The 72,089-nt window shown below is 42.4% G+C and overlaps 1 pseudogene; it reads right to left on the reverse strand.

Annotated features, from left to right (window-relative positions):
* Positions 1-36,376: 36,376 nt before the first annotated feature.
* On the reverse strand, positions 36,377-36,938 carry LOC142428673 (ADP-ribosylation factor-like protein 1 pseudogene; annotated as a pseudogene).
* Between the last annotated feature and the right edge of the window lie 35,151 nt (positions 36,939-72,089).

Consider the following 72,089-nt stretch of genomic DNA (forward strand, 5'->3'; position numbering starts at 1 on the left):
GGGACAAGAGGGAAGTAAAAGGAAATAGAGGAAAGCACGAGGATGCAAACAGCATTTATAGAGGTCCAAGTGCAGGCATGTACATATGTAAATATATTTATATATAACGAGAGAGAAATGGATCTATATATATATATTTATATGTTAAATATCAAGGAAGCAAATGGACATTGGCTCGGTACTCAAGTACCCCCTCAACTGAAGAACACTTTGTTCTACCTGACATTCTGTGATATTCACATTCCTGACACGATTGCTGAAAACAAAATGGGTGCATAGCAATTATGGTGAAGGAAGCTTATGGTGCCCGGCCATCAAAAGATCCAACATGTAGGGTCTTATAGGCTTAAAGGCAAACAAGTGACCATCTAGCTGAGAAGCAACAAAGCCCACATGGAAAAAGCACACCACCCTGTCTGGGACCAAGTATCAGACATCAAAGACCCAGAATAAAAAATCATATCAAATTAAACTAGGGGAATGTAGAATGAAGACCCAAAGCTCATGTGTAGACAATGGACATCCCCTTACAGAAGGGTCACAAGGAAGAGATGCCCATTAGGGTGCAGTATAGCACCCATGAAACATACAACTTTCCTCTAGTTCTTTAATGCCTCTCCCCCTGCATCATGACCCCAATTTGACCTTACAAATTTGGCTAGACCAGAGGATGTACACAGTTACAGATAAGAGCTCTAAACACAGGGAATCCAGGACAGATAAAGCCCTCAGGACAAATAATGAGAATAGTGTTAGTAGGAGGGTACGTATAAGGTGGGGGAAGAAAGAGGGAACTGATCACAACGATCTATATATAGCCCCTCTGTGAGGGACAGACAACAGAAAAGTGGGTGAAGGGAGACATCAGGCAGTGTAAGACATGAAAAAAAGTTTGTTTTTGTTTTTTTTATAAATTATCAAGGGTTCATAAGTGGGGGAGGGGGAGGGAGGGCAAAAAGAAGGAGCTGATACCAAGGGCTCAAGTAGAAAGAAAATGTTTTGAAAATGATGATGGCAACAAATGTACAAAAGTGTTTGACACAATGTATGGATGGATGGATTGTGATAAGAGCTGTACGAGCCCCCAATACAATGATTTTTTTAAAAAGAACCCTTCCTGAATAGCTGGCAGTGCCTTCTTGGTTCTGATCGCCCACTGTTCCTCCTGTGCCCACTGGGCACCCAGGTCCTCTTCAGGAAGGAGAGAAGGCAACAGGAGTCATGAACTTAGCGTCAGCTCCTGACCCATGCTTTTAAGGACGCCTTCGTGAGATGACTCCCAAGGTCATTCTCTCTTCTACGCTCTTCTACTGAGTTCCCAACCTCTATAACTCATTGTCTAATAATCTCGATGTCCCACCAGAATTTTGAATACGGCCTGTCTAACATTTGACCAGGATTTTCCAGAAGAGTTGTTCCCCCTGCTCTAAATCTTTCTCAGTCTAAACTGCCTCCCACGATATATTCACACACGTCCCAACCATACTTTAGTCTCCACTCTCCTATCTCCAATTATGACGCATCCTGATGAATCATATTTGCTCATCCGCTTACTGCAGGGCTCCAGAATCCTTCTACTTACTCTTGGGGAGACCAGATATGCACGTGTGAAAAATCGAAAACATGGTTCCTGTACCTTCAGTTCCTGCATACTGGTGAAGTAAGTTGTATTCCATCGTAGATGTTGCCAGAATGTACAGCCAGAATGCTCCGCAGGGGCGAGGCTGGCAAGAGAATTCACCGCACATGCTTTGGACAGGTGGTCAGCAGAGAGCATCCCTGGAAAGGGTGCCATCCTTGCTAAAATGGAGGCAGCAAAGGAGAGGAAGGCCCTCAGTGCGATGGAGCGACAGAGTGGCTGCAGCAATGGACAATTGTCAGGACCGGCAGTGCTTCTTTCTGTAGTGCTTAGGGTCGCTCTGTGTCCAAATCGACTCGATGGCTCCTAACAGCAGCAGACATTGCCCTAGGAGACAGGCCAGAGAAGCAAGAAATTAAAAATCAGAGACTCTTCCCTTTAGAAACCCTTCAGTCAAAATAAGAGGCGAAGAAAATGCCCTGGTGCCAACGACTGAAATTCAAAGCAGACTTTGATAACTATAATACAGAATATTACTTTGTAAAATAAAGTCTCTTTCCCTTGGGAATTTGGAAAATGCCTCATGAGAAGTTGGAACCGGAGTAGCAAATATTAAACACACACACACACACACACACACACACACACACACACACGAACAAACTATTATCATCACTAAAACCATTTCTGTCCAGCATTATTAAATATTTTGCTATATGAGCAGTGTGATAAACATGACATATATGAGCTCATTCAATCTTTCTGAAAGTGCTATCTGATGGAGGCTCCAGTGAAATTATATCCAATTTGCTTACAAACAATGAAGCTGAGGAGGGCTGGATGTTGCCGGTAGTCACTCAACTGGAAAATAGCCAGGAATCGGACTCGGCTCCCTTCTTTTAGCTACTGTGGCACATTGAGAATGGTGGGCCTAGCAGACTATAGAGTAAATGCCACATGAGTGCTCACAGGGAAAGGCTGCAGCTACCATTTCAGTATGGTCATAAGTGTCTCTAGGCACATGTGGCCCTGGACATTTTTTGGCTAGTTCAAATTGAGATACACAGGGTAGACCTAAAACACACGCAGGATTTTGAAGACTTTTTTTTAGAAAAATAAAATCTCAAATATAATCCTATAGTGGATTATATCTTGAAATTATATATTTATTTTGGATATATGTGTCTATGTAAAAATATTCAGACATTAAAAAGAATGTTATCAGTTAATTAAAACTTTTTAATGAAGCTACTAGAAATTTTCAATTAGTTTCTTTGCTCACATTTGTGGTCTGCATTGACTACAGTGGACAATGCCGAGCAAGAGGCAGAGCCGATCATACTAAAATGACCATGCACTAACCTGTTTGAGAAGGTATTACTAAAGTATTAAGACATGAGCTGAGGGCTCTGAAAGATGGCGTCAACGCTGAACAGGCAGAAAGAGGACAATCTTTTAAATGAAAAGATCAAACAAAAAGGGAAAATATCATATGGTATTTGAAAATAGAGTAAAAGTCAACCAAAGAGTAAAAGAGTAGCCTTGAGATGAATTAAAATCCTCATTCAGATTGAGGTCTTCAAAAAAAGAATCGCTTAGATCAAAATTTTCCTTACAAGCTATTGTAATTCTATTGCAAAGGGAAGTAATCTGTCAGTTTAAATTTATCAATAACATTTGGAGAACTACTATACTGTGAAAATATTAGATAAGGCAGGTCTTTGGAAAGTCTAGATTGTAATTTGGACTTCCTTGATATTTTCAAGCACATTACTTTTAACCAAAAGGCTGCTGTTGTTAGATGTTAGGGATTCAGTTCCAATTCCTACTGACCTGCTGTACACACAGTGGCCCTACGGAAACACTCACTGCCTGGGCCTGCACCTCACAATTGTTGCTCTTTGAGTCCATGGTAACAGCTAGTGTCAATCCATCTCAATTAGGCTCTTCCTTCCTCCTTTTTAATGACTCTCAACTTGACTCAGCACGATGTCCCTCTCCTGGAGTCCTAATGGTAGTGTGGTGTTTACACACTGGACTGCTAATTGCGAGGTCAGCAGTTCAAAACCCCAAACAGCTCCATGGGAGAACGATGGGGCTTTCTAGTCCCATAAAGAGTTCTATTCTCAAAAATTTACATGTGCAGTTCTACCCTGTCCTACAGGGTTGCTATTAGTCAACACTGACTCAATGGCATTGAATTTGTTTTTACAAAACATCCTTCCTACTCAATGCAAGAACACTTTGTTTTATTAAATTGGCATTCAATGATGCACATCTTCCCAACAGGATCACTGAAGACAAAATGAGTGCATAAGCAAATGTGGTGAAGAAAGCTGATGGTGCCCGACTATCAAAAGATATAGCATCTGGGGTCTTAAAGGCTCGAAGATATACAAGCGACCATCTAGCTCAGAAGCAACAAAGCCCACATGGAAGAAGCACACCAGCCTGTGTGACCACGAGGTGTCGAAGGGATCAGCTATCAAGCATCAAAGAACAAAAAATCATATCATTGTATATGAGGGGGAGTTCAGAGTGGAGATCCAAAGCCCATCTGTAGGCAACTGGACACCCCTTTATGGAAGGGTCGTGGGGAGGAGACAAGCTAGTCAGGATGCCGAGAATCAATGATGAAACATACAACTTTCCTCTAATTCTTAAATGCTTCCTCCCCCCCCCCCACACACACACACACTATCATGATTCCCATTCTACTTCACAAATCTGGCTAGACCAGAGGATGTACACTGGAACAGATAGGAACTGGAAGCACAGGGAATCCAGGGCAGATGATCCCTTCAGAACTAGTAGTGAGAGTGGCGATACCTGGAGGGTGGAGGGAAGGTGGGATAGAAAGGGGGAACAAATTACAAGGATCTACATATAACCTCCTCCCTGATGGAGAGACAAAAGAAAAGTGGGTGAAGGGAGACATCGGACTGTGTAAGATATAACAAAAATAATAATTTATAAGCTATCAAGAGTTCATGAGGGAGGGGGGATCGGGGAGAGAGGGGAAAAATAGGAGCTGATACGAAGGGCTCAAGTAGAAAGACAATATTTTGAGAATGATGATGGCAGCGAATGTACAAATGTGCTTGACACAATGGATGGATGGGTGGATGGGTGGATGGATTGATGGATGGTGATGAGTTGTAAGAGCCCCCAATAAAATGAGTTTAAAAACCCACCAACCTAAATAGACAAGTCTTCAGAACCAAATAAAACTTTAAAACAAAACAAAGCAACATCCTTCACCAGGGATTTGTCCCTCCTGATCATATGCCCAAAATGAGATCAAGTCTTGTCATCCTTATTTCTAAGGAGCATTCCGGCTGTATTTATTCCAAGACAGATTTGGTCGGTCTTCTGACAGTCCATGGTATATTTAATATTCTGCTATTCGATAACTTAAAGGCATTGGTTCTTATCCAGTCTTGCTTATTCATTTCCCAGTTTTTGCCTATACACGAGGCAATTGAAAATATCATGCTGTGGATTAGGCACACCTTAGTTCTCAAGTTCCTTGGTTTGTAACACTTTAAAGAGGTCTGTGCAGAAAATCTGCCCACTATAAAACACTGTTTGATTTCTTCCTGGGTGCTAACTGTGAGGCCAAGTAAAACAAAATCCTTGATAAATTTAATCCTTTCTCTTTATCAGGATCTGTATTGCTTCAATTGTAAAGATAGTTATTTTCTTTACATTGAGGTAATCTGTACTGTAGGCTATAGGCTTTAGTCTTCAACAGTAAGTACTTCAACTCTTCTTTGTTATTAGTAGTGAGGTTAGTCATCTGTGTATTACTTACTTACCCCCTGCCATCTAGTCACGTCCAACTCACATCTACCATGGAAGACGGGGTAGAACTGCCCCTGTGAGTTTCTGAAGCTGTAATGTTGTATGGAAGTTGGAAACCCCATCTTTCTCTCCATCTGCATATTGCAGGTTGTTAATTAACCTTCCTCAAATTCTGATACCACTTTCTTCATATAATGCAATTTCTTGGATAATTTGCTCGGAACACAAATTGAATAACATCGTGAAAGGATACAACTCTGACACACATCTTTCCTGAGTTAAAGCAGGCATGATCCCCTCATTTTGTTGAATCTTCTGCCTTTTGGCCTACATAGAAGTTTCCCATGAACACATTTCTGTGTCTGGAATGTTCAATCTTCATAAATCTGCACATAATCTTTTCTGATCCACACAGTTGAATGTGCACAATCAATAAGACAAAGGTAAACATCGTCTAGTACTCTGTGTTTTCAGCCAAGATGCATCTGACACCAGGGAAACCCTCATTTTATATCCTCTTCTGAATTCAGTTTGAATTTCTTGCCATTACCGATTGATAGACTGCTGCAACTAATTTGAAAACATAGCCCTCTCTAATAAATTACAGGTGCTTTAATTTAGATGAAAGCTTGTACTTCTGGATGTCAGTTATGATCCTTAATGTTGGATTTGTGCTCCGCTTTCCCTGTTAATAAACACCCATCTAAATTTGTTCCCAGAAGAGACATCATATTTGTGTCTAACGAGGCAGCTGAGGTATCCGCCACATGGAACGTTCTTGGGGTCTGGAAGCAAACATACCTGAGTTGCCATTCTGGTTCTGACACGTGCCAGCCATGTGACATTGGGATGGTTAGTTAACCCCTCTGAGCCTAAATAGCCGTATCTGTAAAGTGGGGTCAATACAACCTTCCTCACAAAGTGGTAACAAATAGGTGGGGCATTTAGCACTGTGCCTAGCAGTAGTTAGAAGCTCAGAGAAGGGCAGGCACATCTGCTAACGCCCATGTACGGATGCATATACCGAGTGTAAAACTGAAAACTTGGTTTTTAATACCTTGAACGGGTAAAGGAAAAAGCACACGCCTGTGTGAGTGGCTACCTATCATATCAGGGCATTGCCTAAACCAGCTGCTGCAGGCTGCACTAAGCACTCTCTCGAGAGCATCCTTGTAGGAGCCCTGGTGGAGGAGTGGTTAAGAGTTGGGTGGCTAACTGCCAGGCCAGCAGTTTGAAACCACCAGCTGCTCCTCAAGAGAAAGATGGCACTTTCTACTCCCATAAGGATGAGGAGCTGCGACCAAGGGCCAAGTAAAAAGAGAATGTCTAGAGAAGTACGATGGCAACAAATGTGCTTGGCATAATGGGTGCATGGATTATTAAAAGAGATGTAAGAGCCCCCAATAAAAGGATTTTAAAAATAATTATAAAATTTAAAAAAATTTAAAGAATTATAATTTTGGAAACTCCCTGGCAGTGAGTTTGGGGTTTTGTGTTTTGTGTTTTGTTTTGTTTGTGGTGCGGGAGGAAGCCTCAGTGACCTCAAGTGAACTGAAAATGTAACAAACGTCATTTGTATAATAAGCAGCAATTGCTTTTCTTACTTCCCTGTTTTAGCATACCTCAAGAGACTGGCCAATATGTTGATTTGATCCCAAGGCTAAAGCTTCAGAGCACTTCAACGGGATTGAAAAAAGAATATAGTTAATCTATCCATCATCATAACTAATCACTTTCGGCTCTTCACACAAATAGAGTTGCATTCTCTTTTAACCAAGCTGATTCTAAATTAATAATATAGCCATCTCAGGAATAGGCTAAATAATCCTTTTCTCTTTTAATATTTATCCTTAGAACACACAACGGGATTTTGAACTCTGTGGGGGTGAGGATTATCTTACCTGAATTCCCTACAATGATAAGTTCTAGTGGCAGCCAAACAGTACAATAAATGAATGTGCCAATGAATGAGTGATTAGTGAGAAAATTAACACAGCTTTCATAAGGACTGAATCCACTGTAGAATATTTTTTAAAGTGTCTTGAGTATCCAAGAATCCTGGGGGGTATGATCCTCAAAAGTCAGTTTATAATTGAAAACTCATAGAAAGCATCTTAAAATTATAGATACCCCTGACCGGTGATTCTACCTTTGAAATTTTAAGCTGGAAAGCAAAAAAAACCAACAAGTTTCCCTCAGAAAATTCAGATAAGCAAAATGACTTGGAACTCATAGTTTTGGGAAGACAGAAACAACGTTGAGGAATACAGACCTGAAGGCCAGGGGAAATTCACTGAAACCCCATTCAGAACCCTAAAACTCGTCCATCCTGGGAGTAGTGCAATTAAACAGCCACCTCAACAGTGAAAGCTATATATATATCCAATATTTAGGAACGCTGAGAAATAACTAGTCCCATTCCCAAGAGCAAAGGGTAAAGCTCAGTCTGTTCATTTGGTCTCATAAGCTTATCGGCTGGATGAGTTCAAAATTAATGGGGCAAAGATGAATGACGTCAGTTGGGTCATTAGCCGGGTAGGTTTTTCTCTGGTGGTTTCTGTAGCCATGTTAACAGATGGAAAGAGAGTCCTTGAAGTAATTAGAAGTCAGAACCAGCAACTAGATGCTTCTTTCCCAAGTTGATGTCCTCAGTTAAAACCAAAAAGGAAAGAGAGTTACCGTCAGGGAGCATCATGGAAGTCGGGGATTCCAGCTATCATGTCCCTCCTACGTGGCAGGCTGAGAGCATGGAGGGCTGAGTGAACCTGTGTGCATATCTAATTTCATATATAGAGGCAAGTGGGAAGTGAGATTTCTCATGAACATGTTAACCTTGGGGGCTAGTATGGAGGTTGGCCTGTGGTTAAAACCCATGTGGATTCCAGCAGCCCTCTCCTCCCCCAGGATGCCAGTGTTGTTGACACGTTATCAGAAAGCAGCTCAGCCAACATGAAGGAATCCAACTCTCAGAGGAGATCATTCAACATTCATCAGACAAGTGGCTGCTCCATTCATGAATCTCAGCTCAGAAGTACAGGCGAATTAGGAAGTTGCACTCATTTTCCTTTCTAAATACCCGTGGGGGAAATGACACCTCAGAAACATAGTCAGGGTTCTTCCTAATTGCAGATGGTTAACAATGATGCCTGCAAGGTCCCTCGTCCAAACAGAAGAAGATGGCACACAACGCAGGAAGGGAAGCAGGAGTACCGGGCAGGGGTCAGCCGATGTGCACTCTTGTGGGACTGGGTCATGGATGGAGTTGTGTCTCCCCCAAATAGCTGACCTTGATTCTCAGTGGTTTGGCAGTGATCCCATGATATAAGTTGCCACTTAGTTAATGATGTAATCCTCCCAACAATGCAAGGGAATCAGTTGTATGGGAATGAAAGTGGGCTGCAAAACCCTGACTGACATATGGGGATTTCCTCTAGGGCTAAGATCGCTTCACTTTTCATTCTACTAGAGAAAAAAGGAGAGTAGTGAACAAAAGGGTCCTTATTACTGTCAAGAAGGAAGAGCTGTGAGCAGAGACCATTGTTATATATATATATATATATATATATATATATATATATATATATATATATATATATCCATATCACCTGAATCATTGACTTGTACATATTAAATTTTTAAGTCACTGGACACTATTAATAATGCGGGGAGGAGGTTGGTGATAGGGCAAAGCTTTCAATCATACTCATGCACAACTGCAGAACCATGCCTACCAGATTGATACATGTCATAAGAAAGCAAGGAGGGCATTAAAATAGTAAGTATATGGTCGTCCTCAGTCCCCACTCCTTCAGAATCCTTAAAGCAAGAGATAACCAAACTCCACCCTTGGACTAGCCAGCATCTGCTTCTTTTCACATCAGGGACTTTCAGTCTTAAGCGCAACAGCTACAGGTGAGTTTGAGGTAAAGCCCAGTTCACTTAGGAGGGTTTCCTCATCGAGTTCTTGATATGTGTGGCCTATGAAGGATGTTGTGCCCCTTGAAAGAACAGTCTAAAGTCCAAGTAGTCTGGAGCACATGACCTAGGCATCCTTTGGACCCAGGCCACTGTGCAGATAACCTCCTAACGTAGGAGAAAATCAAGACACCTGAGAATCTCCAAGGAAGTCTAGACCCACAATGTTTAATAAAGACAAGATTTTCCCCCAGAGCTAACAGAGAGAGGAAGCTGGGACTCTGGTGTTGGACTTGAGCTTCTTAGCAATGAGGGAATGAATTCCTGTTTGTTATACCACAGCAGTTCTCAACCTGTGGGTCGTGACCCCCATGGGGGTCAAACGACCCTTGCACAGGAGGCGCCCGATTCGTAACAGTAGCAAAATTATAGTAATTAAGTAGCAACAAAACTCATTTTATGGTTGGGGGTGGGGGTCACCACAACAGGAGGAACTGTATGAAAGAGTCATGGCATGAGGAAGGTTGAGAGTTTTATAGTAGTACTAGATAACTCAGAGAGCATTTCTTTTGAATCCCTGCTCAATGGAAAGTTAGATAATTTTTTAACCTAGTCCACATCTGAGTTAAAAAAGGAATAAATGAGTATTAAATTTACAAAGTTATTGTGAAAGTCAAATGCAGAAATAATTTTAAAGCCCCAAGCAGTCCAGTGCCTCTGATATCTTAGTTCAAATACATAACCATAGCCATGTTTAGCATCTGTTGGAAGAACACCTAAACTGTAGGGTCTATTTCTTGGGTAAATAAACCATGCATCTAAAGACTGAGTTAACATTTAAGTCAGGATAACTAAGATTAGAATTCTGTTCTCCTTCATTGATTTATTTTTTAATGGCTGAAATGAAGGGGAAACCTGAAGAAACATGCTTCACTGAAATTAGCTGATTGCCTTTTGGGCCATGAATTTGGGCACGCATTCTCCAGAGTACGTGCTGCCTAGCTTGGAGAAGTCAGTCATCTGTAGCCCATAAATCGATATCTAATTTATGTCAGATATGTCAACAAGTTAACAAAAAGATAGGTAGGCTGGTACTTTGGGCACTCATAGTCTCTCTGGCAGCTAATTTAAAAGCCAAATTGAATCATCAGCACCCAATTAAATTCCTCCTGCATCATGGCACAAAATGCTCATTTTTTTTATCCTTGACAAAGGCGGGGAGGCAGGGGGGGAAGGAGAAAAGCCATCACATCCTCACCCATGTATTTCCTTGAATTAGAATATGTTTCACTCCGGAATTCATCTAGCTTCCCAAGTCTAGTGAAGTAAGGAATGTTATAATTATATTTCCTGGTCGCCTACATATTTATCTCCTTTGCTATAATCTCTGTTACTCATTAAACGCCCACTGACTTTATCAAGGTTAAAAAATGTATCTACAGGGATACCAGTAGCTCTGCATTCCCAAGCACCCATGAGCTCGCTGCGTTTGGGCAAAGTCTCATTCAGAGAGGGGGGTTTAGCATTTCTGGGTGGGAACTGCCAATGAAATATTAAAGGCTCTGCAGTCTTCACAACCACTACCCCAAATCAGCTGCTCTGCTTAGCTGGGACAACAGGGGTAGCCTCTCCCTTTGGAAGGGAAGTTGCCAAGTTCCCAGCTGCAACTTCCAAAGTCCGTCTGCTAAGGCTGCTGATTGGCTTGCCACAAATCTGCGTATCCCTATCATCAGCTCGGTAGCAAAGACAAGTTGAGAATACCCCAACCAGTACCAGATACAACCTCATTTCTATTTGTTTTCTGATTCTTGGCCACATCTCCCGTTTACACCCCCTACTTTGCCCTAGACTTGATGCTCATTTAAGTGTTCCAGATGGCTCTTCCTTCCCAGCTTTACCATGTCGGTCTGACTCCGGAGCTGTTATATGTTGAAATCCCTCCAACCAGGCCCTGAGAAGAGGGTCTGCATGCACAATAATGTCGGAGAGGACACCCCACAAGGCAAGTGTATTCATGTTGTAAGCTCTATTCCATTAGGCATATTCCAAGAGGTGATATGGATATCATCTTAACCTTGCCCCTTGCCTGGTAAGGAAGCTGGAAAATTTATACACAGATGTTCACCCCTCCCCACTGGTTGAGAACTTCTACTTCATGACCGCGTTGAGTTACTCAGCTTGCACTGAAGGCAGAATATACTCCATACCCAGAGAAGGCTTTCAGGCAGAAAAACACAGGAGGCAAGAGGACTTCTCAATCATTTGAGGGATACAGTCAAGTCCAACAGCATATGCAATAGACTTCTCCCAGCTCAAAGTTAGCACAATCACAATAGCAACCTCCTAGAAGGGGTCGGCACACAATCAGTGACATTGTCTGGGTTTTCATCTCCTTCAAAGGGAAACCGTTCACACAATAATAAACCAGATAAAATAATCCACCAATTAAATGGCGCCACAACATTTATCTACTGTTGGTAAAGCAATGAACTAGCCAGGGTAACTCCTGCTAAACATTGAGCAGTGCAAAGAACTTTCCATAAGGTATTTTTCACAGTGATATTTTCAAGTAAAGATGTGTATGATCGTTTTGCAGGTGAGAACAATGACATTTGGAGAAGCTTAATAATGCGTTAGAGGTTGCATTATAAGTCAGTAAACTGGGCTCCAATCCCCCGAAGCCCTCTTCTCACTGGGCCGCATGTTTCTGACTCTCTAAGGTAGAACTGACATGCTGAGGAGGTGGAGCTAATGTACGTCTCTAGGAGGTAGGGGAAGAACACATTTCCTTGCCATTCTTGCTAAGTATGTCTATTTCTGGATTAGAGTTGATATTTAAGATTCCACCACTCTCAATTCATTCCTTTGTGCTAGATCACATAATTGAGAAGCATAGCAAAAAAAAACACCATTAACCCTTAAGCTAAATCAACTTACAAAGTATATGTGCCCAGACACAAACATATGCTGCATTCTCTAAGTACCTATGAGCTTTTGCATAGATTATATGGTAACTATGCAAGGACCTTATGAATCATCGCTTTATCTACAATACCTAGCAGAAAGTGTGATGCGTTAGAAGGTGCATAATTCTTATCTATTAAATTAATGAATAAACCTCAGTATGAAGAGAGCGGCTAAATATAAAAACTGAACTGAGTAAATACTGCAGAAAATAAAATTGTAGAATTTTCTATCTTTCCCATTAATATTTTACCCCAGAAATCTATACACAAACTTTTCACATTTGTTTCCTTGATCCATTTAGCTAATAGAGACCTACTACTACTTTTTTTCAAAATCTCCCTGCTTATATTTACCTTTTAATATCAGAATAGTGTCCTGAATTCCTCTATGGACAGGTAACTCAGAGGCAATAAACCGGACCTGCTACTGTATACATATTGTCCACCTAGCATTGAACCAAACAGGATGAGATACGATGCATAGCTGGGATCTTCACAAGTGGACTGCTGACTGGCACTCTAGAAAGGGTTTGAGATGACCAGACAATGTTCCAAGATCCTGTTCTTTACAGAGTCCATAAAGCCAATGTGGCACCTAAGAAAGATGGACACAAGGTCCTGCCCTAAAAAGCGTAGACACATCTACAGGAAAGGATTTATGTGGCTTCTTGAATTCTAAGACAAAATGTTCTCATTCAAGAAATACCATATGACCCAGCAGCCCCCCTGCTATGTATATCCTAGAGAAATAAGACCCGGGACAAGAACAGATATGGGCACATTCATGTTCCTTGCAGCAGGGGATGAAAGGGTAAAGTGGGGAATGTACACGGAAAAGGAGATCATGCACCGTTAAGAGTAAAGACAACTCTGCAGAACACATCACAGCATGGATGCACGTAGAGGACATTATGCTGACTGAAATCAGTCCGCCCCAAAGGACAAAGAGTGTATGAGACCACTAGTATAAACATTTTTTAAGGTTTCATACAGAAAGAATTATTCTTTGAAGTTTACCATGGCCGGGGGAGAAAGAGTAAATCGTTACTAGAGAAGACATTTGAACCACCAAACTTTCAGCTAGCAATGAACACTGAAGCCACTCTGCCATCACACGGCACAAAGCCCCATAACATCAGATATCCGTGGAGGGATCCTCTGGGCAGCACCTTTGGCTGTTGGCTGTTCGGTGCCACCCGGTGTTTTCTGCCTGTCCCTGCACCATCCGCAAAGCATTGCTATACCTGCACCCATGGTGACAGTCACTGTGTCATTCTCTCCCATTGAGGGTCCTCCTCTTTTTCACTGAACCTCTACAGACAGTGGCTGAGGTCCATGGAAAGGACAACCAGTCATCTTTTTCCCATTTCAAAGTCTTTCACAGTTTTCCCTGGTAGTCGCATTAACAAGACAAGAAGCCTTTTAGTACTCCAGTAGAAGGACATCTAGAAGCTCTTCTGGATTCTTCTAGATTCACCCCATGGCATTTCACATACTATATTAAGTGAGAATCCGGGTCTGATTAAGAAGGGACTGATTTAGGAGAGAAGAGATGCCGTGGAGACATGCAGACATTCCAGGAACTTCAAGCTGCAGCAATTTTAACAGAACAAAATCGCATTGCTCAATTTCCACCCCCTTCTCCCAAACAGCTATTGCCAAAGGCTAATCACTCAGCCAGAAAGGAAATAAACAGCCTCACCAGGCAGCCTAGCTTGCTGGTGACCCTCTTACAGAAGCGATACGCCCAGAATGAAAATGAACTTAGAACAACTTTGAATATGAGTCAAGAATTCTGTACTTTTCCCTGTGCCATGTGCGTTTGCGTATCAGAAGCAAATGTTCATAAAGCACCAGAGATATTCTTCTGGGGAATAAGCATGGGGGAAGCTACAGAAGGAGGAAAGGGCCATTTGAGGTTAGGCAACATGAGGAAGGGCTTCATGGAAAATAATGGAAGTAAAAGAAAATGGAAATTTTCGGTGACCTTTTTGAGCCTCCTTGTGCATGATGGCCCAGAATATAAAACAGTGTGTTGTTCACCTCAATATAAGGTTGGCAGGGGCACCTTTGAGGGGGGCATTTGGAGGCGTGCAAGAAACAGGAAACCTAAGATAGCATCGGGGTCTAAAGAATTGAAGGGCAAGTGAGACTTACCCAGGTCAAGAAGATAGAGGAAACAGCACTCCCCACCAAAAGGCAGACAATCACTAGTGCAAATGAAGTTCAAGCACAGCAGTTCAGTTAATCTCTGAGGGCCCTGATGCTCTATCTTAGCAAGGCACTCTGATCCGCCCCTCTTCCCAGTTCTCCCTATAGACAATCACTGCATCTTGCCTTCGGCAGAGGCTGCAGAATGAAATGTGGCCAATGTGTTAGTGGGAAGACGTTTGCCACCAACACGGAGACATTTGGCTGGTGGGCACAAGAGGAACCTAGGAAGAGCTTACCCTTCATCAGGGCAGCTCAAAGACCTGTCTGCGTCCTGGAGCAGAGTCAGAAACGGAGGCTTTCGTGAATAGTTGTTGTTGCTTCTCTTTCCCATCAAGTCAGCTCCGACTCAGGAGGCCCTTAGGTAAAACAGAAGAAAATGTTGCTGGTCCCATGCCATCTTCACCTCCACGGGTCGTTTTGAATCCAGTATTGAGGGTGCTATGTCAATCCATCTCACTAAAGGTTTTTCTTTGTTTTTTTTCTTCTCTTTTCAATCATTTTATTGGGAGCTCATGTACACATTGTAACAATTCATACTTCAGTTACATCAAGCATAATTGTACAATTGCTGCTACTATCGTTTCAAAACTTTTTCTTTTCTCTTGAACTCATTCTTCCCCCCTAGGAACCCTTGTTAATCTAGTATATAATCATCAGTATTATTATTACTATGATTTTCAATATCTTACATCATCCAATGTATCTGTTCACCGGCAATTCTATTGTTCAATCCCTTCGAGTGGGGTTATACAGTCATCATTGTTATCAGTTCCCCCATCCCCCCTCTCTTCTTGTACCCTCAGAGAATCATTACTCCCATGACTATTTCTGAATGGTTACCTATCTTGATTTTCATGCATTGGATGATCTTAATTATACATAGGTCTAACGCAATTAATGTAATGTAAGGTAAGGGAATATTAATGAAGTAGAGGATAATTATGTATTTCATCAGAGCTACACCAAACCCTAGATATATCATGTCTTCGATGTGGCTCTTCTGTGAGGGACTACTCATTTATCTTACAGGTGGGTTTTGGGTCTCCCCTTTGTCCATCTCCTTCACGTCAATTTTATCATCTGTTTTTGAACTACTGATACCTACTCCTGTTAACACCTCATGATCACATAGGCTGGTGTGCTTCTTCCATGTGAGGTTTGGTGCTTCCCTAATAGATATTCGGTTGTTTAATTTAAAGCCTTTAAGACCCCAGGTTCTATATCTTTTAATAGCCAGACACCATCAGCTTTCTTCACCACATTTGCTTATGCACCCATTTTGTCTTCTGTGATCTTCTCAGGAAGGTGAGTATCATACAGTGTATCATTATTATAACAAACCATTCATGTGATGAGGCAAGCTTTGAGTAGAGACCCAAAGTCTATCTGCATTCTTGTTGTGTGTGTGTGTGTGTGTGTATTGTACGTATGTATGTATTTACCTACAAGGAATACCCCAAAAATGCAATTTTTTTCAAAGCTATATATTTAATTTTTTAAAACAAAACAATCTTATCACCTTCAAAATCTCTCCATTACACTTAACACACTCTCCAATACACTTAATACTTAATACATTATACTTAATTTTATTTTGTAAAATCTGTGATTCTATTCTTGGAAATATTTTTCAAACTCATCTGTTTGGATGGCTGACAGCACCTCCCTCATTTTTTTTCTTCACCTCTTCTACATCGTCAAATCACTGTCCTTTCATATCCCTCTGCGAGGGACAGAAGTCACACAGAGTGATATCAGGTGATTAAGAAATGTGGGGCAAGAGAGCATGCTGTTTTCATCCCCAAAACTGAGATGGCTGTGTGAGCCGGTGCACTGTTGTGGTGGCAAAACCATCCCCCATCTGCCACCAATCAGACCTTTCTTTGTCACACACTATTATGCTATCTTTTCAGAACCTCTAAATAGAAAGCTTGATTAAGCGTCTGAGCTGATGAAACAAACTCCAAATGCACTCCAAGTTGACTTTCATCTGTTTGGGAAGTAGAGGGATGTCCAGAATGAGGGTTGTCACCACTCGCCATTTCACCTTTTTTGAAATGAGAAAACCACTCGTATCCTTGAGTTTCCCCATAGTGCTGTCCTTATAAGCCATGTACACCATCACAACTCTTTCTGCATCATTTTTCCCAAGCAGGAAATAAAATTTAATAGCCACATGCTGCTCTTTTAAATCAGCCATCACACACACATGCACACAACACACGAGGTTCATGTGAACCTGCTTTTATGAAAAAATTCACTGAGACCAGCGAGAACCTTCCCAGGCAATGCACTAACTCAGAACAAGTTACTGGATGTTCACCTAGCAGGAAAAAATGCGTACTATGAAAGCTCTACCCAGTGGAGCTTTTCCCGTTTTTGTTTTGTTTTTGATAACCCCTTGTAAGCATCATTGGTTTTGGTCTGGCTCAAGAGAGAGTAATCTGGTCCTTGGCCTATGAGTTTTTCCCTCTGCCCATTCTGCTGTTTGAACTTACCTTGGTGGACTCGTGTTGTACTTGTCCTTTTGTGCTTGGCTAACTTCACTCAGCATAATATCCTTCAACTCTTGGTGCTTCGTCTTTTCATTACTATGTTTTAAGGATGTGTAGGACTCCACTGTGTGTATATACCAGAAGATTTTTAACCCAGTCAACTATTGATAGAAATGTAGGCTGTTCCCAATTCTTTGAAATTGTGAACTGTGCAGCGATGGACATTGCAGCGCCAATGTCTGGTTGTGGTCTATTTCTTATTTCTTCTGGGTATATGCCCAGTAGTGGGATTGCTGGGTCATAAGGCAACTTGATGCCATCTGTTCTACGTATCTGCAAATCACTATCCACAGTGGCGGTATGTATCTACCAGACCAGCAGCAGTGCATGAGAGTTCTTATCTCACTACACCCCTCCAACATTTATTGCTTTCTGATTTTTGAATTGGGCTATGTTTGAGAGTGGTAGGTGGTGTCTTAAAATTTTGTTTAATTTGTGTTTCGCAGATGGCTAATGATCAGGAACATTTTCTCATATGTTTATTGGCCATTCGGGCTTCCCTCCTTGTGAATCTTCTGTTCAAGTCTTTTGCCCACCTCCGCAGTGGGCAGATCATTTTTTTTCTCATTGTAAGCTTACAGAATTCTATAGATTTTAGTAGTAAGCCCTTTAATTGATATGTCATTGCTAAATATCTTTTCCCAGTCTGTGGGCTCTCTTATTACTCTCTTGATGAAGTCTTTCAATGTACTCAAGTGTGTTATCTATCGTATGTCCCACTCATCTATTTTAACCTCCTCTGAGGGTGTCCCCTTCCTTCCTTCTGAGAGTCCGTGCATTCCTTGTGCTGAGCTCCTTAGCTTTGTCCCATTTCTCTCATTGATAATCCTGATAGTTTGGGATTTTTCCTCGAGGCCTGTGATCCGCCTTGAATTTGTTCTCATGTATGGAGTGAGCTAGGGGTCTTGCTTCATTTTTCTGCAGGCAGCTATCCAGTTTTCCCAGCACCATTTGTTAAAGAGGGGATCCACTTTTGATTTTATATTTTGGGGGCCCTTAATGAAGATCCATTGTCTGCATGCTGCCGCTTTTTATTTCTGGGTTTTATGTTCTGATCTATTGATCTATATATCTATCATCATATCAGTACCATACTGCTTTGACAACTGTGGCTGTAGAATAAGTTTTAAAGTCAGGCAATGCAAGCCCTCTCACTTTATTCTTCTTCTTAAGAAGTCCTTTGCCAGTTCTGGGCTTCTTCCCTTTCCATGTGAAGTTGGTGGTCAGTTTTTCCATTTCTTTGAAAAAGATGCGATTATTTGTATCTGGATTACATTGAACTGATACAGTGCCTTGGGTGGGAGTGACATTTTTACAATATTGGGTCTTCTGATCCATGAGCGTGGGATATTCTTCCCATTGGTAAAGGTCCCTTTAGGTTTCTTGTAAAATGTGCTATAGCATTCCTTGTACAGATCTTTTGATATTTTCTTTGGGTATATCCCTAGATATCTCACTTTAGCCTTAGCTATTATAAAGGATATTACCTTCTTGATCTGCTTTTCTATGATCCCATCAGTTGTGACTTCTGCTTATTGTTCTTGTCATCAAAGATTTGCTTAATGTTGCTAACTCTAGACTCTACCAATGAGCTCTGGTGACACAGAGTCTGTAGGTCAAAACCACCAGCCAGTCCAAGATAGAAAGACAGGGCTTTCTACTCTGGGAAAGAGGTATAGTCTCAGAAGCCAACAGAGGCCATTCTACCCTGCCCTATAAGGTCACTATGAGTTGGCATCAACTCGATGGCGGTGTGGTTGTTTTTTTGTTTTAATGGACTCTACAAATCAGGGCATCTGTTGCTAATAATTAATCTTTCCTGATGACGTACACAAAGTTAAAACAATCTCACCATTCTGACTTCAAAGGAGCAGTCTAGTTCCTTTCTCCCTAAAACTGATATTAGGGAATCTTGTTATTTTGAAGTATCCAGTGATTTCTAGTTATGAGACATTCTCCCCTTCCTCTCTGAGGATCTCTAGCAGCACAGAGAGAATCCCAGGTTACTCAGTATCTCTTGCAGTAGTCACGGCATCAGATATAGTTTCCTTCATAGACCTTATCAGACAGCATGGTATGAAAAGAACACATCTTATTAATAACAATGCTTTGTAGGGATTTCATTTGAAACATTATTTTCATGCCGAAGGTCTGCCCATTAATAGTGTTCATTCCCGTGTGTGCCCTCACTGAAGGTGCCTCCACTAATGAGAAGCTTTAAAACAGAGCAGCCTGTGAGCCTCCAGGTGCCACATAAAGGACGTCATGAGGCTATTGGCTTTCTGTAAATAATCGCTTTTATGATGCATTCCTGCATGTAATTGTAAGCATTCATCGTGGTCATTTAACCTGAATGACAGAAACAGCAGAAGTCCTAGCACTGGGAAAACCATGACAATAGCAAAGGGATTAGCTGCTAATTAAACAGGATGCATGGAGGCAGAGGACCCCTGGGGTTGGAAACCCAAGCTTTGGCTTGATGAATACCCACTAGTCCCTTGGCCTTAAACTTTAGAACTTAACCACTGCTAGGCCATTTCCTCTTTCTGGGAAATGAGGATCATTTTAAACACCTCTCAGGATTACTGTGAATTAAACAAGGGCAGAAGCACAGAGTGCTCGCTATGTAAGTGCTCAATAAATTGTACTCCTTTTCACCACGGTCATCCCAGCATTTACACAGCATGTTCCCTAGGAGGCAGCGAGACTCGCCCGGCTGCAAGAAGCAGTGTAGACAGAGATGTCTTGGTGAAAACAGCGACCTCTTACAGAAAAGGGGGCCTCAAAGGAGAAACTAAGCCGATGGTTCTCTGAGATTCCATGGAGTTATTTTGCTTTGGGTCTGATCACATGATGGTTTTGCAAACAAGTTCCATTGACTCGAGGGCTCTGGCATGGCCCCTGAGTGTGTCCCCCACGTATTCCTCAGCACTCTAGCTGCAGTGTTTGGAAATTTCCATGATGCCACCTGCAATCTATTTTGCCAGCACAGAAAAAGAAAAGCATCGCTCATTTCAGATGATGTGTACCATCTACTTGATGTTTAATCAGCTAGGCCCCAGAGATGAGCATGACAACAAAAAATACACTCTCTGCAAAAGCCAAGTTCAAGCACCCCTTACAGGAAATGTAGCAATCTCTCCAGATGCAACACCCCCCCCACCTACACCTGCAGGAATACACCACCAATGTGTGGCATTACACCGGGCAATGAGAATTTTGAACTCTGCCTGTGTTTCTCTTGCTTTTTAAAATGATGATTCAGACGAGCTAGTGACAGGGTGTTTGCATAAAGAAAAAAATATATATACATATGAGATGGGATGATTCTCTCCTCATTCATGTTTCAAAGAAGATCCCCAGGCAAAATAAATCAACTCTTCAAAAATGTTTTCCATCAAAGGGCATTCTGAGATTCCATGGTAGATTTTGCTGTGGAATCCCAAATAGCTAAATTAACTACCTTACTAGAAATTTGTAGGCAACTCTCCTCCAATAACTCAGGACTTAGGTGCTACTAATAAACTTTGAAAATCAGTTTTAGAAACTCAGCCACCCTCAAGCTGTCAATGTCTTTAGACGTCACCTGCTCGATCCTCTGATTTTACAGAGGGGCCAAACTCCATTAATCAAGAGTAAATTCAGACTGGCTGAACACACACAAGGAACTTGTACTTAGATGCTTTAAAAATCCATGTGTCATGCAAACTTCCAACACAACTAGAGGAAAGTGCTGTGTTGTTGTTGGGTGCCAACCAGTTGGCTGTGACTCATAGCAACCTTAGACACACACAGCAAAACACTGGCCAGTCTGGTGCCCTCCCATCATTGTTCTTATGCTGGATCCCATTGTGGCAGTTACTGGGTCAATCGTCTTGTCGTCTTGTCGTCTTGTCGAAAGCCTTCCTCTGTCAACTTCCACGGGCATATACAGCCATTGAAAATCCCATGGTCTGGGTCAGGTGCACCTTAGTCCTCAATGTAACACCCTTGCTATTCAACACTTTAAAGAAGTCTTGTACAGCAGAATTATCCAATGCACTGTTATTGATCTCTTCGCTGCTGCTTCCATGAGCATGGACTGTGGATCCAAGCAGGATGAAATCCTGGACAAGGTCAATATTTTCTCCATTTATCATGATGTCACCTACTGGTCCAGTCGCAGGAATGTTGGTCTTCTGGACATTGACTTGTAATCGAGGCTCTGATCCTTGATCTTCTGCAGCAAGTACTTGAAGTCCTCCACATGTTCCACATGCAAGGCTGTGTCATCTGCATCGGAGGTTGTTGATAAACCTTCCTCCAACCCTAATGCCAAAATCTTCTTCATACCGTCCAGTGCCTCTGACTATTTGCTCAGTATACAAATTAAATAAATATCGTGAGAGAATATAACCCTGTTGTACATTTTCCTTGATTTTAAACTTGTTCTTTTCTCATAGCTGCCTCTTGACCGATATACAGGTTCCTCATGAGCACAAAGAAGTTTCCTGGAATTCTCATTTTCTCAAGGTTATCCATAGTTTGTTATCCACACAGCTGAAGACCTTGGCACAGTCAATGAGACATAAGTAGACATCATTCTGGTGTTCTCTGCTTTCAGCCAAGATCCAGCTGACATCAGCAATGGTCCCCCTTGTTCCACATCCTCTTCTGAATCCACTCTGAGTTTCTGCCAACGCCCTCTGCATGTACTGCTGCGCACGTGGTTGAATAATCATCAGGAAAATTTTACTTGCATATGATATAAATGATATTTTCTATAATTTGAGTAGTCTGTGGGGTCACCTTTCTTTGGAATGGGTACAAATATGGACCTCTTCCAGTCAGTTGACCAGGCAACAGTCTTCCAAATTTCATGGCATAGATGAGCGAGTACTTCCGGGGCTTCATGAGCTTGTTGAACTATTTCAATTCCATCAATTCCAATAGCTGTGTTTTTGGCTAATACTTTCAGTGCAGCTTGAATTTCTTCCTTCAGCACTATTGGTTCTGGCTTGTATGCTGCCACCTGAAATGGAAGACTGTTGATTCATTCTTTTTGGTATAGTGACTCTGTGCATTCTTTCCATCTTCTGTTGATGTTTCCTCTATCCGTCAATATTTTGCCTGTAGAATCCTTCAATATTGCAATTCAAGGCTTGAGATTTTGTGTGTGTTCTTTCACTTTCGAATATGCTGGCTGTGTTCTTCCAGTGTAGTTTCCTAACTCCTGATGAAAGTGCTTGCACAGTAGAATTTGGCCTACATTTTTTTCTCAATCCAATCTATTTTTTCCTGTGTTTCCTTAGTTTAGTTATATTCTTATTTGAGGATATAAAGGTGGCTAGCAGCAACTCTAGCTCACTGGAGTCAGCCCAGAATGCCAACAACAAAAGAATCTACTTCCCAGAATTCTAGCAGAGACTATAGGACTCACACTCATTAGCCAAAATAAAGCATAGTCTCATGTATTCATATATACGGAGTGGATAGAACATGCTGGTGGCGTGGCCTGGACCATATGGCCAACCCCAAACCATAAGCCAGAAGGATAGAGGAAATACTCAAGGGAAAATAAGTTACTCTTATTCTAGAAGTAGGGGGTGGGGGGAGTAGAAAATAGAATGGAAAAATCAACAAATGTTGATTTCAGGCATTGAGAAGGGCTGTGGATTACCCCAAATCCCACAGCTAATGAAACCCAGATCTCTTCCACTGGTCAAAATTGACCTTTGACTGACTATTAGTTAGTAGTGCCAAGTATGGCTTGGATTTTGTTCAGCAAATCCATATCACATTATGCAAGCATTGTGCATGTATACATTTTCAATGGAGAAATGCATAGTAATAAAATCTACTGTTAATGCAGCAATAACTTAAAATAATCATGAATCCCAGAGGTATCTATAGAAATTTGAAAAATAGCCTGTAGAATCCAGGACAGATGACTCCTCCAGGACCAGTGTTGAGAGTGGCGATGCCTGGAGGGTGGAGAGAATGTGGGGTAGAAAGGGGGAATTGATTACAAGAATCTACATATAGTCTTCTCCCTGGGGAAGGGACAGCAGAGAAGAAGGCTGGGGGAGACATCGGACAGTGTAATATATGACAAAATAATAATAATTTATGAATGATGAAGGGTTCATGAGGTAGGGGGGAGTGGGGAGAGAGGGGGGAAATGAGCAGCAGATATTAAGGGCTCATGTAGAAGGCAAATGTTTTGAGAATGATGGCAAAAATGTACATATGTGCTTGACCCAATGGATGGATGTAGGGATTGTGATAAGAATTGTACGAGCCCCCAATAAAATGATTTTTTAAAATAGCCTGTAGATGTATGTGCCAGATGTCCACTTATTCCATGAACAGAAACAAGTCTAGGACAGCATGGTCTTACAAACCCTCATAGTAACTGTTTGGTACCTTGAAGGGCTTCCTCCGAGAACCATCATCAACTAGGACTACAATCTCACTCCCCAGACTTGTCAGAGACCAGAGAGCTGTCTTGGGAATGCCCAAGCAGCAACCACCCTCGAGACCACCCTGTAAAACTTGAGACGAGTGCTATGAGGTGATGATTCCAATGTTCGGAAAAGGGATGGCCACCTTCCATTGGGTGGAGATACAAGGAGCCAAGAAACACAGAAGGCCAAGCAGAGTGGAAAAGAAATGGGATGGGGTCAGGGATGGCCAGGTTTTGAAGAGTCTGGAAACCAGCTTCTTGCTCCTGAAGCCACATATTCATTGAATGTATGTCATATTTAGTGTGGGGAAGCTGTTAGAAGTTTTGACCAGAAAGATAATAGGATAAACAGAGTGACAAGCTATAAAAAAAGAAAGAAAGATTTCTTTGGCTCTGTTAGGAAGCCAGATCTGCACCTGTGTCTCTGCGTATCTGCTTTGCAATGGAATCATCTCTTTCAGGATCCACTGAATCATCTTCGGCGAATTGCACAGAACCAAACTTCTTATTACTATTTTACATTTTAAAAAGGAAATGGAGGCTCAGAGTGGAAACTGGTGTTCAGAACAGATGCTCAAAGTCCTCATTTTCAACTGAAGCGACCAGCCTGGTTTTGTGTCAACAAATGTTGGTTATTTGAGAAGGCCCTCAATAATAATACACATTTTCTGACCTCTAGGGGCCCACAAGATGGTATTGTGACTCTTAAGATGCCAGATGATCGACATCAGCTCTGTACTTTTTTATCTTGGCTATTGAGTGATCCAAGATTTTGACTCTAGGGATGGAAAAGTCTACATTCTTTATCGAGAGGAAGAGAAGTGGATAGAAAGTGAAGAAGACCTGGCCCTGACGACAACAGAGAAATGCTGGGACCATTTCCACTCATTTTCTCCTGTAGCACCCCCGCCCCCACCCCCTCAAAAGACACGGCATACTTGGCAATATTGCCCTCATCTGAACAGAGCTAGACTCACATTTCTTAAGGACCAATTTCTTTCAGTGGTCAAGTTGAGAATCAAACCAAGATCTAGCTGAGGACAAAGTTCACGTGCTTTCCAAATACATTATACAACTCTGGTTGATCAGGCCGGGGCTTGCAGAAGAAGCAAAAACGGTTTTATCTGTTGTCAATTCATGGGTATTAAAATGAAAAATATCTGGAATCTTGGAATAGAGAATCTTACTTTGTCCCACCTCTTGCTCCCTAGATCCCTAAACGTGTATCATCAGTCATCAACTCATATCTTGCCAGTTAATATATAATTTGTGCTCATCTCAACCCCCTAGAACCTGCTAGCCACTAATATAATTAAGCTTATTTAATTTTCACATATACTTAGTGCAATAGACTCAGTTTGCCCTTATTTAATTCATGGGAAAACCAAAGACCAACAACATAAAAAGCCGATGCGACTTGCTCAAAGTTGCACAAGGAAGCATTAGAACTGAGATTCCAACTAAAGTCTGGTCTCAACTCAAGTCCGCTATCATCACATTCAGGCCATTGCCCATGAACTTGATGGAAAAGCCCAAGCTAGAATGAACTGGTTTGGGCTCCTACTTCGAATTTTCATTTGAACACCAGATACACTGAATCTGAATTGACATTTTAACAAGATCCTCACGTGTAGACATTAGACTCACCTGAGGATCTGTAAGACTCACCTGGGGATCTTGTTCAACTGAACCCATTGGAAGACTTGTCTGATGGCAACTTAAAACCACCTGCCACATAGATGCGAATGTTGGAGGCCCACTGGCTGAAGAACATTCAGAAGCCGCCCCCCTCATTCAATTATCACCTTTCCCAAAGGAACTGAGGCTTCCACAGAATACTCTGCTCAAGGTGCCAGCTGCTAAGAGCAATTTGATGTTTCCCACAGGTCTGAGTGATGCTAGAGTTGGCAGGTGTCATGAAATGATCAAATCGCTTCCTGGATCCCTAGTTGCCTGGCAAGCTAATTGTCAGGTGATGAAAACAACACGTTTCAAAGGTTTCACAGTTAACACCACCCCCATCCCATTACTGCTCTTCCTGTTGAGTTGGTTCCAGTTCTACTTTCACTGCCTGAAGTTTTCCTGAGCCACGGGCCTTTAAGTCCAGGGAACACACACCCATTGAGCACGGACAGGGCAAAGCATAATCACAGAGGAAAATCAGCTGACAGTATCTGCTGAGCCTTCCTAAGCCAGACACTGTTTGATTATCCAGCGGCTTCTTTGCCAGGGAACCAGGAGTCTCTGTATTTGTTAGAAAACACAACGGAGGGAGAAAAACCAAAGCTGAAGGTATATTTCTAAAGATGGTCATTTCCTTATCCGAGGACACAAGGGTTGGAAACATTCTCCCGTAATGAATGGCAACGACTGCAGGATGGATCACAAGTCAACACAGAAAACAAGACCCTCACAACGGAACCAATAAAGCACATCCTTTTAAGGACACAGAAGATCGAAGGTGTCAGAAGTTTACTTGGAGCCATAATCAATGTACGTGGAAGCAGCAGCCAATGAACCAAAGAATGGGTGGAATCAGATAAATCTGTTGCAAAGGTCTTGAATTTCATAACTGAAGATTTGAATATCATTCTGAAGGCCTGGCACAGGAGGCTGGTGAAGAAAGGTCAGCTATTAATTTTTAGAAACCTCTTTGAACCTGTGTTTGAGTAAAAGCTTTCTGATGGCAGTGGCAAAATATGTTGGGGGGAAATGGATCTGGAAAAACTCTAGGAGACTATCAAAATCATTTGGAGTTTGTTTTTTTCCATGAGGCGAAACAAAAGTACGTACAATGAGATGCAAAGTCAAAGACTGAGCTAAGTACATAATTATACAATAATATAAATGTGCATGTTTATAATTGTGTGACTAAAGGTGTGATGATATTTTCATGGGCAATGACCTCCTTTGTCATGAGACAAGAACTGAGTGGTTCCCGATTACCAGATTACCATTACTGAACATTTTGATCAACGATTCTCTAGAAAAATCTTGATCAAGTGGGGGGTGGGGTGGGAAAAGAAAAATTGAATTCCTCATAGATTCCAGAATTCCTGGAGCCAGGGAGACTGGAAGACCCCTTATTCCACTGAGATCGTCTTTAAACTATAAACAAAAAAGACCTCTTGGTGTAGTCTTAAAACCATACAGCAGTTTACCTTAATTGGTAAAGAATCTCTACCTTGAGCATTGTGCCCTCAAACTCCATATTCAGGAAATTCCCATTTCCTTAAAAATGGCCATTTAAGGAGTATTTACACCAGGAAAATCAATAAGCACTACAACATACACTTTGCTTGCCTGTTGGTTCATTTCACTGCCCAAAGGTCTCAAAAAAACCTGTTTACATCCTAAAAATTACTAGTGGTGTAATGCATTCTCATTGGGCTGCTATCCGGAGAGTCAGCAGTTCAAAACCAGAAGCTGCTCCTCAGAAAAAGTGCCTTCTGCTCCAGAGGTACAGTCTTAGAAACTCACAAGGGCAGTCCTACCCTGCCTATAGGGTCACCATGAGCCGGCGTCAACTCAATGTTAGTGAGTTGTTTATTAGTATTGTCCTATGCCCCTCTCTTCATTGCAATCACTAAGAACAACAAAATTCACATTTCTTCTGAACCCAGGTTTGTCTTCTATCATACGCAACAGAGAAATTACAAGATGTTAGGGTTACCACTTAACATGTCTGGGAGGAAGATTGAAATTGCTATGATACTAAAAAGAAAGGGGGGTTGGCTTCTATAAGGATTTTGTTCCTTTTCCTTCTTAGCTCAGTGGATGATGGTCATTATCCCTAAAGCCAAAGCAAGCATGAGTGTTCCAGGTACATTTGTTCCACACGTTCCAGTTGGCCCCTTCAGAGCCCGCCATGAGCTGATTACCAGCCACAGCCTAAAAGCCTCAGGACTACATACAGGGAATCCTTCACAACATCAGGCAGCAATGACAAAGAGATCTTTACTCACATCTCCAGACTGTTTAGTTCCAGAAACTGTAAGGAGCCTCCTCCCTGGGCTCCTGGAAGCAAAAGTTTTTTCAGTGTTGTTCTGGAAAGACTGCCGGTTGCTTCCCACAGGTGGGGAGCAGAAAAAGTCCCACCAGCTTCCCTTCTCTGTAGAGTGATTCAGCGAATCAGAATAGAGCTTTCCTCGTCTCTTGCTTTGGATTGCCCTCCACACTTCAGATACACGCTGTCCACGGCCTAGAGCTCGGGAAGAGATCCAGGTCTGTTGCTTCTCCCTTCGACTTGCACAGGTCTAAGTACACAAATTCCATGAGAGCAAACACAGTTGCCTTTCATGTTTCCTCAGTTTCGTGGAGGGAACTGGGGAGACATCGTGTAAAAGGAGTAAGGATAATGCTCCCCTCTTCTGTCTCCCTTCAGGTGAAGACATCTGACTTTGGTGGGTACTTTCTTTTTCTTTCTCTCCTGGTTCTCTTTACTGAGTGCCCTTGTTTATCTTCGCATCAAGAAAGCTGGGACTCACTGTGAAGTCTAAGGTTTCCACTGTCCTCCTGAGGAGACATGCTCTGAGCTCCACTCGGAATGGCCCAGAGGTGTGCAGTGCTGCCAAGCCGACAAGATGCTGCAAACTTAAGACGGAGTTTGGGGACAAAGACAACCAGAGCCCCCGAGGCTCCTGGGAGAAGATGGAGCTCTTCAATCACATGAGGAACCCAGCTGTGGAGCTTAAGTACTTTCATTTTGAGTAAAAAAGAAATAGAAGAGTTTCACTGAGGAAACAAGACCTGGTTTTAATACACCAGTCTACTCTTGCAAGGAAGGTTTGTTTTTCATTGAGTAAATAACCTTTGTTTGGAAAAAAGGTTTTCTCATCAAAAGATACTAATTTTCACAACCATATTAGGAATGTAAAATTATCTCATGACAAAAAGTTTAATTTTAAAGCATTAAAGAAATGTGAGCTTCCGGTCAACGCAAAGTCTAAGCAGTCCTTGGCATTGAAGAAAAGGAATCTTCCTCCAATTGATTCCGAAGAAGAACTCCCCTACAGGGCAGAAGAGAACTGCCCAGGATATTTCCAAGACTGTCGGTCTTTACAGGACTGAGAGGTTCCTCTTTCTCCTAATGAGCAGCTCATGATTCCCAGCTGTGGGCCTGTGCTCAGCAACCCAACTCAGAGCCCACTGGGGCTCCGAAGGTACCAGGTAGAATGTTTTAAAATGTTTTCTTCATTCTTAAGAGGGGAAACAATGAGCTCTTCTGCTTCCATGTAACAAGACAAGCCCTGAAAGGATTAATTTATAATTGTGTCCCAGAAAAAAGTTCAAGAATTTCATGGGGGGATAAAACAACACCCCACAGAGAAAATCCACAGTGCCTGACAGCCGATCAAAACCAACTCTTTCTACAAAGAAAGGGAAACATGACCCATCATGAGGAAAAACATTAATTAATTGAAGCTTCATGAGGAGAAAAATCCGTCAATGGCAATCAACATTAATTCTTACAACTAGAATTGATACAGATGATAGAGCTCAAAGGCCTTCGTGATACAGAGAACATGGCGAAGAAAGTAAAGTGCTAAAACCACTTTGGAAAACAAGTGTTAAGAGAAATGAAAGGGTACACCAACACAAAGTTAGTTATTTGTAATAGTCGCGAACTATACACAGCCCCAAAGCACACCAGCAGGCAATGGATAGACGAAGGTAAAATAGACATAGAGCCAAACAGCACCGTGAACTTCATCTGGGCAAATCTCCAACTATGCCGTCCAGCTACAACCTTTTTAGTCCTGTGACTTTGGATATTACACTTCCATAACCTCTATGAAAGCTTCAGTTTCCTTACTTGTGAAATGGGAATCCTATCACCTATCTTCCCAAATCATAGAGCTTATTTTTATCAAAGCCATAACACTTTCAAATGAGTGGTATATTAATGAACAGGTTACCTCTGTAGGCAATTTCAGCTCGATGTGTCTGGGATCTCCAGGAGAGACTGTAGAACACACCTGTGATGTTTTACCTAAAGGGACTAAACCTCTCAAAGCAAACCCAGTGCCTTCCAGTGAATCCCAATGCATCGTGCCTCCAGAGGCTATAAATCTTTGTGGAGACAGACTGTGTCATGCTTCTCCTCTGGAGTGACTGATGGTTTTGAACTGCTGCATTTGGGGTTAGCAGCCCAATGCTTAACGTGCTATCATCTGAAAGGACAAAGAAGCTGAGGTTCTCATCAACCAAATTTCTTCCATTCTTGGTGAAGAGGATGGGCATCAACTCATCAGCACTTCTATGAAGTCCTAAAAAGTATGGGCTCATCCCAGGGGAGAAAGCCCTCAAGTAGACTTCCAGGAGCTTTTCGGAGGAAATGATCAGTCCCCACCAATGTAATTCCAAGAAGTCTTAAATTCCAAGAAAAGAGAATTTCAAGAAGTAGCACTGCCATGCTGGGTGGCCCGGATTTCTATCTTGTCCAGCTGAAGTCCCCTGGGACACACGGAGAGAACACTGATTTGAAGAATGGTTAAGAGTGCTTCAAAAGATTCATAGAAAAATGTCACTGTCTTTTTATTCTACTTCTCCATGAACTTCCTAAAGTACCCTTATAACAACTTAACGGCAATAAGCTTGCTGATTCTTTTTTCTGTTAGATTGAAGATTAAGGAGAAGAAACATGATGAAAATAAAGCCAGAGAAAGCGGCGCTAACCTTGCTTCTCTTCTGATCACCAATGATCTTGCGGTGCTTGTTTCCCATGTCGTTTGACATGTATAGGAAAGAGCTTTACAAACAGGAGCAGTTGAACATGGAGAAAACATTCCTGCCCAGTCCAGCTCAAGTCCCTAAGTCTGATATTAGCCCATCTGTCTGATACCAATCTATACAGTCCTCTTCAGACTCATGCAACACTTGCAATGATGCCGAATGCAGGAAGATTAGAGGCCAGTGGGTGGAAGGTCTTGTGGATCCAGTGGCATTGCAAGCATCTCAGCGCTGGCAGGGGTCTCCATGTGACTGCTCCAACTCAGACTCTAGCTTAGTTCCATGTGTCTTGTCAGCAGTAAATCTCTCAGGGAGTGAGTGAGCTAAGAGAATCTGTCTTCCGCTTCCAAGGAGGAAATACAGGAATTCCCAGAACCCTCAGGGAAAAGCCATGCCTACACAGAGGCCTTATTGGCTATGACCTGACTGACCGACTAGACTCCACCCCTTCACTCTTAATCCTCTCAAGCCCAAATTGGCACCTGATTATGTAACTACCACAGAGGAACAGCCTAATGAGAATGTTACTAACATGTTTAATTTCTTACCATAATTTTCTAAAAACGAAACCATTGACTAACCTCCTTACCTGTCATCTAAACCATATGTAGTGATGGTTTAAACCATTGAACCTTAAAGATAAAACCTCAAGAATTTTTTTTGGGGGGGACGTAGATAATAAGTAGTTCTTCAGTTACCCTATTTCTCCATATACAACTTGTTTTGTCACTGTTATGTGCTCAGTTCTAACAGGGTTAAGAAGTGTAGCTAAACTTCCAATCAGCCAAGCTTAATAAGAGAGTGACATTTTAACTTGTACCACACAGTTCTTTCCGTCATAGTTAAGCAGTGTTGTTAGACACCCTAGAATTCATTCACCCTGTGAACAACTGAATGCATCACTGCCAGGCCTGCACCATCCTCACAATCGTTTCTACCCTGCAGTCCATCATCAAACTCCCTGTGCCAGGCCATCTCGTTAAGGATCTTCCACTCTTTCCCTGAGCCTCCTCCACTTTATATCTGCCCAATGCCACGTATTAGTCCCCCAAATGACTTATTTGCCTGTTGACATTTTAAAAAGGTCTTTTGCACCAGATGTGCCCAATGTAAATCTCATTTGATTCCTTGACTGTTGCTTCCTTGAGTGTTGACTGTAGATCCAGGTGACTTGCCTCATATGCTCTAGCACAGGAAGTCCTGGCCTTTAAGACACTTATGTCCTCACCAAAGGAACAAAGAGATCATTGGCAGTCGGTATGGTAAATACCACACAAAAAAAAAAAAAGTCCAGAAGGGCCGGAGGGAAAATAGAGAACAGGGACCTACCCTCCGTAGGAGGAGGGAAGACTTGCAAGAGGAGGTCGTAGGATAAGTTGAATTCTGCTTGCCGAAAGAAAATAGTTGAAATGACTTCAAGAAAGGCTTCTTTGGCTGAGACACAGCAATAACCATCTTTAAGTCAGAAACTCTGAGTCAAAACAGAGGGAAGTTTTAGGGTGTTTACTCACTCTTTACTGAGGGTTTTGTCTGTGTGTTTTTTCTCCAAATGCTGCAAAACTTGCAGGCACACAGGTGAGTGATTGCTCCAGTGCCTTTACTTCTTGCTCATGGTCACAGGTGAAATCCTGTCCAATGACTGTTAGAATAGGACTTTCCAGGACTGTTTTTGCAAGCCCTGTGATTTCTCAGTCAATGAAAGTTCCAGAGCTGTAAAAGTACTAAAAAAAATAAAAGAAAAGAAGAAAATGTTCAGAGGAAATTAACAAGGGTCAAGGCCAGGAAAGCTGAAGCCTTTCTGTCATATGTTTTCATCTTTGTACAGAGGACTCATTGAGGCCCCTCACGTTCTCCACCTTTCAGAACAAAATAGCAAGGGACTACCCGTAAAATGCTTACTGAAGTTTCACAAAATTCCTTCTGCCAATGAGTACTCAAGCTTTGAATGTTTGCAGGAAAAGCATGGCTGCTAATGTTCAGAGTGAATCAAAGGGCCAGGTGGATGTGATTATTTACAGGATTATGTGCATCCCTGTGCACTTGTATGAGGAGCCCTGGTAGTGACTAGTCAGGCTGACTCATCAGGCTGCTAACCAGAGGTCTTCAGTTTGAAACCACCCACTGCTACTTTGTGGGGAAAAGAGGTCACTTTCTGCTCTCGGAAAGTTATAGTCTTGGAAACTCACAGGGGCAGCTCTACACGGACCTAAAGGGTCACTATGATATGGTATCGACTCACTGGCAGGGAGTTTTTTGCTTTTGTTATTGTTTATGTGCATTTTACTAAAAACTGTCTTACTAGAATGAGGCGAGAGCTATCAGGGCAGCAGAGACCGTCTTTGGATTTCTGAAACTGTTTGTTGGCAGTAGACCACGTTCAAATGCATGATCTGCTTCAAGAGCCAGAACTCACTTACCACAATGCTGTTAGCCAATTGGACAATGTAAGTCTGAAGATGGAGGGTGGAAGATCAGGTGACAGACATGTTCTTCAGTACATCGCAATGTGACTAGACTTGCAGATGCAGACGGATTCTGGTGGTTGATGACAATGACTTTTTGTTTCTTCACCTTGGCCATGGTCCCAGATAGTCTTTGCCCGCATCTGGAGCATCACCGGTGAAGTGGAATTTCTTGTTGATGTAAGTGTCCTTGATATCCTTCTTATGTTCATGAACAAAGTTCTCTTAGTGATGAGAAACTCCTTCTTGACCGCATCCCGACCCTGTTCCATTTTGGAACAGAGTGAGATGTATCTGGTTGGTGTGCTTCATCTATCTGCCACCTCTCAAGCCGGCAGAATACAGAGTTCAATGCTGAATTCTTAAAGAATTAATCTCAGGATGTCTAGGACTGAGAGTCTGCAGGGAGGGGCAGCCGTGGTTCAGTGGTAGAATTCTCACCTTCCCTGTGGGAGGCCAAGGTTCCCTTCCTGGTCAATGGGTCTCCGCAGGTAGCTATGATGCAGAACAGACTTTAATGAAGCTTTTACTCGAAAACAGACTGGGGAAAATAATAGGTCAATGAAAACCTCAGGATGCCAGCAGTTTGATCTTGTTGGGCATGGTGCCACCGTGGATCGCAGGGCTGCTTGATAGCAGCCAATAACAACACACTAAATATGCATATTACCTTTTGAAGGATCCAAAATGTGTCATGGAAAAGCCCTAGTGGTGCTGTTAGGTAAGCTTGGGAGTGCTAACTACAAGGTCGGCGGTTCAAACCCATCAGCTGCTCTGAAGGCGAAAGATGAGACCATCTGTTCCCATAAAGATTCAGACCCTCAGAAAACCTACAGTGGGTCCCTCCGAGTCAAAATCATCTCTGTGGCCATGAATTTGGTTTCAGAATTTTGGAAACTATAATTCTGTACCAAGAATAGTTTGTAACATTGATTCTATCTAACTGGCAGACTCGATGGAATTTGCTTTACCTTCTGTTATTTGTATTTGGTCTCGGACAGCTGGAGTGGCCCTTCCAGAAGTTTCTTCTTTGAACTCATTAAGTGCGGGGCCTAAGTGGAACAAAATTGCTAAATATGTTTACCATGAAATATGAATAAGTACAAAGCATGCTGTAATATTTTATTAAAAACCCCTAAGATCTGCTAGAATAAGCGTGTTAGGTGCCAGGTTCTGCCAGCTGAGATGAAAGACTCAGAAAGGGTTTGATATTTTCAGAAAAAAAGACATGGTCTGTACCCAAGCTGTCGGTCTAGCAGTATGAATAATCAGAAACATAATTAAACATTCTAACGACAACAGTTTCAAGCAAGGAAAATAGTAAGATATTCATAAGGCAATTGTCTTTGCTATGTGAATAGTTATGCTAGAAGAGATTAAAGGACAAGATGTTTTCTTGAGCAAATCGCTTGTCCTCTTTATGCAAGGCATGTCAGTGTCTTCATCTGAGCGCTAAGAAAGTGTTATGAGCTAAGTAGGAAGGGCCTTCTCTGCTTCAACATGTCAACAATCTCTAAAGTATAGCCATGCAGAGATGGTTTCAACTCCGGTCCTCCTGAATTGATTTCACCATGAAATTCTTTATTTTAAATTGGAGTATTTCCTACTTGTAATTTTTTTTCAGCAGCCTGTCTGTGACAGAAAGTAGGGGAAAATTGAGAGTGGGGGGGGGGAACATATGGCCAATTTCTTAGGGATCAGTTCAGTGCATACAGACCAACCTACTTAGGTGTTCTTGGGAAAGAGAAAGAAAATTCCAATTTTGAAGTTATGACTGCAGGCAGAATCATCAAGAAGGAATAACAATAAAATGAGATGGTCAAAAGCCATAATCTTAACTGGCAGGACCCCAATTAACTGGTTTTGGGCAAAATGTATATGGCTCAAAACAAGGAAAAGAAAAAACGGTCATCCAAATGACTTGTTCATCTGGAATGCCTCACCGTGTAATCGATGGCAACGCTTTCTGGATGATGATTTTCAGCCTGGTCTCCCTCAATGAGAATATAAACACCAAGAGTAGTTCTAGAGAATACAACCAACAGAGATCTACAAACATGCGGCTTCTTTAATAGACTATGATGACATCCACTTAGAAGGGGGCTTGCTGGTACAAGGGCTAAGCACTGGGTGACTGACAGAAACATTGGGGGTTCAAATCCTCCAGTGGCTTCTTAGAAGAAAACACCTAGAAATCTGCTCCCATGTAGAGTGCAGACTAGGAATCCCGGTGGTTCAACAACACACCCATCTCTATTCTTGGGTCATTTTGAAGTAAAACTCATAACACAAGTAATAAATTCATTTTATTTATTCATTTTGATGACATATGCATCATGGTGTTTGGCCTGGCTCTTGCCAGAGCATCTGGTCCTCAGTCCGGGAACTGAACGATGTGTACATTTCCCCCTATGCCCGTTCTGTTGTTTGAACTTACCTCAGTGGACTCAGGGTGTACTTGTCCTTCTGTGCTTGGCTACTTTTGCTCAGCATAATATCCAACAGTATGGTGACCGCATAACCCCACTTGAGGTGAATGACTAACAGAATTGAAGGTGAACAGATACATTGGATGGTGTCAGATACAGCAATAATAATAATAGTATAATAAGGGTTCTTGGGGGATAGGGTGGGGAGGGAGGGGATAAAATGGAGCTGATATTGAAGTGTTCACAAAAATGAGTTCAAGGAAAATATTTTGAAATTCATTGTGGTAGCAATTGTATAATTGTACTTGATCTAATTGAATTATGGATTGTTATAATATCTGTAAGAGCTCCCAATAAAATTATTAAATAAATAAATAGATTTTATACTAATTATGATTATAAGTTGAATTGTGGCATACCAAAACCAAACCTGCTGCTATCAAGTTGGTTCTGACTAATAATAACCCTACAGGACAGAGCAGAACTGAACTGCCCCATAGGTTTCCCAGGCTAAAATGTTTACAGAATCAGACTGCCACATATTTCTCCCACAGGAGGCTGATGGACTAGAAGTTTTCACTTTTGGGTCAATAGTCTAGCACTTAAAGGGTTCCTAAAATGTGGTACAGACTTCAATAATTAGAAGATAGTATTAGAACGATTGGTCTACCATTGTTTCCAAATGTTGCAGATGTAAAGTTTTTTATGATATAAGATAGGGTGTGTTTGTTGTTATTTTCTCATTATAGGCTGGTTTTATCTTTATGTTTTAAATAAGTAATTTTATTGGAGGCTCATACTACTCTTATAACAAGCCATACATCAATTGTAACAAATACATTTGTACATATATTGCCATCATCATTTTCAAAACATTTTCTTTTTACTTGAGCCCTTGGTATCAGCTCTTTCCCCCCTTCCCCACCCTTGCAATTTTTTTCATCGTTTCTATTTTCTTTGTTTAGTTTTGCTATTAAGTACATGGGCTTCTCCTTTAGATAGCTAATTGTGTGTGTGTGTTCTTCAGTAGAACTATATTTAAATCAGTGTTCCATACAAATGGAATATACATCTTAACACATGAAAGGAATGCTTTCTATTTCACAGAAGAGACATATACTTGGTTCAATCAATATGAGTTACCCTTCCCACCAAATAATAATTTTCCATCTTTACTACAATAATCCTGTGGATTTCATCTTGTTGGGTGACACACATTTGACTGTTTTCTAAGGGATTTTTAATGGAACCTTGTTTCAGTGAGGCATCGGCAGTTCACTTACTGCCTGACTCTAACATTTCAACTAACCATTCCATTGCTTCTTAAAAGCCAGTGCCATTGGTTGCTAAGTTTTAATGTTTGCCATTTTTGATCCTTCAAGGCAGGTAACCAAAGTGAACGTGCTCCCTCTGACATGGCGTGTTCAATGGCCTGCTTTTTGGCAAACACCACTAACACGGCTCGTTGCATCTCTTCTTCATCCAAGCAACACCAAGCACATGGCAAGTAACACCGATTTGGTAATCCCAATTCAGTCTTGGTCCCCATCAATGACCGCATCTGCGATTGACTAGTAACATCCCCAGTACCACCTGACTCTTGCCTGTCCTCCTAAATCCCAGACTTAACATTTGAGGCTTTTTTTTTACTGTCTTGACATTAAATCCAATGGCAAGAATAGTAAGAATGACTTCTCCCACTGTAATCTGTACAAAAGTGTGGGTTTTTTCCTGCTCCATCTACTCTCCAAATTAAAATTCTGATTTCTGGGTTTCCAAACCGACTGGGACAAATACTTGCTAAAAAGCCACCCTGGATGACCTGCCCACCTGCCATTGAGGACCCTCCTAAACAAGTCTCAGTCTTAGCAGTTACTCAACAGTGCCACAGCGCCTTGCCACCACCTCCGATGAAGGTTCCCTACACACTTCATTTTTGTTGTTCTCAACATTGTTGCTTATTGTCTTACCACCAGGGGCCATATTTTCACCCTCCTTGCAATGCTTTATACCCAAAATACCCTATTAAAATGCATCCCAGGGTTCCTAGAGAAGACCCCACTGAGAAGACAGCACAGTCTTGCTCCAAAGCAATCAAAGAAGACAGAGGCTTGACTCCACTAAGTAATAAGCAGAGACACCCGTGAAAAAGAAAATTATGAAAGTGATACCTCTACCAGAGTTATAATTAAAATCTGTTCTCCAAAATGATTAATTTGTGGCATGCTAGTTAACTTTTTAAAATATTATTTATAGGACACAGAAAAGAAAAAGGAAAGAAAATTAAGACTGTCAGATTCCAGAGACCAGCAGGACATGTTTTATGCATTATTTTAAATAATTTTCCTGTTAATTGATGCTTGTTCTTATTCTTTTAATGAAACAAAGATGTTCTGAAATTTTAATTCCTCGCAGAGGAAGTGCATCATGGCTTAGAGATTGTGCTACTGTAGTGCTTTCTAAACTTTTCCTTCTTCATGTATAAAAAGCTTCCAGCATTAGGAATTTTAACAACCCAAGTCCTTAGGGATAGCAAAAGTAGAACATTCAAGTTGAGTCTAAAGAGGCAAAAATCTAGTTAAAAATTGCCCAGAAGAGTCAAGACAAATACAAAATGATAAGCACTCTTATGGATTTTTAAAACTAAATAAAATCAGCCTAAAATGACCCAGTTAGCACTTGCTATTTCCAAGGATTGCTCCCTAGCTTGTGACTCCATCCCTACTGGAGATGGAGTAGTTAGTTGCTAGGCAGCTGCACCATGAAGTTAGAGTCATAGATTCCATTCCAGTCATCGCTACATAACTATTTATAGATCACAACTATCCAGCCATAGAGCTCACTGGATGACTTAGAGAAAAAGGTATCCTCCTTCTTTGTTTCCTCAGTTAAGAAGTCAGAGCGATCATAAAAATTGTCCTATACACTAGTTGGGAGGTGGGACAACATATGTAAAAGTGCCCCAATGTGTTTAAAATGTCATTTCATTTTATGGAAAGAGCATGAACTCCCATGTGTCACTTGTATAAGTCACTCAAACAACATGTTAGAATCACCTTTGTGACTAGAAACGTTGGTGTCTACACTGGATCACGTAAATTGACATCTCATCAGCATCACACCAACTGATCGGCCTGAGTGAGGCAATTGATGCTAACCCACCCCCTGGCCAGTGATTGTCTCACCAAAGGGAAACATATTGGATAAATTTGGTGGTGGTGGTCTGGGGGGGGGGCGGTAGGGCAGGGGGACCGGGGAAGACTAGGAAATGGGAAGAGGGGACAGTCATCACTCTCCCTCATGGGACCTGTGTAATCAAAGGTATTGTCTCAGCTGCTACTGGCCAGCAACCTATATTCATGCTCCAAGGTAAAGCAGAGACAGTCGGGAAAATATGAAGAGACCTTGAATACCTGGAATTTGGAAGGAACCTGTGCACCGGGGTACCCCTGAGTGAGTGACTCAACTGATTCTGAGATCTACTCAGTCTGATAGGAGTTTCCGTAAACCAATGGCTGGGGGATTGGCCGAGGTGTAAGGCCTGTGTTCAAACCCAGGCTCTGACACTATTGACACGATCATGGAGGTACCTCACAATTTCTAGACTTCAGGTTTTGTATATGCAATATGAAGATATTAGTGGTATTTCCCCCAAGGGGTCCCTATGAAGATTAAATGAGTTAATTGTCTTACGTGTCTTAGTGTCAGGCATATGGTAGACACTATATAAGGATTTGTTAATAAATAATTTGGCCTAAGTTTCATTCCTTGGTCCTAAAGTCAATCTAAATAGATTGTTTTTCTTGGCCCTCTGAGTTAGTCATTCTTAATTGCAGTGTCCCAAAGGCAGTAGTATATCAAAAGTGACTTTTAGAGTCATTTAAATAACAAAGCCCACAAATTATTTATTTTAATATTTATAAATGTGCATATGTTATGAATGCATGAGGTATGAATATCTGTACAACTCTTAGACAAACCAACCCCCATAAGCCTGCTATAGTAAAAGTGTGAGGTACCTCAGTGGTTCGTAATAATAATAAGCAGGGATTAATTTGTGATGCATATTAAAACATTATTACTAGTGTTGCTACTGAATTATAATGTAAAAGATGTATTGGTGTATCTGAAAGTGTTTATGCATAGCAATTACACTTTTTCTATATACTAAGACAAGTATTTGATAATGGTTAGATATGAACCACACCTAACCTTGCTGATCTGTGCACACGTTCAATTTAAAGACAGACTTAGGGACAGAATTTGTTTGTAATAGGTGGAGTGCCTGGGTGTGTGTGTGTTTATATACATACACGAAGGGGCTTCAAAAAAGTTATTGAAAAAGGAATTTTTTCTATGATTTTTGAGGATCCCTCATATATGTGTATTTTATATATGTGGGCATATAGCTCCATACTTGTATAAAATATATACAACCACAAGAGAAAGAAGAAAATTCAATGATATTTCAGTGTTAACACCCTTCTTAATTACTTCCTCACAACTTGCTGCTATGTGGTGTAGGCTAGACGTTTTCACTCTCTGGGTCTGTTTCCTGAGAAGTGGCTGGAATTCTACCCAAGGAGAATTGGAGGGTTGAGAATAACCATGGGTTTGTCCATGAGAGTTCATTTCACAAATGACTGCTGTATAGCACATGTGTCCAGAGGCCCCACAAGCCCGTCAGGCTTTCCTTCTCCATCAGTCTACCTGTCAAAGGGCTGGGCTGGGCTTGGGTCTTTGAGGAATCCCCATGGTGCCAGAGATGATCAAGAGCACCCACACCACTCCTTTTGCTGCCAGAGCTCCCAGCTACACTTGGAAGTTCAGTCCTTCCGTGCAGGTAGGAGGCATCCCATGGAGTTTTAGGCACTAGCAGTTGGTAGAAAGAAATCCAGATGGCACTGTCCGGTAATTGTTGGACTGCTAACTGCAAGGTCAGCCGTTCAAACTCACCTGCTGCGTCGTAAGACAAAGATGAGGCTATCTGCTCATGTAAAGATTTACAGCCGCGGGAACCCATACTTGTGGGTCACTATGAGTCAGAACTGATTCTATGGCAGCGGTTGTGTGTGTGTGTGTGTGTGTGTGTGCGCGTGCGTGTGTGTGCGTGTGCGCATGCGCGCTTGTTAACACAAGTGACATGAACCAGAACATGAAAGTCTGGCCAGCAACAGACTCCCATGTTCCGTCCTCCATTCTTTCCTCAAACTCCCAGTAAACGGAGAGGATTCTTGTGGGTGGAGCCACAAGATGGAAGGAACCTGGATCCTTGACAGATCAGTGGGAGAGAAATTGACCAAGCACCAGGATTTTGGCTAGTGATACGATACAGAAATGAACTTGAATTGTGCTAAACCAGAGCATTTGAGATTTACCTGTTAAAACAGGTTATGCTCCTTTTAATGAACTTAATAATAATAAGTGTAATGTCCTAGTCTGTTAAGAAGACACCATCAAGTTCATGTTTCTCCCTTAATCCATCCCTTCAACAAGAATTCTGAGTAGTGAGAGGAAGACTGGATTTGCCTGATTGCTTTCCCATGACAAACAAGAATACAGGTGGAAAATGCCATGTGCCTCTAGTGGGGCCGGGTTACATTGCTCACTCTCACTCCAGCTTTTAATCCACTGACTCTGAGGTCCAGAGAACCGGTTCCTTTCTGCTTTGAGGAGGCCATGTGGTGCAGGGAGTCCGTCACTGTGTTCAGCTGCCACATGAAGAAAGAGGTTGGTGCTCTACTCACCGAGATTCTGGCCTTTTGAAAGAAATGACATCATCTGCTGGAAAGATTATATAAGATAGCATTCTTGAAAAACCAAAATGAATAAATAAATAATTTGCAAAAAAGAAACAGGAGTGAAGGTTCACGTCCTTAAAAATGCTCCCGATTCCTTCCCCCTTAGAGCTAACTATAGGTCCAAGTGGCTGAAAAAGGAGGAGAAGTCAAACGGAGTGGACTCAAAGTCTTCAGTGACATACAAGTTCATTTCAAGTGTATGAAAAAAATTAAAATACTGCAATGAAAATGATACAAACAAGTAAAGGAACACATAATCAAGACAGACATTCTATATTAATTAGGCTAACCTGATGGTTTAATTTGACTTCCTGGGATAGTTTTGATTCAAAGTTTCCAGATGTTTTCAAGATAATAGAGTTGGATGTTTCCCCAGTGTCATGGATTCAGTAAGTCTAGTTTTCGTAACAATTTGATGTTCTTATCCACACTTTCCTGCCTTTTGATCAGGATTCGCCAACAAAGGGTCTTTCAAAGATACTGAGTCTTTGATCAAAATGTGAGGAGACAATTCTCTTTAATTGTCTTGAAAGTGAATTTTAGGGACAGTTTTCAGATTAAGGATTCTTTGTCAATAAATCCAAACTCACTGTCTTTCTGTCCCCAGAACTAACTTTTAGGAACTTGAGCACCCATCTCCTTGTACTGGGACCAGGGGATGCATTCAAAGGTAGGAGGACTTCATAAGGGAGGAGTTGAGCCGGCAGTTTGCTGTCCCCACGCCTGACTTTGGGCTGTACAAGTGCAAAACAAAATAACATGTGTTCCATGCAGCTTGTTGAGCATGGCCTTTTAAAACCAGACGTGTCCTTGCCCACTCTCAAGTGTTAATAACTCAGGGTAGAAAATCGTAAACTGGAAATCAATGCTGGAATCGCATAGGGCAGCATGGGGAAAGTAGACAGCCTCCGATCTGAAGTCCACTTGTGGAGAGAGTGAGTAATCAGAAGACATGGGCAGGGGAGACGAAACGGGCTCAGATCGGCTCCATGGAGATGGCGAGTCAATGAGGTGTGGAGAAATGCAGGAAAACAAACTTATGATCATCCTAGCGCCCTGGAGTTGATTAAAAGTCACACCAGAGAATAGATTATGAACGTGTCCAGTGTTTGGGCCATTAACTCTTAGCTAAGGCAACATAGCTTGTTTCCTCTCTGCCTTCTGCAGAGATTTCGAGTGTGCGAATGGTGGAAGCCTTGAATAAAAACCTTCCCCACTGCCTACCTCCATAATTTTCAAACACTGGCCCACTTCACCTCAACTTCAAAAGGACAGCTTGTCTTTTATCTGTTGCATGACTATACATTTAATTATTAGAGAAATCTACTACTGAAAGAAATTCAACACCACTTCTGTATGCTTGTGTGTGTGTGTGTGTGTGTGTGTGTGTGTGTATGTTAGCAATAAAAATGATAAAGTCTTGAGTCTTCTTGCTGGCAACCAAGTCTCCAAGAAGGAGAATCGTGTTTTCTGTTGAAGAAGCCTTTCTTAAAATGAACTTTAAAGGGATGGTGAAATGCCATTGGCTATCTGGCTTCCAAGAAGCCATGTACCATGAATTCACCACGACTCACCATCTGGCACCACTTACTTGGGAAAATTCAAAATCTGGATGTTGTCACCACAGTATGACTGCTTATCTCATGATCTGGAGTAGTCTCACAATTAGCCCAAGATAGGAGAGACTGATGTAACAACTTGAAGATCAAGCAGTGTCTTCACTGATGAGGCATAGAAGTATCAAGGGAAGTAGGGCTCCTTAAACGATAAGTCCGAAGCATTCTCCGTCTAGACAAATCTCTCTGAAAACTAGAGAATGCTCTGCAGGGAAGAGGACTTTTCTGTGTTGAACAATGCCAGAAACTCAGAGACCAAGCATGCTCGCATTTGTGCTCCATAAGGAGGGACCTTAATACTCTGCATGATGTGGAAGCAGGTAGAGAAAAACGGGGAGATGCAGATGTGAACAAAGCAGTTGATTTTGTTTTGTGACAGTCGAACCCAAAGCAGGGCTGCGAGCTCAACTCTCCCTTATTGGATCATGCTGGCTTTACATATATCCCCTGCTTCCAGGAAAAGAGGGAAACCAGCACAATTAAAGCCGCGAGCTTCTAAAAATCAGTATGAAGGAAGGAAGGGAGTTAGTCTGGACTTGATGAAAATGGACTCCCAACCTGAAAGCATCAAACTTCAAACTCTCCAGGTAAAGACACTTATCAAAGAGCCAACCGCACTCAGCTGCTAGTGCATCTCATTAAAAGGGCCTCTCTTATAATCGGTTAGATTCATCGCCTTGAAAATGCAATTCCTGCCCAGTTGCAATTTAAATAATTACTTCAGAGAATCTTTGGGGATCCTACCTCACTTCTGGCCACACTAACATACTCTTTGAACACCTGATTTCTAGGCTAATTCATCTCTTTTATGATCAATAAAGTGCCCCGCAATGATTAGGGTTCTCCTTACTGAATTAAAGCTACATGTGGTGCTATCTGTCTGAGTGGAAACTTAGACCACCTCTGATGGAGTGTCATGGTCCTCAAACTCTTCTCTGCCACAGTTAGAGATGGAGGCTTGGTCCAAGTTGAATGTCATAAATCGATTGTTTGTGGGTTTTACTCATGTAGTTCTCAAAGAGTGACCTCTTTTTTTTCCCTGGTAGCGGTGTTAATGATTGCCTCTGTTTCATGTCTCACGGGTACCAATAGTATTGGTGCCCTTAAGTGGGGTTTGGCCAATTACCCAGTTATTGTGGTCAGCTTCACACCCACCCGTCATACTCTGCTCTGTGATGTTGGAGCTAGAACTGGGTAAACCATGTTTCTCTTAGATGGTCTACGTGAGGGGATTACCCCAAAAGAAAGATAAGCGCTGGCTTACTTGTGCTTACTTATTAATCTGTAGTAATAATGTCACATTTTTTCACCACATCAAAGACTCTGCTTCTAGGTGTGGCTGGCAGCTGTCCCTCTCCTGACCCCATAGCACACTCCTACAGAACTAAAGTCTCTTTTTCAACTGTACAATCCTGACACTGTGAAGTTGCTCACTACAGAGCAGTGAGGAAGCACAAATAGCTCAAGCTTGCCTTGCTCACTGAGTCCTCCATTCTTGTCAGGGTTGTACATTTGAAAAGAGGCTTTGATTCTGTGGGCAGGTGCCATGGGGTTGAGAGAGACAGATGCCAGCCACAGAAGTAGAATCTTTGATGTGGTAGAAAGCAACATGAACTTGTTTACTACCAATTAGTAATTCAACACAAGTTTATCTGGCACTAGGTTCTCCCCATAAGAGGCTCTGGAAGGAGACAGGGAGTGAGTCAGGAAGGAGGAGGGGCTTGCTGCTTTGTCTGCTGAGCCTTTCTTCCTGTGTGAAAAGGAAGTTACTCTCCGGCACCCACACTTTGGAGCATTAGAAGCAGAAGCTTTTCTTCACTGGTTGTCCAGAATGCTAAGTTTTCTGATGATGGCAGAAAGCACTAAAGTTTGAGAGGAATCTCAGAGCCGAGGCTCTGGGATCTAGGGCAGTATTGATAAACTATGGCCTGGGGGCCAAATCCAGCCTGCCACTTGGTTTTGTAAATAAAGTTTTATTGAAACATGGTCACACTCATCATTTCCATATTGTCTAGGGCTGCTTTTATGCTACAGCAGTGGAGTTGAATCATTGTGACTGATGCTATATGACACACAAAGCCTACAGTATTATTGTCTGGCCCTTATTTAGAAAAAAGAAAAAAAAAGCACCTTTGATCCAAATCAAGTTAAACCAAATCCAACCACAGCCATTGAGTCAGACTTTATAGGCTTCCAGGCTGCCTGGTGGTCTAGTGATCAGGAGTCTATACTCTCACGTTTGATTCCTGTCCAGGGAGGTCTTTTTTTCTCCCTCCTATTCTACCCCCCCCCCAAAATAAAAACCCAACTCACTGCTACAAAGTCAATTCTGAAAAATCCTCATTGTAACCTTCCTAAAGGTAGACCTACTGTAATCCCGTTCCCTCTGGCTGCTACCATTAAAGCCTTTAAAGCCAACACGGAGCCGCACAGTAGCCAGTAGCCCTCCGTGTTGCCCAAGCGAAAGGGAACGTGCGTTATTAATGGGAGTGATGATTCTAGGAGAAAGTGGCTCTTTGATCTTTCCAAGGCCATAGTCCTCTCAATTGAAGGATACGTTCACAGCCAACTTCAAGCACTTCCATTCATCTCCCCAAATCACAGCCTGACTTTGAAGCAAGCAGCTTTTCATCTTCTTGGCCTCTCAGAGAGGTGGACAGAACGTGGAAATTCCTCAGTAAGACGCTCCCATTGCCCAGAAGCAGATGGAAATCAATTTATAATCAAGTACGGTTTGTTTGTTTGCTGAGTTCTTTTTAGTTTTTACTCTCACTGTATATTGGGTCTAGGGCTGGATAAGAAGGATTCGGAGATAGAACATTGTGCCCACACACCTTCCAAGTGGTGGTGCTTTCTATCATCAAAAAGCTATGAAGACTGGCAAAAGGGCTTAAAAGCTACAAGTTTCCATTAGCCAAATTGTATATTCCTGAGAGCAGCTTTCTTTTCTAAACACGGAGTAAACCAAGACACACAGAGCCACTGCCATTGAGACCATTCTGACTCAGAGCGACTTTGTAGGAAGGAGTAAATCTGCTACACAGAGTTTCTAAGACAGCAAAGCGTTCTGGGAGCCGACTGGCTCATCTTGTTCCGGGAAAGTCAGATTTCACAGAACTCTTTAGAAGAAGGAACCCCAGACTGAGTGTGGAGGGTGGAGAGAGGCTTTGGTGAAGATGGCTAGTGTGGAGGGTGGAGAGGCTGTGGTGACGATGGCTAGTGTGGAGGGTGGAGAGGCTTTGGTGACGATGGCTAGTGTGGAGGGTGGAGAGAGGCTTTGGTGACGATGGCTAGTGTGGAGGGTGGAGAGAGGCTTTGGTGACGATGGCTAGTGTGGAGGGTGGAGAGAGGCTTTGGTGACGATGGCTAGTGGGGAGGGTGGAGAGAGGCTTTGGTGACGATGGCTCAGGTTCCCAGTTTGAGTGTGAGAACGATAATGGTGTCATTCCTCAGCGAGCACAGTAAGGATAGGATGAGGGTGTAGAGCACAATGGTGAGTTTTATTTTGAGCAGGTCATGCTCAGAATGTTCATGTAACATGTATATGTGAGTGTCGGGTGCCCTTGAGTCAATTCCAATTCATCATGACCCAACCCCCAAACCCAAATAATCAAACCCTTTGTCATTGTCAATGCAGACTAGAGTAATCCTCTAGCACAGATGGGGAATTTTTTTTTCTGGCAAGGGACAGTGGAAATTAATGAAATCATTTGTGGGCCACACTGGCCTAATATTTCATTCACTCGCCCCTATTGTGATGGCTGGAATGGCTTCTCTTTAGTGAGGGGTTGAGGACAGAGCTAGCATTGATTTCAGTGGCCTTATACACCTTAATCTAGATGTGCCTTCACCCTGGCCATCGCAGCCCTTTGTGACAGGACAGAACTTCCCTCTAGGGGGGCCTCAGTTGTAATCTTTTCAGGAACAGATCGCCAGGACTTTCTCCAGCAGAGCCACTAGTAGGTTTGAACTGCCCACTTTGGGTTTCGTCGTTAAACATTTAAGCACTATGCCACCAAGGCTCCTTGACATTCACATGTTGTTTTTGTGTGTAGTCATTTTTGTCCACAGCAGTCCTATTGGACAGACTAGAACTGCTCCCACGGGGTTTCCAAGGCTGTAATCTTTATGGAAGCCGATTGCCATCGCTTTATCTGGTAGAATAACTTGTTAGTTAAAATGCTGACTTTGGGGGAAGCCGCATAGAGCTTAACCCCTGCACCACCAGGGCTCCTGGAAATTCACACAGAATTATTTCTTTACTCAAAGGTTAGAATACATGCAGCAAACTCACAGTGTGGCTTAATTGTCACTAGCCTCATTAGACATACATGTGCATCATAGATGTCCAGCAGTCTATAATGTGGACTAAGCAAACTTCATGATCATGAGAAACCCTATCTCAATCTAAACCTTTTCAGACCAAACTTTGTAGTATGACTTGAAATTGAATGGTTCTGGAAAACATTTAACTTTTTCTAAGCCTCATTGGGGATATTATTGTCAAAGTGATGAGCCTAACCAATTTCTCAGATCTCAGCTGACTTGAGTTGGAAATTAAGCCAATTAAAAAGAAATCCATCAGCCTATATGGCATCTCAGGGTCTTAAAAGATAAGAATTAGAAGACACAGCCGCTATCTGACAGCATGAGATGTGAATGTCATGAAAATTAGCAAAGAGCCCCTGTACCAAGTTTTAATCAATTGCAGTGAATTGAAAAGCAAGAACCAACCCTAATAATAGCATTGCTTCCTTGGTCTCTGTACCCACAATGAGTACCCTTGCCTCTTCAAACCACTTAAGAAAATAAAAGCTCATGCCTGGTATTCTTAATTCCATTTTTTCTTTGCTGGAGTGCCTGGGTGGAGCAAAGGGTTAATGCACTCAGATGCTACTGGGGGTTGGAGGTTTAAGCCCATCCAGAGGCATCTCAGAAGAAGGCCTGGTGGTTTATTACCAAAGAAACCCCAAACAAGTCATTAAAAACCCAATGGAAAGGGGTCTTGGTGTTGCAGAAATTAAGCATTTGCCTGCTAACCTAAAGACTGAAGGTTCAAAGCCAAACACTGGCTCTGTTGAGAAAAGACTTGTCTAGCGAGCCACTCATGCAAAAATCACAGCCACAAATACCCTAGGGTTAGGGTTAGAGCTAAGGTTGAGGTTAGAGTTGGGGCTAGAGCTAGGGTTAAAGCCAGGTTAGGCCTTAAGTGATAACACCAGGGTGGGTGGATCTATTCTGTCTCTACAAGTCAGAATCAACTTGACAGTAAACTGATCAATTTTGTTTGTTTGTGGCATGTACCTGGTAAGAATAAGAGCTCTCATCACGCAGAATCCAGGACCGATAAACCTCTCGGGAACAATAATGGCAATAGTGATACCACGAGGGAAAGGGAAAGGTTGGGGGAGAAGGGGGAGAAAGGGGGAACCATTCACAATGATCAATGTATAACCCCACTCTCCACCTCCCCCAGTGGGACACACAACAGAAACATGGGTGAAGGGAGACAGGGGACAGTGTAAGATATGAACATCATAATAATTTATAATTTACCAAGGGGTCAAGAGGGTGGAAGGGAAACAAGAGGAGGTGATACCATGGGCTCAAATAGAAAGAAAATGTTTTGAAAATGTTGACGGCAACATATAGACAAACGTGATTGATACAATTGATGTAGGCATTGTTATAAGAGCTGTAAGAACACCCAATAAAATAATTTATAACAAAAAAAAGAAAATGAGAAAAGCAAGCTCTGTGGAGCTCATGTGGTTCCGTGCATAGGAGTCAAATCCAGGAGGACTGGTTTGAATGGTTGACGTTTTAAAGAGGCTGAGGGAGGTGCGTCCACTGGGATCATCAAGTTTTGATAACTATATCAGGGCCAAATTCCATTGTCATGCATCCAGGGGCTTCTAGGAGACTCCTCTCTCACCCCAGAGTCCCTTCTTTGTGGAACCAACTAAGTGAATCATTAAAAAATGAGGCACATCTCAATAGTCGCCTATCCAGGCAGTTATGTGTTACGTTTTCCTGCCTGCAAATGGACTTGCTTCAACAACAACAAATAAATCCCAATGCCACTGAGTCAATTCCAATTCACAGTCATGCTCCTAGGCAGAGGACAGCAGTTGCATGGAGTTTCCAGGACGCTGAACCTTCATGGAGGTGGCCCTTCAGACCTTTCTCCCGCATGGGGTTAGACGCCATTGAGCCCCCCAGGCTCCTAACTCAGTTACTCAGAAAGAGAGCCTCGCCTAAAGTCATTCTGTTCATCCAAGGAATGACATCCGGCCCGAGGTGTTTAAAGAAGAATGAAGGGCGGGCATGTAAGCAGGAGAGGGAGAGCGGGATCATTTGCCTCAAAACAATATCCGAGCCATTGGTTTTTATAATACTGGACTACAGTCTCTTGATATTAACCTCGGAATGCACCAGAAGCTGACTGAGAGGAATGGGAAAACAGGCCGTCCCATTTGGGGGACGGTGGGGCAGATGAGAGACATGCTGCAATGGTAATTACTGAGGTACGAGAACTAGAGCAAAGAGCACATCAGCTCTTTAATGAAGTGACCAAATGCCTCTGAGAATTTCAACAGAGCAGCCGGAAGGTTTGTCAAGACATTAGGATAACAGGAAAAGAGGCTGTGAACCTAGCAGGAAGGTATATGGTCCTGGGATCCAAAAGAGGAGAAACCATGAGCTTCTCCGCTCACACTCCAGCCTTTGACTTGGAACTCCTGTCCTGGGATGGAAAGGTGGGAGTTGGGAAGGGCAAGAAGGAACTGTGTAGTTTGTATAGTTGCCAAGGAATTCCCAAGCATCCCTGCCAATGGTTCCTCTCTCATGAGCCACCATGATTCTAGCTACTACTGAGTAACCCCGGTCCATGGCTTCCAGTTACCCTGAATTCTCCATTGTCCCTCCAGACCACCGGCAGTGGGAGTCTCAGGCTATGGCTCATCTCAGGCTGCCTCACACTGGGGGTTGTTTTCCAGCTCATCTCTAGCCTATGCAACCAATTCCTTGCTTTATATTGCCTCTCTTTTAAACACTTCATAGTCCCTTTTAGTCCAGCACTTGCGATGCGTGGCTGCTAACCAAGAGGCCAAAATTTCCAAGCGACTGGCCACTACATGGGAGAAAGGGGTGGCCAGCACAGTCTGATTCTGTGAAGATTTATTTGTATGAGCCAGGTCTCCTCTGTCCTATAGGGTCACGAGGAGTTAGATCCACTTGACAACAGGCAGTTCGGTTTGGTTTGACTTTAGTTAGAACTTTGTACTATCATGGTCTGAGTATAGAGCTTTGTATTATTTATGCTCAATAAAATGTAATGGTCATAGTTAAGTAGATTGTAATGAGGCACTGCTTGTTTTAATTTTCTAGGTGGCTCCTGCTATTGTCTTCTGTATGAGTGTTCAGAGGCAAGGTGGCTTGGATGGAGCCAAATAAGTTTGAACAGCCATCCCATCTGGAATTCATACTAACAGCCATCCTCTCGAGAATGCTTACTCTTTCTAGAAAGTGTTTATCACATTGCTTAAAGTCATTCATTTGGTCTTCACCACAACCTTACTAAAAACTCACTGGCATCAAGTTGATGCCAACATACAGCAGCTCTAGAGAACAGGGTGGAACTGCCCCTGTGGGTTTCTGCGGCTGTAATTCTTCCCAGGAGTAGAAAGCCTCGTCTGTTTTGGGAGGGGAACAACTAGAAAGCTCCTTCGGAGCGAGGATGGAGAGACTTCTTCCCACCAACTTTGGGTGTGTTATCACCAGATGACGTGGAGTAACTTGGTGGCTGCAACAATGAGTTCCAACAGAAGAACAATTGTGAGCACGGTGCAGGGCCCAGCCGTGTTTCCTTCGGCTGCACTTAGGGCTCCTATGCGTTGGCATGGACTCCAGGGCACCTCGCAACAAGCCTATTAGGAAGACGCTTCAACATTCCTTCAGAGACCTGCCCAAGATCAAAGTAGGTGGTAGAGGCAAGATTCAACCCTGGACAGCCTGGCTTGAGAAGATGTGTTTGTAATGCCCGCTCCACACTGTCTCACAAGGTGCCTCTTTAGAAGCAGGAGAACCTATTCATTTTTTTGTTCAGAGCCCATTGCAGCTCAACTGTGAAGCGCGGCCCTGCGTATGGACCCTGGTGTCTTCATACAGCGTCTATGGCCAGACCAGCCCAGAGTCGAGCCCTGAGATGTCCTTGCGCCTCCAGCTTTTTTTTTTTTTCTCTAATAGACCCCTCTCGTGAAGCCTGACTGCTCAGGAATCCATACGCCATTAACGGAAACTATATTAAGCCCATAAAAATCAATTGGTAACTTTCCAGAGACCTTCTTATAAATTAATCAGGTGGCTTTACTCCTTCACTAATTAACTGAAGGAAAAGTGGAACTAACTAATGTTTATTGGGTGCCCACCTTGTGCCCAACCCTCTGCCAGGAGCTCCACACATGACATATCTTTTCCTTTTTGCCCTCCTAACAAAGCCATGAAGGTAACAGTGTGAATCTCACTGTACAGATAAGAAAATGAAGCTAAGAAGGATGGGGTGGTTTGTAAGTCATGCCATCATCCAATACCCTCATTTAAACCCTGCTCAGCCTGACTCTACTAACCCCCAGTGTCCCTGATGAAAGATGAGGGCACTGTCTAAATGGGACTTTTAAAGTGCAGCCTGAAAAACATTATTATGAATCTTAGGACACCTCCCAGGGAGGACATTTCAAACTTGCTACAGAATGGTGGCTCTTCGCGGGTTCCCATTTTCCTCTTTTTGAAAGAATATCTATTTTCATTATCCTGGGGCTGCTCTACCACTGTATATTGGGGCTGGGGAGAGAATTTCATAGACTTTACATCCCCAAATCTGTATTCAAGGAGATGAACTTGACATATTCACAAAAGGAATCTAATCCATACTTGGACCTAAATAAGACGATGACATTGGTACTTTGAGTTCATGTTGCAACTGAAGAAGACATTTGGAAACCTGGGAAAGGGATAAGTATGTTTTGCATGTTAGAGAAACTGGAATTGTTGGGGAATAGAAGGTAGACTGTGGTTGGTAGCTTTTAAAATGTCCCCAGGGGTGTAGGAGGCCTGGTAGGGCGTGGCCAAGGGTAATGTAACCGAGAGGAATTACTGAAACCCTAAAGAAGGCTGAGCATGATAGTGGGACAAGAAGAAAGTCAAAGGAAATAGAGGGAAGAGCTAGGAGGCAAAGGGCATTTATAGAGGTCTAAATAAAGGCATGTACATATGTAAATACATTTATATGTGAGGATGTGGAAATAGATCTATGTGCATATATGTATAGATTTAGTATTAAGGTAGCAGATGGACATTGGGCCTCCACTCAAGGACTCCCTCAATGCAAGAATACTTTGCTCTATTAAACTGGAATTCCATGATGCTCACCTTCCTGACACAGTCACTGAAGACAAAGTGGGTGCATAAGCAAATGTGGTGAAAAAAGATGATGGAGCCTGACTATCAAAAGATATAGCATCTGGGGTTTTAAAAGCTTGAAGGTAAACAAGTGGTTATCTAGCTCAGAAGAAGCAAAGCCCACATGGAAGAAATACACTAGCGTGTATGATCACGAGGTGTCAAGGAGATCGGGTATCAGACATCAAAGAACAAAAAATCATATCATTGGGAATGAGGGGGAGTGTAGAGTGGAGAAAGTCCATCTGTAGGCAATTGGACATCCCCTTACAGAAAGGTCGCAGGGAGGAGATGAGCAAGCCAGTCAGGGTGCAGTGTAGCACTGATGAAACATACAACTTTCCCCTAGTTCTTAAATGCTTCCTCCCCACCCAATATCATGATCCAAATTCTACCTTACAAATCTGGCTAGACCACTGATACAGAAAGGAACTAGAAACAGGGAATCCAGGGCGAATGATCCCTTCAGGACCAGTGGTGAGAGTGGTGATACTGGGAGGTTAGAGGGAAGTTGGGGTGAAAAGGGGGAACCGATTACAAGGATCTACATATAATCCCCTCCCTGGGGGATGGACAACAGAAAAGTGGGTGACGGGACACACTGCACAGTGCAAGATATGACAAAATAATTTATAAGTTATCAAGGGTTCATGAGGAAGAGGGGAGAGGGGAGGGAGGGGAAAATGAGGAGCTGATGCCAGGTGCTTAAGTGGAGAACAAATGTTTAAGAATGACTAGGGCAATGAATGTACAAATGTGCTTTACAGTATTGATGTATGTATGGATTGTGATAGAGGTGTATGAGCCCCTAATAAAACGATAAAAAAGAAGAAATAAATATTTCACACCAAAAAAATGTTCCCAATGATCCCTATGCATGCCTCTGTTTAAGTCTCTTCCCTGAGTGTGACCTGTACTTTATGACTTGATTTTAATAAATAGGACACAGCAAAAGATATCAAATGATGCATGTAATTAGATAAATCTGCTGCATAAGACCTAATTAAAGTGTTGAAAAACAAGGATGTTATTGAAGACTAGGGTACACCTGATGCAAGCCATGGTATTTTCAATCACCTCATATGTGTGTGAAAGTTGGACGTTGAATAAAGAAAATTGAAGAAAATTCAATGCACTTGAACTCTGGTGTTGGCAAAGAATCTTGAAAGTACCACTGACTGCCAAAAGAGCAAACAGGTCGGTCTTGGAAGAAGTACAGCCAAAATGTTCCTTAGAGGAAAGGATGGCCAATGTTGGTCTCCCAGACTTTGGACATGTGATCAGGACAGACCAGTCCCTGGAGAGGGCCCTCATTCTTGGTAAAGTGGAGGGGCAGCAAAGAACAGGAGGGCCCTCAAGAAGGTAAACTGACAGTGGCTGCAACAAGGGGCTCAAACATAAGAACAATTATGAGGATGGGGCAGGATCCGGCGGTGTTTCCTTCTGTTGTCCAGGGGGGTCGCTGTGAGTGATAACTGACTTGATTGTACCTAACAACAACAATAACAACAAAGAGAGGGGATATTACTTCCAAAATTAGGTTACCACAAAAGACTCCAGCCTTACTCTCTTTCTGATAGGAACCCCTTGCCATGGTCTAAGCTGCACTTTGGGGAGGTCTCAGCTCCCACTGGATAGACTCACCATGCTTCTAGCTTCTAAGGAGTAATTTCCTCAAGTGCCTAGTCCAATGGTCAACAAGAAACTTAATCTTGCCAACAACTACATGAGTAAATTTTAAAAAATCATTTTATTGGGGGCTCATACAACTCTTATCAAAATCCATCCATCCATTACATCAAGTGCATTTGCACATTTGCTGCCCTCATCATTCTCAAAACATTTTCTTTCTACTTGAGCCCTTGGTATCAGCTTCTCATTTTATTATTTATATGAGTAAATTTATAAGCGTTTCTTCCCCAGTCAAGCCCTCACATGAGACTAGAGCCTAGACCAACATCTTGATTAAAGCCTCTGAAAATTCTGAAGCAGAAGCATCTAGATCAGTGGTTCTCAACCTGTGGGTTGTGATCCCTTTGTGACACTTTCACATTGGCCACCCAATTCATAACAGTGATGAAGTAGCAACGAAAATAATTTTATGCTTGGGGTGACCACAACACGAGGAGCTGTATTAAAGGGTCGAGGCATTAGGAAGGTTGAGATCCACTAACGGATTCAAATTCCACTGAATCTAGGGGTGGGGAGCTTGTTGTCTTAACCCAGTAAATTTTTAGTTAATTCCTTACCCAGCAATTATTCACTCAATGCCCTTGAGTCGATTTTGACTCATACGGACCCTATACGACACAGTAAAATTGTCATTCTGAGTTTCTGAGATGAACTCTTTACAGGATTTGGAAGCCTGGCCTTTCTCCAAAGGAGCAGTTGTAAGCTGCTGAACTTACACTGACTTTCACATGACCCACTACGTCACCATGGCTCATCTTGCCCATATCTCTTCCCAATAAAGGTGGAAGAGAAAATTACCATTTGGCTCCCAGTTCTGCAAACCAGAAGAGAGAGAGAGAGAGAGAGAGAGAGAGAGAGAGAGAGAGAGAGAGCAAGAAGGGAACTGTCATTAATTGAGCGCTTACGGAATGCTAAGCCCTGTTGTAATGACTTATTGCAATATTTAATTCTCCCAATGAGAACTCGCTCTGAAACACACACTATTATTATATAAATCTCACAGTTGAGGAACACGAGCTCCACTATTAAGTCCTCCGACTTACAAAGCTGATGAGTTTTGAGCAGGCGTTGGAATGACATCTTCAGCCTGCAAAGCACATGTTCCTTCCACTCAAGCACGGTTGAGAGTGTGCCCACTCTGGGCTCTAGAGCAATCACTGTACGAAATCATCTCGAGTTCACAGAAGAGAGAAAAGGAGCCGGTTAGCAGGCACTGAAAGGACAGGCATCATACTTGAGTTGGAAGCACAGAATGATAAAGACATAGCAGGAAGTGGTAGAAACGAGCTCGGTGTCCCCTGCTCCTACTTGCTTTCCTACAGACACACTCTGTCCTCAACCTAACTTCATTATCTGCGGATAAACAAGCAAGCCTACAGCGTGCGGGGGCCTGTGCTGGGCTGAAACTGCAGAAAATATTTAAACCCAGTGGGAGGAAAGAGTCGGGTAGAAGTTAATAACGGAGACCACAGAGGAAGGCCCTGAAGGCTTAAAACCCTTCTAAGGACACAATCACGAGGGGAAAATCAATAGAAAAATATATATTTGCTCTAGTTTTAAATCTTTTCTCACCCCAATCTAAACCTTCATTTTCCGGGCTTCATTGTCTCATTATTCTCCAAGGGCCTTGCCCACCAGTCTCTACCTGCCGGTTCCCTGGAGAAAGAGCCCGTGCTGAAGTCTAGGCGGTGATCTTACAGCTTCTTTATTGGGATGTTGTTGCTGTCAGGTGCTGTCAAAGCAAGTCTGACTCAGAGCTCTCCTGTGTCCGTCAGAGTGAGACTAGGCCACAGGGATTTCTTGGCTGTCATTAGTCCAGCATCAGATCATCACATCTTCCTCCAGTGAGGCGGTGGGTACCGACGTTATACTGAACATGAGTGAGTTTGATTGCATATAAAATATACCTCCATCAGGCTGGCAATAAATTGCCCTGTTATGTGAAGATCTTCAAAAATTCTCTGAGGGAGAAAGACTTTGTATATTTGTTTGTTTGCTTTTTAATGGGAAAGGGAGGGACCACCCTTCTGAGCTGTCTTCTTCCATGTTTCCTCCATGGGACAAAGCTCTAGTTTTTGACCATAAATTACCGAGGAACTCTGGAAAGGAGGTGAGGTTGACGTCTCTACATCTCCAGCAAGAGAGACTTGAGAACTAGAGGTGAGCTAACAGAAACTACTAGCCCTACAAATGATTTCTTATCACCCGAGAGCAGGATAAATAATAATGGCAGCGTCTATGTGCCGTCTCTGGGAAAGAAGCGGCTTTCTACTCCTGAATCATGACGGTCTCAGAACTCTCCCTTGTCTGATGGGGTCACTACGAGTCAGCATTGACTCAATGGATCACAGTGAGTTGGGTTTGGTTTGGGGGTTCAGAGAGTGTTAGAGCTGGAGACCCCCCTTCACGAGCACTTCCTTGGGCATGCTATGTCAGCGAGGCTGGCATTCCATCTTGACCAACGGGATGCTCGTGCAAAGAGAGGAGGTAACTCATCCAAGGTCACACAATCAGGAAGCCCGATGATCCTCAGGCCTTGCATCCTGCTGTTCTGTGAGGAATTCGCTGTTGTCTCTTCCACCTGATTAGACCCAGTGATCACCATTTCAGGCCCTATTGTGCTCCAGGGTCTACTGGTACCATTCCTCCAATCCAATAGGATTCGACTTATCCCAGTCTAGGGCCCCAGGTTGTCATCCCACAGTGAATGCCATATTGTTATCCTGCTAAGCTCACAGGAACAGATGGGGAGAAATCACAGAACATTCTTCCTCTGGTCCCTGTTGTCCTGATCCGCATGGATTGTGGTGCCGCAAAGGGAGAAGGAAAAGGTATCAGTTTGCCTTGGAAGCATCAAACGGCCATCTGGTCTGAAGGGAATTATTTATTGCCTATTTTCCACGTAGAATCTGAAGCAGCTCCAAACGTGGTTTTTGTTTTGCCTTGAGGTTTTGGACTGTTCCTGGAGCAAATTCCTATCCCTGTTTGTGATCTGCACCCCCGCCACCACCACTTCCCCCCCAGGGGATTCCTTCCTGAAATTGACTGATGTACTGCGTGCATGGGGGAGACAAGATCTCTCTGAACCTCAAGGAAAAAAAGAGGGAAATCAAATGGCAGAGGAGATCTCCATCAGCAGGAGCAATTCAATCAATTTCTGCAAACAAGAGCCTACGGAAACATGGGACCTCTCAGGTGTAATCGCAGAGTTGGGGATCATCTCCATGGAACAGGTTATGACTCAAGATGCTTCTACCTCCTAGAACACGTTCCTTCTTACGGTAGTCAGGGATCTCTGTGGCCCAAGTCATTTCCAATCTTTCCTCTGTTGTGCGTTGCGGCATACATTTCTCTTGCCACCTGGCTCTGGGTTGGTAAAGGCATTGGTAGAAAACAAGAGGAGAGAAGCCAGGACAATGGCTGACTCTCTTCCACCAGCACGACATCTGGAAGATGGTTCCTTTGTTCCTGTTGGGCAGTTCCTGCCACGGTTCTAGTTTCCACCAGGCACCCTGGCTTCTGGGCTCTGAGGTCTCTATTTCCTACATGTATCCTTCCTTCCCTATGCATGGTAGTCGCTTTCTGTATTGCTAATCTCTGCGATGCCTCAATATACCATGGCTGACTTCTTAGAACTTCCATCACCTGGCTACCTACTCATTTTTGGCATTAACTTCCATCATTGCAGAGTTCTAAAGTGTTTTCTCGCTTCCCTGCGGAGTCCTGAAGGCTACAGCCCCAATCTGAGAAAAATATTGCGGGAAGAAGGCAAAATATAAAGCTTATTCTGAATATTGAAATGCAAGCGGAGGCTTAAATAGGCCAATAAAATACAACAATGTACAATAAATATATGATTCTCTACCTATAGGGTTTCTAAGTAAGGAGACAGAGATTCATAAAGAATTTACAAATTGCTACAAAATTATGTGAATCTTCAGGCACAGAGTCAATAGTCAAGACAGCCTCAGACGTGCAGCATTTTACTGCCTCAGAAGAGGAAGCTGCCTTCATCACTGCTGCCAACTGGGTGCCAGCATCAGCTGCCAGCCTGGAACATGAGCTTATGTGGAGCCATGCTAGGAATGGACATTAACAGATTTCCAGTCCACTGGTGCAGAGGCTGCATATCTACCTGCCCCTTCTTCTCTGTTGCTTTTAACTGTGGGCTGCACTACCTTCAGATAGTTGGCTCTTGTGTTCTAGAAGCAGGTGCTTAAACCAGTGAATCAAAAATAAAAGTTAGCAAGACTGTCCAGCTAACATTAGAACTGTCTCCCATTTTCTTTAAAAAAAATCAATTTTATAACTGATTAAACATATCATACGTTTGCATAGTTCAGTCATCTTCAAGAGTTGTGTCAGCATCGTCACAATCAGTTTGAGGAGATTTCTTCTTCCTTGTACTCATTGGTATTAGCTTTAAATCACCCACCAACCTCGCCTGCCATGCCCCCTTTAAAAAAACAAACAAACTCAAACTCAGTGCCATTGAGTCAATTCTGACCCATAGCAACTCTCTAGGACAGAGCAGAGCTGCCTCTTTGGGTTTCTGAGACTGTCACCCCCTCGTGGGAGTAGAAAGCCTCATTTTTCTCTGGCAGGGTGGCTGTGGTTTTGAACTGCTGAGCATCCAGGAGTCCAACATATCGCCACCCTGCCAGCAGGGCTCCAGGAAACTCACTGACATCAAGTTCATTCCAACTCACGTCAGCCCTGCAAGCAGAGTAGAACTGCCCTGTGCATTTCTGAGACTGTGGCTCTGTTTTATTTTCTTGAGCTATAATTAATGCATCGTACAATTCAGTCATTCAGTCGTATCAAGATGAATTATGCAATCATCACCACACTGTCAGCCCCATCACCTTGGGAAACTTTCCTTTCTCCTCACCTCCCATTTTCTTATGAATTCTCCTTCTCCATTCCATCACAGAAGCCAGTGCTCTAGTGACATCTGCCATCTGGGGTTTTTCCAATCCAAGAAAGCATCTCTAATTTTTTAAAATCATTTTATTGGGAACCCTTACAGATAATATAACATTTCATAGCTCAATCACATCAGCAGTAGTGTACAATTGCTACCAGTGTCGATTTCAAAACATTCTCTTTCTTCTTGAACTCCTTGATATCAGCTCCCCTGTACCCTCTACCTCCCCCTTCCACCCCCAGAGACCTTATTTTATTTTTTAATTTTGCTGCATCTTACACCATCCAATATATCAATTTACATACAATTCTGTTGTTCATCCCCCCCCCCCAGTGAGGTTATACAGCCATCAGTGCTTTCAGCTGCTCTCCTTTCCCCCACCCCTCACTCCCCATTCCTTCAGGGAACCATTACTCCTGTTACTGTGTCGGAAGGGTTCTCTACCTTGGTTTTCATGGATTGAACAATCTTAATTATACAAATGAACATATGCAAGTCTCACATGATTAATGAGGTAAAACAAATAAAATTCATAATAGTAGGGGGAGGTAATATTAAAAACTAGAGGACAGCTATGTGGTTCATTAGTGTTACATGGCACCTTGGATTTATCATCCCTTCTGTGTGGCCATTCTGAGAGGGACTGTCCAATTAACATGCAAATGGATTTGGGGTCTCCACTACATCTCCGCCCCTTTACATTGATTTTGTTGCCTGCTTTTGAATTTCTGATACCTTTTCGCATTGACACTTGTGATCACACAGACTGGTGCGCTTCTTCCATGTGAACTTTGTTGCTTCCCTACTAGATGGCCGCTTGTTTGACAAGCCTTTAAGACCCCAGACACTATATATTTTAATAGCTGAACATCATCAGCTTCCTTTACATTTGTTTACGCACCCATTTTGTCTTCAGTGATCATTTCAGGAAGGTGAGTACTATACAATGCCACATTATTAGAACAAACCATTCTTGTACTGAGGTAAATAGAGGCCCAAAGTTCATCTGCTTCCTTATTGAATTTGTAGTTATATGCATATATAAAAGTGTATATCTATATTAAAATAATTGTATATTTACATATACACATATCAATGTATATATATATTTTTCTGTCTTCTTTCTGCTATTTCTTTTTTCTTTCCTCCTGCCCAACTATCATGTTTACCTATTGTTCACCTCTCAGTAATTTCTCCCGCATACAATTCTATTGATCAGACACAACCAGAAAAGCTACATGCTCCTCACCATCCATTTTAGAACTCTTACTATTCCCTTGTATCCATCTCTACTGGCTCACCGCTCTCCATGTCCTTCTCACTATTTAACAGAAATATTCATCTCTCTGTGTCAGGATCGTGGGGAGGAGAGCGGTGAGCCAAAAAAGCATCTCTTAAGGTTTACCTTTACCCTTCCCAGTGCTACACAAACGTCCCACCAAAATTCTCAATTACTCATGGTTTCTCTTTATAGTATAATAATAATTATTATAACAAAATCAAACTAATACAAGTAAGATGAGAATTAATGACAGCTTCATTTGCATTTTAAGAGGAGTTTTTTCTTTAATCATTTATATCATGTGCTCATTAGCATCTAGAGCCATGCCATGAAGACCTGTGTACCCGCATCTAGCTTAAGGTGTACTTGAACTACCTTACCAGTTGGAACTGTCAGTATGCTCCTCCCACACTGCCTTCTCTTTCCCCAGAAGTAACCGCTATGCTTTATATTTCGTGTTTATCATTCCCTTGTCTCAATTTACACCTTGCCGATATTCAGGTGGTGGTGTGGTGGCGATGCGTGGCTGCTAAAAACAAAACTAGCGGTTCGGAACCACCAGCCTCTTCCTGAGAGAAAGTTTCAGAAACCCACAGGGGCAGCTCTGCCCTGTGCTATAGAGTCACCATGTGTTGGGATTGATTTAGTGACAGTGAGTTTTGTGTGTTTGTGTGTTTAATAAAGGATAAAAAACATGTCTAGTTGTTTTTAACCAAATAGGTCGAGGGTTAGCCCTGTGAGGAAATACTTGGAAGATACCAAGGGGAAAAACCAGTTAGTGCTTTGTTTTTTGTATGGTACCTTCCAATTTCAGAATTTTCTTTTGATAGATCTATATAGATAGATGGATATCTTTTTTCCCTATTAAATCTTAATCTCGTGTCATTATGGTTATCTTTTCTTTAATTTTTTTAATAAATCATTTTATTGGGGCCTCGTACAACTCTGATCACAATCCATACATCCATCCATTGTGTCAAGCACATTTGTACATGTGTTGCCCATCATCATTTTCAAAACATTTTCTTTCTACTTGAGCCCTTGGTATCAGCTCATTTTCCCCCTTCCTTCCCCATCCTCCCTCCCCCATGAACCCTTGATAATTTTTACATATTTGTAATAAATAAAGTATTTGTCTTTCTTCAAAATCAGGATCATGTCTATCTGTTTCTACTGCTTCTCCCCCTTGAAATGACTGATTGCATTCTCTTGGGGTTTTTGAACAAGTTTTTAAAAGATATTGCTCACATTGTAGAAGATGCGTAGTAGAGACTCTCGGTTCTTTTCTGTTCTTTGAAGGGTATTGATTTTTGTCCAAACAGTCAGTTATATGAATGTCTCTTCATTCTGATTGTGGAGACTTGATTTTACCCTTTTCTAGAGTAAACATATTTGTATGTTGCCTGTGATACCAGGGAAATCTCTGTCCTGTGATATGGTGGTATTTCAACAGAAGTATCCACGTTGTTTGTTTGCTTGTTTGTTAGTTTTACTGAGCCCCTCTAACTCTGAATAACTCAAACTGTTGGGGTTGTCTTTTCTTCAGTAGGCATCGATCAAAAACCATGCTTAAATCTTTCATATTTTTAGCTCTTGCTTTCTGGTTCCTTTGAAGTTGCCCATGGCCACACACAATTAAGGGCCATCCAAGAATTTCAACAGGATTTATATACATATTTGGGGTTTTTTCTTTCTTTTCTGAAATATCTAGCCTCATCTTCAAACTCCTTTGGAGGCTTTAAATTCTGCTCTGTAACATCAACCACTAGCACGGTGTCTCTTTAGTTGAGTTCCATTGACCTCATGACACTAGACTAGGTGACTCAAAGAGGCAAATCATATAAAAGTATACCTCACCCCAGGTCTGAATGCTCTACAGTTTCCGCCTTTTTGTTTTGTTTTTCTTCTTTTTTTCTTGGTTGTATATTTTGTCCCTCTCTAGTAACTCATGTTTTGCTTGTTTTATACTTTGTCCACAGTTTATAATTATCATCTGTCAAAGAATTTTCTCTTTCAAGTTATTCTACCATTATCAGAACTGAATCAGAATTTATATTTTTTGCCAATGAAAATATGCTTTAAGAAGCCAAATCAAGCCCCTAATTTAAAAAAATGGAAAAAAAGAATTTTAAAATGCAAAAATAAATAAACATTGTTGTACACACACACACAAAAAGAAGCCAAATCATATGATACACAAGCCTGATGCTCACCTTTTTTTTTTTTAATGTGAGGGGGATAGGGCATTTGGAATTTGTTCCACCAGGTCAGACTGTTAATCAAGTTTTCTATTTAGAGGTTTGAAAAGATTGCGTTAACATTGTATGACCAAAAGATTGCGTTAACAGTGTGTGACCAGTGGTAGACTGGGACTGGTTTTGCCACCAGGACAATGTCCCTGCTCATGCAGCCATCTCAGTGTCCTAGTTTTGGTCCCAAAACTAGCATACCTCTCTTTCCCCACACACCTGACTCAATTGACCTTGCTTCATGTGACTTTTTTTGTTTCTGCCAATGCAGAGGGCCACAAAAAGGCAATGATTTGACAAGGTAGAAGCAGTGAAGGAAAAAAGTGAGGGAGGCACTGTCAGCCATCCAAACAGATGAGTTTGAAAAATACTTCCTAAAATGGAAATAGTGGTGTAATGGTGAGTACTTCGCAGGTAATAAGATTGTTTTATTAAAAATAAATAAATACATAGCTTTGACCCAACAAAATATGTTTGTTTTTTTGGAGGGGGTACCCTCTCATCTGTATTAAATCCCAACTAATAAAAGAAGCCAGATCACAGCTTCTCTTCTTTTCTTAGCCAAAACACTGAGAGCCTATAAGACAAGCTATGCAGGAACATTTAATTGTTTCAATAACCTGGAAGTAGTATTACATAAATATGATTTGTGTTTTCCCAGTATGTGGAGAGATGCCCTTGCAGGAGGTAATTATGTCCAAGGCAGCAGTTCTCAACCTGTGAATCACGACCCCTTTGGGAGTTGAATGACCCTTTCACAGGGGTTGCCCATTTCATAACAGTAGCAAAATTACAGTGATGAAGTAGCAATGGAAATAAATTTATGGTTGGGGGGGTCACCACAACATGAGGAACTGTATGAAAGGTTTGTGGCATGAGGTGGTCTAACATGTCTCCATCATCATTAATCAGACTCGCCACAACCAAAATGTCAATTTTGTAGTTGGTTACTTGTATAGATTTATGTTACCATCTACTCACACATTATGGTCAATATAGAAAATATCCAAAGCAAATTATCCAGTACAATCTAACTTGGATGCTTCTCTCCGACTCCCCACAGAAAGGAAATTTTGCAGTAGGCAGGAGCATTTCTGTTTCACATAGTTATAAAAATAAAGCACCAAATGTTCCAATTACTTTTCACATGTCCCTTGCTTTTCTTGCCGGGGTCATGAGTTACACAAACATTTATAAGACTCTCCAGGAATCTGACCCAACATCCCCAATCTATTCATAACCCTGACCCAACACAGATTGAGCTGTAAAGACACAATATACAATATTGATGAAAGTGGTAGTGCTCTGTTGGAACTATGAGGAGGCCCCTGCAAACCTTGTCCACTGACACCCACACCATCGTCAAAGAGGCTTTTGACTTCTCTCTGAGTGAACTAATAGTTCCCTGGAGAAGACAGTCTGTAAACCATTCCTTCAAGTCAGGGTCAGCAAACATTTTCTACCATGGGCCAGACAGTAAATATTTTAGGCTTAGTGGACCATATGGTCTCTGTCACCATGACTCAACCCTGCCAGTGCAGAGTAAAGGCAGTCATAGAGCATATGCAAATGAACGAGAGTATCTATCTGTAGTCCAATTAATCTTGATTCACCACAACAGCTGGCATGCCAAATTTGGCTCCCAGGGTCTACTTTGCTGCCCCTGCTTTAGATGAAAAGTTAAAACACGGTACTTCTAAAAGCCAACATCTCCTTTTGATGTTCTGAAAGGCTAGGGGCTCATCTTTTTCATAAGGAATTTGATGCTGTAGATTAATGTGGCGTTTTGGTGGTGGTAGTGGTAACACTTTGCCTCATAAATCTATTAAATAAATGCCATATATACTTGTGTATAAGCGAACTTTTCAGCACAAAAAAATGTGCTGAAAACTGGGGTTTGGTTTATACACGGGTCAGTAGTACCCTAGTGAGGTGTAACATCTCGCTGCGCACCCACCCCCCACCCCCCCATCACCCCAGGTAACTGGACAAGTGCGGGTTATCTCACCGGTGATTGTCATTTCTCTGCTGTTCATTCAAAGCCCTGCTGACACTGCAGGGCTTTGAATGTTTGTTTACTCAGATCTAACCAATCAGAGCCCTCCTGTGATGTGTATCTTTGAACAAGCCTTTTAAAGACCATGTGTGAAGGATGTGGCATGAATGGATGTCATCTGGTCAAGCCTGACTAACAAAAGGAGGAAATCTCATGAAGTCTGACATAGAGTTAATAGCAAAGTGGGTTCGAGATGCATGGGAAGACATTCCAGAGGACATGGTACGACGTGCCTTCCAGAAATGTAGTATTAGTCATGCTATGGATGGCAGTGAAGACTGCGCTTTGTATGAAAATGACAGCAGTGATGGTGATGACGGTGATCTCAGTGAGGACAGCGTCTATGATGACCTTACACCAGCTGAAGATCTGCAATGGGATACGGATGATGATGAGGAATCCAGTTTTGAAGGATTTTAACTCTTTACATTTTAGCTTGGTTGCTGATTGAGCTGTGGGAACAGTACTCTTAAGGTATCATTGTTGATACCTTACTGTTTTTGTTGAACCCATTTTCCACTTACTGTGCTGGTTTACTAATGTTAAATGACTTGTCCTTTTATTTATGTTTTTAATTTAAAATAAATATTTAAATACATTACCCCACTGATGTCTCAATTTTTAGTAATTTTATTTTCATTTGTTTTGAGTATTGTAACGCATCAATAGCTTCTGCATTTTTCCACCCTAGGCTTATACTTGAGTCAATCAGTTTTTCTGGTTTCCCAGGTAATAATTAGTCACCTCGGCTTATACTCGGGTCGGCTTATCTTTGAGTATATACGGTAGTCATCTGCAGTGGCTGCATTCTGTTCACATGCCTGAAGAAACGCTCACTAAGGGGAAGGCAGGCCAAAAAAAAAGTGATCAAATGTAATTGTCCTACAAGCTGTGCAACAATGCACTACTTTCTTCATGCCTCTGGGCCTCCATGTTATCATCTGTAAACTAGGAATCAGGGTACAGGACCCCACAGAGTTGGCAAAGAAGAGTTAAAGAACTGCAGAGTAAGTGTTGAATAAATAGTAGATCACCTTTTTGTTGCTGTTTTGTCACAAAGATCGCATATCTTCTGCAAGGATCAACTTTTACTGAAAAGTAGAATGGAATAAAGTAAAAACAAACACATAAAACAGTACATTTGCCAAGAAGATCACTCTACAGGGACACTGATCTCTGACTCCTTTTTTTTTGGTGGGAACACATCAATTATCCTCAGCAGGACACCGTGGAAACACCTTCTAAGTGGGAAATGAAAGGAGAATGGTAACCGAGGGCGGACTTTTGCTCTTCCAGATGATTCTGAAACTCAAGCTCCTTTTATTTCAATTTCCTCTGCTGTCAGCGGAGGTGACTGGATGGAATCAGTAAGTCCCGAATGGTCAGAAAACCATCATCAGAGGCTCTCAGATCCATGTAGGCATCAGGCATTGCAGGACCAGAATGCTCTCCTACAGAGGCCCCAGAAACTGAATGTTACAAAGTAGTCCTTGAGTTCCAAAGGGTGAGTAGCATTGGGTTAGATGATTTCTTAGATGCCTGCCCACTCTAATGGCCCATGGTCCAGTAAAACGATGGTTTTTCTCACTTCCTGCACATCACATAAATGTAATTGTCAATATGACATTGTTATCCAGGAGGCATTTTACTAGTCCTGGTGGGTTCACACTACAAATGCAGAGTGGGATATGGATTCTTTCCTTGACTATTTGAAAATCAACTGGAGCCAACTTCATAGGGAGGCGTGGTAATGATGTACATCATCGATCTTCCCTCTTTGAAGAAGGCACGTGCCCAGTGACAAGGAAACAGGTTATTGTGATGTAGGTACAGGTGTGAGACAGGCTCACAAGAGCTGTCCAAGCAAGGTGACTTTATTCAACAAATGCACAGCTGCTGCTGTAGAACTGGACGTAATCCACGGGAGACATTCTGCTCATCCACTCCCATTCTGGTGAAGAGTCCTTCCGTTTTCCTTGGAGAAGGAGGAAGGGAAACAGGACTCAAGCCTATGATGTTAAATCATGGCTGAACACGATGTGAGACTCACTGGTTCTAGAAAGGCAACATGGCCCTAGGCTGTCCCATCTGAAGAGTCTAGCTCTCGGGATACAAGGAGATCTTATTACATCACTTTGAGTGGAACCCTTGGTCGAGAGTCACTCTCTTTTCTCTGAGTTTAGGTAGCAAAGAAGAATTTGTACATTTGAACTATGTTGGTGAAGAGTATTGAAAGTTTCATAGACTGAAAAAGAGTAAACAGATCTGTCTTGGAAAAGGTACAGCCAGAAGGCTCCTTAGGGGCCAGGATGGCGAGACTTCGTCGACATGTTATCAGGAGAGACCCGTCCCTGGAGAAGGACATTATGCGTGCCACAGTGACTGGAACCATGGGCCCAAGCATAGGGACAATTGTGAGGGTGGAGCAGGAGCAGGAATTGTTCCGTTCTGTTGTCCGTAGGTTCACTATGAGTTGCAACCAACTTGATGGCACCTACGAACAACAGACAACCGCTGGTGAAACGGAAGCCATACTGGTCGACACAACAAACTCCCGGCGAACAAAGCCAACCTAAATGAAAGCAGAGTTGAGAGGCTGCGGAACAGATGAGAGATGACTGAACACCTGACACACCTCTGCACTTTTCACGATGGGAACCAATCCCTTTCAAGAGGCCAGATGAGCTCATTTAGAAATGTGAAAGGAAAATCAAATCACTTTCCGGGGTGAAGTAATCCCATTCCCCACAGCTGACTGATGTATGCAACAACAATGCAAAGGTACACAAGCATGAAGTGTTCTTCATCCTTCATAGCTTTCTCTAGATCAAGAAAATATGATTGCCCTCAGATAGATTTCTGTAAGAGTAGCAAGAAAGTCTGTCACCCTGTGCCCCAGATATCACCCTGGTTGGTTACCTTTTATAAATAAGGGTATGCCATCTTACCAAGGCCAAGAAAAAGTGGCCCACTCACCACGAGAATTGGATTTCAAATGGATCTGTTTTCCCTGCGCTTCCTAAGACAGCATGGATCAACGGGTTACCCTGGTGTTACAACACCAATGACCTGTAGTTGTTGACTCACGAGCCAAGGACTGAAGAAACACTGTCAGTACTAGCAGAGGAATAGCCCGTGGTATTTTGAGTAGGGAGTACAAATGAATTTAATGATAGACTGCTTCTGACGGATATCTGCTCTTCTTTAAGGAAACAATCATCTTGAGCCTGGCAATGAAAAGAAAGTGTCCCCTCATTCATGGCCGTGCATGCGTGCCCCTGAAACCGACATTCAAAAGGAATTTGTAGACAAACAGGATACCTCCTCTCGTCCTTCAGGGTGCTCCCTGGATCTCCAAGTCCCTTGGCTTTCTGGTGCTGCTGTGGAAAAAGAGCACAAAGTAGATTGCTTTAAAGAATAACTTTCTCATCGCTTTTTAGTTTCAGAAGCCCAAATCAGGTTACTGGCCATATTGATTCTTCCTGAGAGCTCTGGGAAGCTGCTCCAAAAGGCTCACCTCGTTCACGGTAGCTCTCCTCGACATTCCTTGGCCTAATTCTGTCTCCCTGGTTACATGATTGTCCATCTTCTATCTGTTTATCAGTCTTTTCTCCTCTTTTGAAAGGACACAGTTCGTTTAGGATTAGAACTATCCCTCCTTGGGTTTGGCCCCTTGTCCATGGATAAACTCTTCATTTCCGCTGAGATGGCAATTGCAAGGCCAGTTGTTGGAACCCACCAGCTGCTCAGGAAACAAAAAGGAGGTGGTTTGCTTCCATAAAGACTTAAAGTCTCAGATGCCGGAAGGAACAGTTCTGCCATATCGGTTCTGATGACTCAAGCAACTGGCGGGAGGTTTGGTTCGGTTTGGGTTCAAAGATCCTATTTCCAAACCAAACACATTCCCCAGTACCAGGGGAAAGGACTTCAATATATCATTTTGGGGGGACCCAATTCAATCCACAACAAGCGCTTCATCTCACATGAGGTTCCTCCCCCCTCAAGATCTCAGGACCCTCTGCTCTCTCCCCAAAGTCTTGGGCAACTTGGACACATGAAGATGCTCGCCAACCATCCCACTAGGAAAGGCATCATTCCAAACACCTCCAGATTTCTGCGAAGTCTTCACCTCCTTGGAGAAACCAAAAATGCTTCCTTCTTTTACATGTGATTTTCCTCTCCTTTCTTTGCTTTTTTTCCCCCTTCGACTGTTTTTGTGCATTTTACCTTTAAGAAGCTTTTACTATCCTTTAGTAAAGGTGGAGAGTGACTTTCTAAGAACATGCTGGTTGGGGTTCGCACGGCTAATGTTAAAGGTGACTGCTTCAAAGAACACCCTTTTAGCACAGACGGTTAAGCGGTGCCAAGTTTCGCATGTCAATGAGCTACACGCCAACAATTTCCCCTTGGTTCTGAGATCTCCAAAAAAGAATCTCTGATGCTAGAACAAGTCTGTCTGAGCTGCCAGTCTTGCCCCTCCCCGATGGCGCAGTTGACACCCAAGCACCTGCCAAGACTACCTGCTGAGTAAGCAAAACTGCATTTTATTGGTCAAGTGCAACCACAAGGAAATGAAGACTTGCTCTTCCTTCCTATTTATTTCTTCCTTCCTTCTTTCCATCCTTCCTCCATTTCTTCCTTTATTATTATTTTTTTTTAAAGACAAGCTTTCATCACAGGCGTTCTCAACTTCTGGTTCTAACTTGACATTAGTCAGAGACCTCGCTGGAGGAGCTGAGGGTCAGTCAACAAGGAGACATGTCCACTGTGCCCTGCATTCGATCACCATGGAAGATTAAAGATCCCCTAAATCAAAAAGTCTAAAATAACCCAATCTTTGCCCATCTCATTAGCTGGCACAGTATGTGTCTTCCAGACGCTCTGGACTCTGGAACTGTCAGCAATAGACAAGACCATGAGGTGAAGCCATCAGCCTGGCCGGGAGGCAAGAATGCAGGGCGTTTAAGGCTGGTGTCTGGATAGGCCTCGGCTGAGCTGCAATAAAAACTTACATCTCTGTATTGCTTATCTAGCTAATGGCCAGAGTAAACTGGACTTGCATGTGGAAACAAACAAATCCATCTGGTACCAACTAATTGGCATTGTTGTTCATATTGCTTAGAAAATGATTCTTTCTGGAGCTAGTCTGTCTTGCAGCCAATAAATCCCCAAAGGGATCCATAGTGAAGGGGAACTGATGTTGTTGCTGGATGGGCTTGAGTTCATTCCAATTTCTAGAGACCACCTATGATGGAGCAGACTCACCCCACATTGTTTTCATGGTATGACCTTTAGGTGAGCGGATCTCCTGTGCAGCTGTTCTATAGGAGGTGAGTTTGAACCTCCAATTTTTCCAGTAGCAGTTGAGTGCATAAACATTTGTATCACCAGAGACCCCTGAAAGGGGAATTAAGGACACATTTCCAAAGCCTCAGGGCATGCATTCTAAGCAGGGTCTTGAGTTCATAATGCATTCCCCGTATTGGATCTAACACGACTCTGCTCCAATCAGGAGATGACCGCCATCATCCATCACAAAACCAGACATCTTCATCTCATCTCTCCTCAGTTTCACCTTGTGGTTCTGCAGGTCAGGCTAGCACTAAGTCCAAATGTGCTAAAGAAAAGAAATATGGTCTCTGGGATATTCAAAATTAAAAACCGTCTATAAGATTGAAGATTGATAGCCAACCTTTCTTGAAAATCTATCAACAAAGAGAAATCCTTATAGGTTTCTTGGAAAGCACTTGACAAATGAAGATGTGACAGGTGGATGTCCGTTTCTTTTTGAAATGGATGGTTCTGAACTAAAAATAATAATAAGCACTGTCAAAATAAATGCTAGGTGTACCAGTTAATCACTGGTGCTAGTAGTGAATAGCGTGTGATTCAGCCTGTCCCACTCTCAGTATTGAATGTGACTTTTTAGCTGTCACAAAGAAAAGAGAGGAGCTAATATCAAGGGCTCAATATAAAGTAAATGTATTGATGGCAACATATGTACGAATATGCTTGGTATAAGTGATGTATGGATTGTTTTAAGAGTCCTCAATAAAATAATCTTTTAATAAAAAAAGAAAGAGAGAGAAGAATGGTCATTTCACTCACTTTAGGGACCGTGGTACCTGCTCAGGCCATCAGCCACTTTCCTGGAATGCTCTTCAATCGGAGGATGCTACTTAAGGATCAGTCACAGCACCGGTACAATCAGGAGTCTTTCAAGGCTGAGCTTCCAGGCCCAAAAACTGACACAATGAATTCTTCTTCCTGAACTCACTCCCAGGGCCCAGTGTCTTCACAGCGGTGCGGGCTCGGTTTTAAGCGCTAGTTAAAAAACTCCTGTGTGCATTTATTTTTAATTTCCACATAACTCTCTGGCCTTGTGGTTGTTTATTGTTAGGTGCCACCAAGTTGGCTCTGACCCATAGCGACCATGTGAGCAACAGAACAAACCAGTGCCTGCTCCTGACCATCTTCACAGTTGTCCCTATGCTTCAGCCCATTGCGGCAGCCGCTGGGTGTCAATCAGCTCACTGAGGGCCTTCTTCTCTTTGCTCTCCCTGAACTTCAGCAGGCATGATGCCCTTCTCCAAGGATTGGTCTCTCTTGACAGCATGTCCAAATATGTAAGACAAAAGCCTCGCCATCCTTACGTCAAAGGGTCACTCTGGTCTGAGCTCAGTGTAAGAACTGGAATCAGACCATGTCAAAAGTGGTCCCACATCCTTCCTACCTCTAATGCTGATAGCACCGGTGTGCTGCCCCCGCTGGCCACCAGAAGCAAATAGCAACAGCGTGAGTGTGGGCCGGACAGAAGTCCGGGTCTGCTCCTGGCTTGGACTATTCCTTTGAGTAGTTTCCATCCTCGTTGCACTTTGGACTTCTCTTGAGAGGTGCGTCCTGGAAACACTCATGACTGTTTTCAATTCTAAGGTTAATTTGTCATTTTTGTTTTAGCTCTGGTGAAATACAACTCTACAAGTGAGTAGTTTTAAGAAACATATCTATTCTTTCACAATTTAAGAGACTAGATGACCAAATTATATGGTGTGTGAATTACATGTCAATAGCATCATCCAAGCTCCAAGACGAAACCATTGTTGAAACAGATTGATCATTGCTCATTAAGTTACGTCAGCCAACAAGTTTCCTTCTGTGCTTTAAGCTAATTTAGGTTGAGTTTCTAATCGCTCACAACTAGATACCTCCTGACTGTCAATAGAATGTGGAATTTTATGATCCCTGAAGACTGTCATTATTTTAGCTTATCTCTGTGCAAAGAATACCCGGTATAATATATTTTATCTCAGTAACTTGACCATGAAAGAGAAATGGAGTTCGTGATCTTTAAAGACATTCTCAGCTTAAATCCTGTGTTTTTCTGGATTTGTCCACAATGCAAGGGAAAGAAATCCACATGGGACCCATGAAGGAAAAGGAATGTGCTAACCACAGGGCTAAATGACCACATGTGCACGCCCTCCTTCCAGAGGCCAGTGAGTCAGAATTGACTGGAGGGTAGTAGGCTTGCTTGCTTGGGCTTAGTATGGCCACATGGAGACACTGGCCCAAACTGTTGAGGCTACATCCGTGTGCTGGGAGCCAGGCAGATCTGCTAAGTAGTCAAAGACAGATGGAGGCAGAGAACAAGATCTTGGGCATAGAAGAGATTGCCAAGTGACAGCCGTGACAACCATGGACAGCCAAAAGATACCCGTAGGTTTAGGGAATGCGACTTGTCCAGAACCAGAGCAAAACCTGATTCAGTGGGATGGAGTGAAGAAGTCCAGTACAGGCTGTCCCTGGATTACAAATGAGGTCTCATTTCAAATTGTGTCCTTAAGAATTTGTTGGGCCAGGTACATACGATTCTTATTTAGCCTACCTGTAGTGTAGGAAAAGGCTC

The sequence above is a fragment of the Tenrec ecaudatus genome, chromosome 16 (assembly GCF_050624435.1).
Source record: "Tenrec ecaudatus isolate mTenEca1 chromosome 16, mTenEca1.hap1, whole genome shotgun sequence".
NCBI classification, from domain to species: Eukaryota; Metazoa; Chordata; class Mammalia; order Afrosoricida; family Tenrecidae; genus Tenrec; species Tenrec ecaudatus.